Below are 72,089 nucleotides of genomic sequence, written 5' to 3'. Positions count from 1 at the left end.
GCAGTTTACTGTCATTAAACCCATACTACTTGTCCTTCCTTGAGTTGTAAAAGCTAATCATCAATAGGGTAGTTTCTTCCATCAAGAAAACGAAAGGCATTGATTGCGATTCGTTACCCCTATTAGTGTATTCATTAAATACAAATTATTTGGTTTTAGAAATCCCAGTTTAGACGAATGTTAATGGTCAGTTTAAACCCCATTTGCAAAAGGCCAGATAGGCGCCCATGCGATTCCACTCCACGTGACGTCACAGGAGCCTGGATGCTATACGAGTTGTCAGGAGTTTTGCATCGCCTGAGATTACCAATGCACGTATGAATGATTATAAATGAAACGAAACGTCGGAAAAAATGCTTTTCAAATTAAATAACACCCCAAGATTTAAATTTAATATTATATATTTTATCTTACACATGTAATACTTCTCCTTTTTCATGTGCACCGAATAGTATTTTAGCTATTTCAATCTTGTTCTCAGAAGCAGAAGCCGAAAATCGTGTGTCTTGTCTATCTGTATTTACTCTGAGCTGGAAACAGTGGAAGCGAGTTCGTGGTTAGAAACCGAATCTCACCAATCACTCACTCTGTTGGCATTTCATGGGAATCCTCGATCTCTATAGAACTCCTCACTCCAAAATGCTCCCGCCCCTGAAAACATACACGGTTAATCGATGGAAACGGATACTACCCTTTACCAACCTTGGTATTTGCCTTCCTCTTGTTTCAAAAGGTTATGCGCTCTTTGACTCGCAAACCGCCTCAACTGACGGTGGAAATAAGGTCACCACGATATTGCGAGGTCGTATTTTTTTTGTATATTCCTAATGCATATTAAATATATATTTGCTTGTATTTTCTTTTCTGAGACATAGTACATTTATTTTACAAATTAAATTTTTCTGTTGATGAAAAAGTTTGATTAAACCTTCAAGAAGACAATAATTGAGATTTCTCCGTAGATGGTATAAAATTAACATGAAATGAGGCACCTGGAAATCAAAGGGTAAAAGTATAGTTTTATAATTTCGGAGGTAAGTGCATAAAATGGTTTGTGGGGTAACCGAAAATTGTTGCAGCTAAGGAAAACAAGTGAAACGACAACAATCATTGACTGTATATATTTTTACTTATCAGGGGTTTACTTTTAATCCTTTGTTCCAACAATATTGCGTACCCCACCCACCATTATCTGCGCTTATATCCAAAATTATGAAAATTGCTGTGGTACCCTTTGGCTTCAAGGGTCCTCAAATTAATGAGGTTTACTAATAAGGCTTGTAATGATTCCCTAAAATGACCTGTGTTCAAGTGCTTATTTATTCACGATTGTGAATATTACCAACATAATGCTAAAATATATCCTATTGTTCCACTTTTAAAATATCAATCTATATTTTTGGGGCATATTTTCAGCATCGCGTTTTTTTCAGATGGAATGTGTTGGGCCAAAATATTAGGTAATCCTAAGGTTTCCTTAGCTTTCCTTCATTCAAAGGATTTTCCTTCGCTTCGTCGATTATGCTCTTTACCTTCTGCAGCTTTCGTTTCCCATCTCCTCTACTAACATCTTGGTTTATGACGTAATCAATCCGTAGTATGTATCTAATATTCTCTTCTTCTCGAGTATTTTTATCATGCCGGGAGCATTGTGAAAAAAATAAATGTCAGATCATACTAAAGTTTTAACCGAATCTTTTGACATACTTTTTGATATCTATATTCTGCATTTCTTTTATAAAATTCTTGTTCACCCTACTTATTTACACGATAAACTATTAAATTCATTCATAAATGTAGAATATCTCCAGTAAAGCGACATCGGATACCCTCATGTAATCTTTTAGATACGACAATAATGTTCGCCTCACACAAGAAATCTTTATTCCTCTGTTTCTCGGATAACAGCGTGAAGAAACATAATACCCATAGCTGAAGGAGTCAACTGCTCGAGCTAATATCTAGTTACATCACCCCATTCCTACTTTCCACCACCCCTCCGTCAAAAACGGGCAAGAATACAGTTCGTTTGGTCCAGTGAAATGGAGTAGGATAGGCACGCTAGCCAGCTCCGGTGGTGAGGCGTCGTCAATGATCGCGGCATTTGACTCGCAGTAGCTGTAAAGGAGCGAGCTTTGCCATGATCTTGTTGGGACATGTCAACGTAGGGGGACTCATTTTCAGTATTCCTTTGAGAATTGAGATGGGAAGATCAGCAGCGTTAGTCGCCAGGTGCGCGTTTTGTCCGTTTTTTAGTCAAGTGTATTTCTTTTGTGCTCATGCGTTTAAGTGTACACGTGTTTTTTTGCGTGCTTACCTCAGTTAGCGATATTAGTATTGTGCTGCAATGGTCCTTCGCAATAATCATATTCGCAATACCATTTATATTCATGTATCTGTGCTAATTTCCCTTGTGATTTCGATGTACAACTTGTTCCTCTCCCCATTTTTCAAGGTGGTTTCCTCAGTTCGTGGATAATATAAAAATATCTATAATATGTTTCCTGTGTTTGTGGTAAAAGTTATATCGTACTACCCCTCTACTTCTTGTGCACCACACGCTCTTTCGGCCACGATAGTACGCAGTATTTTCTGTCGAGGCCTGCAATCTTTCATCCCGACGATGCAGCGAAAATTAGATCGCATTGGCAGACCTGCAGGAGGAATGCGCTGCGCCAGCTGCGAATTTAGATGTCTGAGAAATGAATGTGTGTAATCTGATCAAGACGCTTATCAATGGTAAGTCATGACATTCTAGAAGCAATGATTTCATCAACTATCTATGGTGCTGGTTGATAAGTAATTTCCCCCTGTAGCTTGATTCTGTAAGTTTCATATCGCCCTCATAAGCGGATTTCACCAATGCATTCACGGCTGCGACGTTGGTGCTATTCTACAACTTTTCAGTGACGTCACTATCACTTCCTCGCTTCAGTTTGCTGCTGAGTAAACTTTAGCTGAAGATACTGATTCGTTCTTCGCAATCCGCAATGCTACCGACATTAGAAAATGAAGCCATTATTGCGCTCTTCAACAGTCAATTCGAAACCCGTCATACGGCTCACGACGCTTGCTTACACAATGGTACGATTGTCCACGATGGCCGGAACCGTCACTATTCTACTGCGGTTCGAAGCACGCGATTCAAGGTTTTATTTACAGAATCGAGTTGCTGGTATGAAACGCTTGTTTGCCTCCAAGGCTGTTTCCTCTTCGCCATGGCTTTCGTGAAGTTTAATTGTTAGTGATACTCCTTAAAAAATAATTCCTGTTGGTGCCCTGATTCAAAAGAAGTAGAGTGTATTTCGTAACCTTTTTCGATTTTATTAGGCCGAACGAGACGATGTAGGAGTTTAATTCATGTAGAATTTTCCTTTATCGTCTGACAACAGGCGAAGAACGAAAGCTCAGAATATTTATTTTCTTCGGATGAAGATAATTTTATCCATTGAATCAACTGAGGCTATACAGTAAGTTACGTGATCTTTCATCGAAGACATCACATATTGTCTGACTGTGTATGGAGTAAACATACACATCCTAACCCATTGTTATAATGTCGGACGAAGGCGGTTTTGGACGTTAGTTACGGCCCCAGCTTTCCCTGTCGCAGTTCTCTTAATCCTCGCCTATGAAATGGATGTAGCCGAGAGAGGTAATTTTTATATTTGGGGAAACCGTTTAGTATGACCAAGGGAAATTAAACCTTTAAATTTATAGGTTATCAAGGGAAATGACTTGAATTACTTAATATTTCTTTTGAGTTTAAACATTTATTATCTGACGGCTATCAAATGTCTCAACATCCTTCTCGTAACTTTGTTGAATAACTGACACCCGTGGATTTTCTGAACACACCTCGCATAGATATTGCCCTGATTTTTTTGTTTGTTTTTGCGACTTTTTGTGTTTTTAAATGAGCCTTTCAACTTTGACATACCTGTGCTGCACTCTTAGGGGCTAGGAAAAGAATAATAATGCATAATTTTTTATCGGTTTTGCTTGTTTTTCACGAATATGCTCTTTTTGGTGTTTCTACGAACACAGTTCTATGGACATTATACTTATGATTTAATATCCTACTCTTTGAGCCTACAAAGAGCTCTTCGTGCACCTTGAACTACATCTCTAACTAATCGACAATATTTTGACCTTTATGTTTTATGATATGCATGAGGGAGAACATGGCTTTTAATTCACATTTATTTATTTTGCCCATTTTATTCTGTAAATACGATAAAAGGCGGTATTTGAAAAAATTGACAAAATTCCGAATCCTTTCACTTGATATGTCAATCGCTAGGGACAATAACATTCAGTCATCAAAGTAATGAAAGTAACTGTAATAAGAGATTCATAAAAATCTATCCATATTAATTTAAACCTTGGTGATTTGCTGTGGGTCAAGTTGTTACAAAGGCATTTCAGTCTTCAATTGCTTCGTGCTTAAAGAAATTAATTGGAAATTTGTATTGAAATTATAGCTAATGCATAATAAATTGATTATGACGATTGCCTTTGCTGAGTACAGCATTTAGTCTCTCTTAAAATCATCAGCCATCATATCAATATTTTTACGAACTGCTGGTGTATTGTTAGTAATGCAGACTATTTTCTGGTGTTGTGCGTTCGTAAATTTGTTTTAATTCCTTGGGTCAATTAATTATTTTTTATAATACTTCATTGATGCACATTTTCTTTTCTTTTTAGGCATAATCTCTTACTCTGCAAACTTTTCACCAGTTTCTTTTAACCTTCAGGAATCTAATTTTTAGAGTTCTTCTTTACTCACGAAGTCTCCACGAAGAGGCCTTCTTAATCCCGCATGAAGTGGCTCTTAAAACTTTGGTAATTAATAGTTTTTTACGGTTCTAAGGTGGACGTTATTGACTTATGAAAACTTTTTTCCGCGGAATCCTATTTCTTTCTAGACGCAGTGATGCACAATCACAAAGATGGCTGCTCTCCAAGAAAGATCAAGGTTGAAAATGGTCACGTCTTGAAGGTGTTACGAAATCTTTTTATTTATGGCCATGGGAGATTTTTATCCAGGCCATCTCAATCAAAACCTTGTGAATTCTTAAAGGATGGGAATTAAAAAAGAATGCTGCAGATTGCAGATCCTAATTCTTCTCGAAAAAAAATCCTTCTAAACTTTTTTAGACGTTTTGTTTTGTTTTCGGTGAGAAAGCGCTCTATCATAAAAGGACCCAATTTATCAGAAGAATCTCTTTGAAGGACTCAACTTGGATTAGAAACTATGTTGCCCTTAACTTCGCTCACAGGAACCATTATTCATAACGAAGCTAATGACAAGATGATTTCGTAAAATGGTGATATTTACCCATCAATTATTACTACGCTTTTTTATATTCATGCCAGAAAATAGTGCTCATTGAGCATTTCACTCATGAGAAATTAAGCCCTATTAACGAAAATATTTTTGTAAAATATAAAAAGTCGTAGACTCATGCATAATCTTAGAGTAAAGTTAACCGTGTTGTAAGCTGAATGCTTTTTTGAAATTTAAGAATCAACTGCATATAAAAATAAGTTCTCTTGGTAATCACTATCACTGCTGTTTAATTTTAGAGTAACTTTTCATGAACTGTTGACATTAATTTTATTGTTATCTCCACATAATCCTTGTATTAATTTGAGAAATAGTGGCCGAAGCGAATTTTCGAGCGAATGTTTTTTACTATAGTTTGCCCTAAGGGCGAATTATCAAAGCAACTGTTGCTGGAGGTAGGATGAAGTTCACATAACCTTTAAATTCGGTGGTACGATCCGGTATCTGCTTAATGCATCAATAATCTGCACTCGGATTTATTTACTAGCCAGGTTGCAGCCTATTACTTTGGTCGTTGGAAAGCCGCATTATTATGCTCTGTGACATTTGCTGTGAAGAAATAACAATGTTTAAATGGCCCCATAGTTACCTTTCGCTATTCCTTCCCTATGCCATATATTTTCTATCAGTGATATTTTCACTACCCTGGAGCTGTTATGCTATAAATAATGCTAAGGAATTCAACCTGTACGTATATGCATCTATCTTTGTTGCAACGGGTTACCAAGCGGCCTTTTACCTCGATATGAAACGCTTGGTTTTTAAAGAACTTTTTTAGGGAATCTACCGAATAGTAGATACTAACTTTACTCAAATTTCTGTGGATTTTCACGAAGTCGGGCAAAATGTGTATAATGCCTTTTTTCGTAAATGGTAGCTATTTTAAAGGGAATTTACACCAGAACAAATACCTTTTAAGCAAAAAATTACAGTACAAAATCATGGTAATTATTTTCTTTAACTGTCATATTCATTTTTATATATTATAGTACTCCATTTCTTGCTGATAGGAGAAAGATCCTCAATAATAGTACGTGTTCTCAAATTATCTCTTTCCGTGACTGTGCGGTTTAACTCGGTCACCTTAAATTATGTTAATGTTGTATAATTTTTTTTTAATTTTGCCCCTTTGATATTTTTTTATTTGAACTCGAACAGTTAGTAGCTATTCGAGCGACGAATATATTTTCATTAAAATTGTTTTCGAAAACTTCAGTTTTCATTGTTGGGGTAACTGAGTTACCGCGCACAGCTGTTGGCGGGAAGAAAAATAACTTGTTCGCTATATGAGTGCAGGGAAAAAGTTGAATGCAATAAATTTTATTATATTATAACATCAATACCTCCAATATTCTACATAATGGTACCTATTGTACTTGTTTCTTCATAACATGTTAGTAAATGCACAGTTGCAATAGCAAAATTTGAAAGATTCTTGCCATTCACATGGAATCAATGTAAAAACCTATATTCATCCTACGATGTATTTATAATTTATACAAAGCAAGAAATTATTTCATTTAAAAAGACCCATGGTGTTGAATTACAGGTAAGACTAAAATACAACAAATTAGTGGTTTGGAAGCCAAGGAGTACAAGTGATTTCTCTTTTCTATACAGAGTTAGGTACCGAAATTAGTTATATAAAACAAATGAGAACAGTAAGATACTTAGTAGTGCATTTCATTTTCAACTCGATTTCAGTTCAGAACAGAGAATCACTCGTTTCCCTTGGCAGCCAAGTTTTTGTGTATTTATTCTAACAATTAACTTTACCTAACTCTGTTGAAAAAAATCACTTGTACCCCTAGGCTTCCAACCCACTTATATAACATGTGAATTATAAATGGGTTACCTGAGATACTCACAGTTGTTTGCGTAAAGTTTCTAGGCAGAGTCACGAAAGGGTTAAAATATTACCAAAAATGTACTACATGGTTTCATTTTTCATTACCAATACAATATTATATAAAATTAATAGCCCTACAACAGGTCTTAAAACACCGAGCTTTTTCCCCATTCCTTTCCATAGATTTTCCCTCAGATGGAACAGATAACGTGGTTTTCATTCCCTTCCGCGAATTCTTCAGAACCGCATTTGGGACGCTTTTACTGCTAATTCATACTCTTTTGCTCCCTGTGGAGTGCGAATTTTTCTCTCCATTTCCAGGAATTTTACTGTTCGCGTAATGTCTTTCCCTAATCATGTTTATCAAGATCTGTGTGTTGAAAAGCGTGGAAGTTTCTCTTTTATTTTCCGACTGTACTTCGTCCCTGTGAAGAGAGAGAGAGGAGGATGAAAATATGGCCTTATTTCGCCTGACATCCTTAATCTCGGAATACCTTTCTCATTGACGCTGGGGCTTAGACGAGCGACCCGTTGAAAGAGTCGCGGACGTTATTTTTTTTTGAGGCGCTAATGACAGAAGAGAAGCGGCTCTTCAGAAGACGAATGGACCTTGGCGAGAGCCGTGTATGGCAATGAACAAAATGGAATGACTCGTGGGAATTTTGAGATGAGATTTCGCCGCAGAGTGGGGAAATGTAGCTAGCATATTGAAAGTAAGATGGGCTAAAGCAAATGTCTCCCCTCACTCTTTAGTGTAGGCATTGAATTTTCAACGTTTCGCTGCGTATAGCTCCTCTAAGAGAAATCCACAAAAATTATAAAAGTCGTGCAAGGATTTTTGTTTCTGAAAAACTTTTAGCTTTCCTAATAAAATTAGAAAATTCTTCTCCTTAAAGCTTTTGTTAATTGGAGAAGGTATTTTCAAGGAGCCTGAAAGATATTATTACGTTTTGTGTAGTGTGTGAAACTTTTACCAATGGATACAGTGTTTTAAAAATACATATCTGCACAAATAAGAAGTAGTGAATGGTTTGAAATGGTGATTAGTGTGTCTTCTTCCAATCCTGTGGTTGTGGCTTCAAATCATGAAGGTGGCTAAGATTTTTATAGACGGCCCGATCTTAGCTTGGTCGTTTGTGGTGCATTATGAAAGTAAGCAGGGCAGGAGGCAGGAGGACTATAGCAAATATATCTCGCTTTACCCTGTTAAATTTTCCACGGTTCGCTGTGTACCTATAGCTTCTCTGAGAGAATGCCACATAAATCACAACAGTCGTACCAGAAAGGATAAATTTTATTTGCAAGATTTTAAGCTTTCCCAGTGAACTGAGGGCATTCTTCCTCATAGGTATTTTTGCTTGGGTGAGGTATTTTTAATGAAGCCTGGAAGACATTGTTATTTTTTGTATAGTGTGAAAAATGTTTACCTATGAATACAGTAATTTTTTTTAAATAAGTAATTAATAGGGGGGATCTGGCCGATACAGCGATTAGTGTGTCAGTTTCCTAACCAGTGGTTCTGCGTTCAAGTCCCGGCGGTGGCGAAATTTTTTATAGATTGCCCGATACCTGCTTGGTTTCCTTGTGGAGAGCACTTTTAGTACAGCACATCGTCCATCAGACGACTTGCCGACTGGAGGATCGTCTTTTTTTAATACTCGTGGCAGCATTATTCCGCCGCTGTATCGCCTCGATACTTTCACTTTTCCTCGCACCTTCCCGCCAAATCACCGTGCGCCGCCGACATGACTCAACTTGTATACGCGTCGTTCATATCGCCGCCGACATGATGTAATGGAGACAGCCGTCCGAAAACCTCCAGACCAAACTTTGAATCCGGCCTCGTCGTAGCCGGTCCAAAAAAAATGCCGCACGACGCGAGGTTGCCTTAACGCGATTGGACTTAAACATCGTAGCGCTAAAAAAATGGTGAATAGAAAGAAGGTGTTTGTGCCGAAAACACATCCGGAGTCTTTGCCGAAAACTGCTCTCGCAACCTGTTCCATCCGCATCCGAGCGGACAATTAACACTGTCCCTGCACTTCCCGCTCTTTACGGACCGGACCTCATGTTCCTCGTCCCTTTCGATAGATCTTGGTTCGTCAGATCCTTCTGCGCCAGTGGTTCCCGCACGAATGTAAATTTTAGATTCTTGTCGGGAGTGGGCGCTGCGTGTGAACGCCTGTTTCCCAAACCTTCCACATTTTGTCGATGTCTCGAAGGTTCTCCAGGCTACCATACCTGTGTACCTACTGTAAAGCCTGTGTCACACAATCATTTTTTCCATCCCTTTCGAGGGACAGCTTCAGCGATCGTTACCGTATGACTGGACGCCCGTGTAATGGACAGCCCCCGGCTTCTTCTGACCTCTTCTATATTGGTTCTACGCCCCCCTATTGTCTGGTTAGTTTGTGATTTTTGTCGCTGGCGCCACTTGTACATTCGTCCGACTTCAGTCTCGTACTTGCACTGAAAGCAGTGGCGGATCTATGGGAGGTAATTAGAATTGTAATTTTTTCGGGCCCCCACTACTGCTGCTTAACCCCAACTTAGCCCCCCCTTGTTCCTGTTCTGGATATGCCACTCACGTAAGTAGGCGTTTTGGTAAAATCTTTGAAATAAACCACGATTTTTTGACACTATTATATTTGAGGTAATGGACATGTTTTACTTGTTACTACGTTGAAAGTAGCTAGCACCATCCTTCAGCCAATCAGAAAGCACGGCAACTGACAGAAATTGTAACGCCACATTTGTCTTTTGATTGATTGACATTTGTTTCCATCCTTATTTCTTTCACCCGGCACATCCCTTTTTCCGTCCATCGCTGGCCGTCGTTTCGAGCTCCGACTCGGGACTCATCCTCAGGGCTGGTGAATGCCGTTTCGAGGAAACTGGCCTTCTTATATACTTGTTTCCCTCGGTAACCTCCAAAGTTGGGACCAAGTGTGTGTTTTGATTCGGGTGGTCGTAGAAAAGCCTACGTAGGAAACTGAAGCATACGAGAGCAAATTACGTTGGTGATGCATGATCTTAGGTTTTTCCGGCTTAGGTTGTTTTCGGAAGATCCCCTGTGGATGATCAGAAAGCCGCTGCTCGAAACGTCGGGAGACATGGACAACATCAACCGGTGGAAAAGACGAGAAACCTTTCTGTACGCTGGAATTGCTTTAAATCATCGGTATGAGTTATCTTCAGTCTATCCGTATACACTTGATCTAATTTATGAATGGAAAGTCGGTTAATTTACTCGGCACATGAAGCGGTACACTGTGCCAATCCTTTGCGGTGTTTGTCGTTTAACCGGTCGAGACAACTCGGGCAAATAATTCGCCAGGAAAGCATAAAATATTTTTGAACCTTAAACCCGAATCACACGAGAATTTTTTCCATCCAAAGATGGCGGAAAAAATTAACGTTTCACGAAATCATTTTCCGCGATGCCTCCATCCCTTTGGAGGGATTGGATTTCCATCCCTTTTCCCATCACAATGAACGTCCCTTTTTCCGTCATTGAAACTATCGCTGCCACAGTCTTCAGCCGACCATAACGTATAAATTCTAACAGCGATTGTTAAGCAACACTTTGTTTTAGTTAAATGACATTTTTAAGTCCGGAAAGTGACGGGATAGGAATGGCTTTTATTACAGCTTCAAATTCCGATCTTAGGATTCTGGCTCCCGTTCCATCCTTGTCTACTTCACTTTCCTCCTACATTATGTTTGAGTAGTGCGGTTGTGCGTCCTTTTTGGCACTACACCCCTACTATTTCGTGAAAAAATGTCTCTTAGGAATTTAAGCGTAATTGTAATGTGTAATTATTATTAAGTAAGTTAAATTACTTAATAATAATTACACATTCTTCAATTTGCAAAAAAGCTTATTTTTCAATGAATTTTAAAATTTTTATGTAATTAGCGAGGTTTTTAAATATTTTATACTTTATTCTTATAATTGCAAAATATTTAAAGGTATCTCGCTTGAATCTGTTAAGTTAAGATATACTATTCATTATTATAGATACGTGAAAATCGCACTTTCATTTTTATTTTATCACACTTTCAATAAAAGTTTATCGCATTTTGTAGCGTGTATTTTTTATTTTCATAATGAGGAAGGTGACGACAAAATGTAGTGAAACACAGTTATATGAGGAAATACAGAATATTTTAAATAATTATGTTGTAGAACAGTAATAAATTAAGGAATAAGACATATAGTGGCGGAGGTGTAGCTTGCCCGCGCCCACTTGTAGTTCGCGGCCACGTAGAGTCCCAGCCAACTAGCAGCTGGCCAGTCGCTCATATGCTTTAAGCGGCGGAGCATTTAAACTGCGCTCGGCACGAAATGTGCGAATTTTGCCGTCAAAAAGGCAAATTTGCGTAAAGTAAAAGTATCATAAAAGTCCAGTCATCGCATCTATGTCGCATTTATTGGCGCACATCGCATCTATATCGAATTAGTAGTTCGTATGCCCGCCTAAACTGGATGAAATTCAAACAACGTCGCCTTTATCATCTCACCTGCCTCACATACAAATAAATTTTTTCTGGTAACCCGCCTTATCAGTACGAAAGATTTTTTTGGAAAAGAAATATTCATTTCATACCTACTAGAAATCACAACTTTGACATTCATATCCCCCACCATAGAACATCTCACCTCAATAAATCATTCACGGTTACAGGTGCCAGAATATGGAACTCTCTACCGATAGAAATAAGAAATTTGCCATCTGTACATGTATTTAAGAATAAAGTATATAAGTTATTTAATGTAAGTTCATGGCAATTCCCAGTGTAACTAACCATGATGACGTTTTTGAGTACTGATGTGGATGAGGGGAGAATATATTCTGTATTCATGGTATACTTTTCTATTATTCCTACGTTTTTATGTTACACCTTTGTATTTTTCTTTGAATAAATAGTGATACTGTTTCAAATGTATTTAATATGACTGAAAATGTTGTGTGGCTAGATACCCGGGTATCCGCATTCGGAATACAATTGTGCGTATAGGTTTGCTTGTATAGATTTATATTTTGTTTTTTGTTTTTTTTTCTCTATTTTTTTCATTTACTGAGTCTAGCTGTAGTGTTTTTTTTTCTTTGAACCTTAGTCAAATGATTTTTACTTAATTGTTGTGCACTAGTAAATTATCTCTTGGGCCAAATGGCCCACGATAATAAATTGATTAAATTTAAAATATATATCGTATTTGCGATTTTCACGCATCTCTACTCATTATCTTTTAGGCATAATTTTAGAGAGGAGAGAATAGTTTCTCCCACGTAGCCTTTTACCCTCCGTACTCCATGTAGCTCGTCCTTTCTGATTGCCTCTGCCTCGTCAGCTTCATCCCCACGATCTTCTCCTTGCTGCCTTCAATCTTTCTTGCCGCCCAGGTGTAACGCCTCCACCCTCTCTCCACCGCTACACGGCCCGGTAAACACTCGCAACAAGTACAACCTTTTAGGAGCATCGCTCGCCGACATAATCTCACTCCACCTTGTCCATCACTAGTGGGACAGCCAAGGACGGTGCATTCTGTGTTGGTGTGTCGAGACCCTCGGACCAAAACTCGGGTCCATCCCCCTCTCAAAAGTCCTCCGTAAATATTGTGTCAACTTTCCACTCTGTCTCTCCGCTCACTTCATAGCGGAGAACTTCGCCTTCCTCTCCCTGCTCCCCGTCACCTCCCGACTCACCGCTATCCGGAGCCCAACCTCCCTTCTGCGTCTCTCGGCAAATGGCCAACCTCGTTGCGACGCCCTGTTCTACCTTCTGTCCTGATTCGAGGTACAATATAGTCCCACAAACCCGTGATAATGTGGACCGAAGGGACTCAGGGACAACGAGAAAGGAGTGAAAATGAGTCCGAGTGTTTTAAGTTTATCGGTGATTTTAAGACGGTGATAACTGTAGCGGAGTCAACCGCAATGCACGAAGCCTTGGAGGCGAATAATTTTTTCTCCGTGGAATTTTCGCATGAAGTTTGAGTTTTTATGCAGTAGAAAAGAGAGTCCATTATCCGGAATTTTTGATGCAGGGGGGTGTTCAGATAATCGAATTTGCGGATAATCGAACATCATATCATCGTCAAATGTTTGTTTGACATAATTGCAATATATTACGTATTATCACCTTAAATTCTTGTAATTAGTATGTTATATCTAAGTGCGATTATTTATTTTTTGTTGAAAATATTGTATTGTTTTTTATCCTCTTGGCGATCTGCACTGGTTGCATTTGTCTGTAATTACATTTATTTACTTTTTTACTTCTATTTATCTACCAAGTTGGAAATGTAGAAAGCTGTACTTTTATTTCCTCATGGGCACCAGTGCTTACGAAAATAAACGACATAATTATTATTATTTTTATTATTATTACTATTATTATCACTGGAAACAACGTCTAGCTCTTTTTATAGGTTAGGGGATTTGAGTGCGACACAAAAAACCATGTTTTTGATATAGAAAGACACGATACCTTTTAATAACGCACAAAAGTAAAAAATATTATGTGTAGGTAACACATAAAGTAGGGATTTTTCATACAGTAGGTACGTACAATTTTGATTTAGTGACTTAGATTTCGTTCGGTTTTCGGTTAACCGACCTTTCAGATGACAGACTTTCGGATAAACGACGCTATATCCTACCACTATTTACTCTAATGTTATTCCAGACCTCTTGTTAGTAATACAATTGCCAGAATATCAAGGATAGGTTATCTTAATTAAATAAAATGTATTCAGTGCCAAAGTTCGTTCTTAGCAGTTCCTCTCGTCTCGACCGTGATGGTTAAGGTAGAGTGAAATAATGTCGTACATTGATATATGTCACGTATTAGGTGAAATATGGTCTCAAAAATCCTAGATGATATAAACTGAATGGTGTTAGGGTTTGTGAATCATCTGGGTCATCAGGAAAGGAGTGAAAATTAGATAATGTTGGAGTTTTTATAAATTATTACTCTGTACTGTTATATACTTCTCGGCCTCTTTTCAGCAAACTAATTACCGGAATACGAAGGATAGATCATTTTAAGGGCAGAAAATTTATCTAATGTCCTCTTATCCTAATTATATACTTTTCAACTTGAGGGCTATTTAGGAACTACAGAATACGTTATAGGTACAGTATGAAAGTCAACTTAATAGATCATTTGAACATAAGCAATACCAATTTTCATTTGTAATAATTAATTTTGAATTTTACATTAATATATACGTCATATTATGAAATAATTATGTTTGGGTAAAAATAAACACACCGATTACTTCACAGGTGCATCGTATGTGATTGATCGTAAGTAAAGTGATAATACGTGCAGTTCCAGTTTCTTTAAGATGATGCTATGTACTGTGATGTTTATCGTCCTCTAGTTATCTAAAAAATTATCAGATTACCAAGGATAAGTAATAAAAATTATTAAAAAGTCGTCTTGAAACATCACATCGAAATTTTATGCATACCATCCTCGTGGCTATGCATGAAGATGGTCGACTTAATTCATCCCTTAAACATTAGCAATACTAAATTTTATGTAGAATAATGTCCGTATAATTTTACGTAAAAATATGCGCCACAATAAATAAATAATACATTTTGAATACTGGAAAAATAAACTTATTGATCACTCCACCCGTGCATCGTCATATTATATTCAATTAGAGACATCTATGAATAAAATTACATAGCAAAACATAGATAAGCCTTCAGATCATTATGAAAACGATAGAAAATCACAATTCATGAATAATTAAATTTTTGAAACAATACATGAATCAAGCTGAATATTGGAACATTTTTTAGCGTTGAAAAATTGTCTTTCATCACGCTAATTATGAATATTGTCACAATATTACATTATAAAGATAATAGGTAATAGAGATAAAGCAGGCTGAAAAATGCGTCTAATAAACACATAATCATACACACCTATAGCAAGAATTTCTGTGTCTGTAAAATTAAATGAATATTTCATATATTATAACGCATATCACCAAATTGAAAGATAGCAATAACAGAGGCCAAATTAAATCCCATTCAGTCAAAGGGTTGCGCAGACATATACGATACAAATAACGTATAAGTGGAAGTGCTACGTTATGGAGGGTGTAGTGGACAGAAGTATTAACCGGGCGTTGTTGCATGTTTTACTTAGCTTTTCAATATCGGTTTTTACCGGAATTATTCACTCTAGAAATGTGGATCGATCTCACTCATTTCTTTGACCTATCTCTTCTTCCCTATGTTTTCATGATCTAGGATAGCAATATTGTCCAAATTATCGGTGATTATTATTGAGGTAACTTTGAAGTTATTCTGTTATTTTTTGGCTAGCGACTCTGTTGTTGCGTTATCGTCCAGTATTGTGCATGGCGTATTTATTAATCCATGTAGGATTCCAATTTTTGTCATAGTATGTTTAACTAGATTATATTTCTCCTATGAAAAATTGGATCGCTATGCATTAAAGCTCTTTGCTTTAAGTCGACTGCAGGATTAGTATTTGGTGAAGTCATGTTGTGATTTGTAGTTTACGTATCAGTCAGTGTAGTATGCGTATATTTTTGGGCTTCATACACCGATCCACAGAAAGGCATCAGGGTGTCTCATGATCATCGTTTAGAGGAAGTAAATTTTACGATTCAATTACGTTTCCAGAGTGAAAACTAATTTTAGCTAAAAAACGTTGAAATTGAGCAAGACTTCATTATTGTTGTCCTCGGGGATAGATAAAAGTATATCATCCACAAACTAGAAAATAGAAGGGACTTTAAAAGTGAGTTTTTATAGAGTACTACCTAATGATTTGTATAAAGGTACAGGGAAAAACACAGCCATATCACCCACCGTCTGATATTAACTATCTTTACGCTGAAAATAACCTTCGTCAGTGAAAATATTATTGAACCGTAATAGGTCTGAACTATTTAATTTGGTATAACTTTGAAATTGTGCCCTTTTGTCGCCAATCCTCTTTAAGAGTACATCAGTGGGCATGAAGATTCACAAACACTTCCACTGATGGGGCCAGCAAAATTTTCCGGCCTTCTTCTTCGGGATTAGAAGACTTTTACATTTTCCTTCTCCTCATTGCACTTCTTCCTACTTTCACGGTCGATTCATTTCATTTTTATTATTCTTTGGAATAGAATACAAATTAATGAAAATTCATTTCTATGTTTCTTTAAAACGAGTCTTTTCCTTAATATAATGTCTTTAACCATCTTTGTATGGAATTTGGTTCGGTATTTTTACGCTCGGAAAATGTTAGCTATACTCTGAACGCTATTTTTTAATTTCCTCCATCTATTGACATGAAATTCAATAAATTAAAGAAAGGGACTCTTAGGAGTGCATATCCTAGAAAAGAACTCTTTGATGATTGTACTAGCACCAAAAGTTGTTGCTAATTTTGTAAAAAAATATTTAAGAATTAAAGTAAATTTTAAGTTACTGTTGGCACCGCATTTGCGCCAGCCCGCTATTAGATCAGTATACAACCGCGACACGCCAGTCATCATAAAATGGATTTGTGCCCTAATTTTTTTTTCGATCGTAAAAAGACGTTTAAAATCAAGAGAGCAATATTTTTAAGTATTTCCATCCATCGCGGCATCAAAAAATCTGCAACTTAAACCCTTTCAGAGATAAGTTGATGACGTCACGAGCTCATGCCGAGCGTTTGACCGCTTCTCCCAACTCTTCGACCCAACTGTTGGACTCGTGGTTCTTGATTGTGTACACTCCTGTGAGCAATGCCTTCCCTTAGTGAAAAGTTCTCTCTGAATGAGTCAATAATCCGAAACCATTTATGAAGCCGATTACACGTATAATAGTGGGCAGAATATTTTGCCGTCTTTCCTTTTACAACATTTTTTGTCTATTTTGACATTTATCTTGATCCCCTGACATTTTCTTCTTTCCACTCCCTCTCTCTCCTGGGTTTATTCTGACTGATTTTGAACTGATATTTTGATAAATGATTGCATTTTGGGATTAGCTTTCATTTATTCATATGGTACTCACGGAGACTTGTCCTAAAGTTCACATGACAACACAAAGCCATCATATTTGTACCACATTCACTGATTTGGTGACTTTCCATCATGGCGATGGACGATGATTAAAAGAATAAAAAGATCGACGGTCATCGAATTGTATATTACCTACCCCACAGTCTTAAAAACTTGATGCATAAAGCAGATTTCGATAGGAGTCCTCTTAAATACGATCTTTTGAGCTATAAATTGCATTGAGAACGCTCTTTCGCTACTTGGAAAGTGGAGCGGAAAGTTTACGATGATAGTTGCGATGAAACTTAAGGCCTCAAATTGAAGCGATACTTACAATTAGTAATAGTTTCTTAAATGGAAGTTTTAAGAATGGAGAGAGTTCTTTGGCATTTCTGCGGCATGGGTATTTTTTCCTCGGGAAGAACGTCTCTCGCAAACTAAGATTGCTTTAGTTTATAAGCTAATTAATCGCCGCTTTCAGAGTTTACGCTAAAATTTACTGCATACTGTGCTGTGCCGGTGCAAAATGCGACCCGGTAATATCTAGAGGAGTAGGGTAGGTACTTATTTACGACTTTTTTTTTCCTCCAACACTCACTAACTTTGCTGATTCTTGGTTTCAACGATAAAAGCTGCGGTGAAACTTATGTCGCATCGGCGGGGAAAGAACTGAACCAATTTTAATGAGCTGCATGTAAAGTTTAGGTTTATAAAACAATTAAAAAAGAATATTCTCCGCTTCCAGGATTAAGTTAAAATTTAGGCGGAGGAATTTTAGATTTTTGAAATGGCTTGGCTGATTTCTTTGAGAAACTACTTCATCCAATTATTATCATATTTATAATTCCTCCACTTTGTTACTGCCCCAAAATTTGAAATATTGCAAGTATTTCTGTATTTATTAATTTGATTATTAAACTATCATTTTTTCTAAATATCTTCGTAAATTTTTCTGTTTTCTCAAGTACTCCATCAGCCGATTATCAACTGAGATGTCTATAAAATATGATTTCATCCATTAATAATTTTTCCCAAGTATACTAATTCCAAAACGTAGTCTTCGTGAAAGTAAGACTACGATTTGGGAAAAGTCCTTCATCTTAATAAATTTTGGTATATTACCTCAGTCAGTGGCGGATCCAGGATAGGGACAAGGAGTGTCTAAGTAGGGGGTAACTTCCCAGCAGTAGTGGGGGTCCGTACAAAATTACCACTCTATCTAGTGTAAATTGGATATCCAAGGGGGGGCTATAGCCCTATCCCCCCCCTATGAATCCGCAACTGATCCTAGTCCCTATATGGTTTCAAGAAATATGAACTTTTTTGACCAAGGAAAAAAACGTAAATTTTAACTTATAATTATTTGTTAAGGAAAGTGTAAAATACATGTTTTCAGGACGTGTCGTCTTCTGTCTAAATTACGGGTGCCTACTTATCGTGATTCTCATATAGAACGACTAAAAATATAACCTATGAGAATCCGGAAGAAATAAATATTTATTGGTAATCATAAACTATATCTCATCAATCATTTTTACCTGCCATTATGGGAATGTAACGGTTATGTTGTGTGGATTTCTACCTATATGGAAGACTGAAGATATGAGAAATTGGACACGAACTCAGGACTTTCCAATTGCCAATCGAATGCTCTACCAGTTGTGCTACCAGGATAAAATTATTATATAACACAATTGGTTTCCCTTGCTTTCGACTTTAGCATTGAAAGTATTATTCAGGCGTAAGATAATTTTAAATTCCAATAGTGAAAGTAGGGTTATATATAGAGGTGGGATTTAAGCCGGGCGAGGAATAATTTTCAGTCTACACTCGCGGGAATTTAATGGACCAGCTCGGATGCTGCATAGATATTCATTTATTTCGGGAAGCCTCCACCAGAAGTTTTTAATGAGGAGGAAGTATAAGTTGCACTTTGACCCATTGGAACTCGTTTGCTACATGTGTCGGTACATCACACGCCTGAATAATGCTTTCAATGATAACGTCGAAAGCAGGGAAAATCCATTGTGTTATATACTAATTTTATCCTGGTAGCGCAACTGGTAGAGTATTTTATCGGCAATTGGAAGGTTCTGGGTTCGTGTCCCAGTCAGGCTGAATTTTTATCCTCTGATTTTCTGGCTTATGTCATATCTCACCGTTGTCCTTTTTTCAATAACCTGATCTGTGTTTTTTTACCTCTCTTTCCTGTCCCTTCATCCCTACAGAAGAATGTGTGATATTTCAGCTAGAAACATTATTTTAAGACGAATACTGAAACGTAACTTGTTCTGCCGTCCGATAAATATATGAAGCCTTCTATCTGCATTGAAAGTACATGTACTATGAAACCTCTTCTATGAACATAATGCTTAGCATATTAAAGCAGCATCAAATGTCATTTTTAAGTCTATAATACATCAATTTTATATCACCAATGCCTCTTTCGTGTCCCCATCCCTTGCACTATGTAAAAGTAGAATAATTTCAACATATTTTAATACGTATGATCTTAGGTTTTCCCGACGCATCAGGTGCAGAAACATTTTTCGGGTTTTTCACCGGCTGAATATTCTCCATGTCTCCCGACGCACAGTGGGCTAGAATCGAAAAAAGCTGGCCAAAACCTCAAAAACGATTATTATTTTGCCAGATTATCTCTTTCCTGTGCCTTCACGTTAGCAGTATTTTTTTAGTCAAAGTTGACCAAATTTAGTGGAAAATTACCACTCTTTTTCTTTTTTTTTTGCGAAACCACTGCACGAGGAAAACGTTTTCCTCGTGCAGTGGTTTCATTATTAGCTTTATTGACAAAACTGTTATTCCACTTCTTTTTCTTCCATTTGGAGGGTTTTCAAAGATTTTGTTTCATTATTAACTATAGATATGTAACAAAATGGCGGAGTCTTTTTTCAGCAATTTTATTTGAAAACCAATAATGAAACCACTGCACGAGGATAAACTTGGCAATTTTCAGAAAAATCGAGGGTGGTCGTTTTTCGCTAAATTTGTTCAACTTTGACCTCAAATATATTGTTAACTTGAAGGCATAGGAAAAAGATAATCTGGAAAGTTATGCGAAATTTATTTTAGAATATGTATGCGAAGTTTCAACTTCCTTGCTGAAAAAAATCGTGTTTGAGATTTTGGCCAACTTTTTTCGATTCTAGCTCACTGTACGACGTTTCGAGCAGCGACTTGCTGGTCATCCTCTGGGGATGTTCTGAGGATCTAAGGGTTAAACGGTGAAAAACCCGAGAAATTTTTCGGCATATCTTCAGATAATTAAATTTGAGAACATTTACAACGATCAAAAGCAATGTAAAAATAATTTTTTCCATCAAAATTGGATATCAGTACGAACTGTGATGAGAATGAATATCACCAGGTAAAATTTTAGTTACTGGCAAAGACTTTGGCTCTTCAATATTTTTGATGGCGAATCAGTTTTGATGAAATGATACGAAATCAGTTTTCTAAAATTGGCGAAAAAATTAGGCACTTAGCCTCTTCTTTTTGGAATTAAAGTGTTACTTCAATTTTAAAGTGTTCAATTTTTAATTGATAAAAAATCGGTGACATCAAATTATGCTTTTGTGTACCATATTGATGTAACAATTACCACTTTCGTAATAAAAAATTTAAACGATTTTTGGCGCATAAAATATATTCCCAGGGATATATTTTGATAAAATGATATAATACCACAAAGGATAATATTCACCCTGTCTAAAAGCTATCCCTTTTATAGACCAAATTGATGTAGCCGGATATGTAACTTTCGTAATAAAAAAGTTAAACCAATTTTGGCTCATTTAAAGAGATATCCCCAATGATATATGTTTGATAAAATGATATGATAAATACCAACGATGAAATTCGCCCTGAAGAAATCATGTAGCTCTGTCGGGGTTCGAACCCGGATCTCCCGATTAGCGGTTAGGTATGCCACCACTAAAACTATTATCCTGACATAGCAAAGGCTTATGTACGGCTCGCAGACATAATTTCACTTTTCATCATAGACATGGCATCACTTTTCATATATCCGGTACCATGCCTAACCGGTAATAGGGAAATTCGTGGTCGAATCTCGGCTGAGCAAAATGATTTTTTCTTCGCGAATTCCACCCTTGGTGTATTTAACTTTGCAACGTGCGCGTGACTGCATACAAAGTAACGTGTTTCATGAAGTGGTTTGATATGAGAGAGATATTGCTGTCCTTGAAGGCCTTTAGGATCCGTGAGAGCCAGTTAAAGCATATTTAATGGCATATTAACCTCCTCCTCTAAAACATGCAAACATTTTTCATCTTTAATGATATTCGGTGAAACGGCGTCTTTTGATATCTAACGTAAAAAAACCATAAGTTTTACATGCATGATATAAAATTTGTTGGTGTAGATTTGAAATAAATAGTCGAGAAGCTATTTCTAACACTTCTATTGTTATAACAATACTCTAGTTTGTCATCCACAAGGGATGGACACTTTTAAATAAATACTGGAAGAATAGCTTTAAAAAAATAATGAGGGAAAAATAATGATGAAAGAAATGCGAATGCTTGGAATGGAAATTACTATGATTGGTTTGTTTTCGAAAGAGGTCATTAAGTTATAAAAACATTGGAAAGTTGGACGCTTAAACAATTCAGGGTCAACTTTTATGGCCACTAATTAACCCTTTTGTGTCTGTTAAACCATGACTTTTGTTGCTAACCAGCAACAATGTGCTCGCTGCTTTCTCACGACCTTGAGTGAGCCATTTTACAACCGTTAGTCATTTTTTTATGTTTGCCGCAGTAACCCTAGCGGTGTGAAAGAGCATTAAGCCATCGAGGCGCTGTGCTTTGCTCTGTGAGGTCGCTAATGAGGTTTTAGAGGCACGAAGAGTGCCGTACTCGTGACGTAATATGCATGCAACGCCGCATAGTGACGAGTGATAGTACTCTTTTCTGTTCACCACATCCTACGGCGTCAAATGCAATTAAAAAAAAGTGTTTTAGAAAAATCATTTCATGCGGCACAGAATGTGCCAACTACGGGATTTGTTAAGGTGGAAGTAACTACTGAGAGAAAAGAGTGACGCTTAAGTTCTCTAGCGAAAAACTGTCATGGAAAGTCATAGTGCTACGGTAGAAGTTTTTAGTGGTTAGTGTTTGAAATATGGATTACAGGAATGACGCAATAATGGACAATGGATGGAGGGTTTTGTTATCCGATTAAACGGTGGTTTAATTAGGCATTTTGATAATTGTTAGGAATTCAATAGGTTCTAATGACAGCCACGAGTGAATTATGCTCGTCCCATTTGGGGATTTCATTCTTCCCTCTGCGCCTTGGTTGTATGCAATGCATCTCACAGAGTTGTCAGGGGTTGTCTGAATTCTGGTATGGGTAGAAAAGAAGCTGAATATATTCAGAAATAATTTCTAATATTTTTGTTTTGCTGGTGATATAAATATTTATTTGGAGAGCCATCTTAAAGGTTAACATCTTTTCAGTGTTTTAAAAAATTTCGGGGGGTTGGGAGGGTGGCCGCCCCCCTCACGCTCACGCCCTGATTCGCCACTGATCGCTGTTCAGAAGGATGGAGAGCAGAATGTAATGATGAGGGCAAAATTGATACCTTAATAATCCTATTGTAAATTATTAAACCATAAATTCCGTTCTTCCAACTAATCTTATTTTTTCCGCATACAAAGAGTATGAAGAGCATGGCTCGTGGAGTCAATATGATAGTTATAGTCCTTTAAATGTGCAAAATGTAACTTGGAAACACCAAAATGTGAGCAGTTTATGGGATCCTTCACGTGATTGAGTTTTGCATGCTCGATTTGTCCTACATAATTAATTACAATTAAGCGTGTATTCTATGTCTGCTAAATGTTTAATTTATATAAACCACTTATATCTCTTTTATTGAAATTACGTTAACTCCTATACACGCTAAACTCCTCACTACATCTTATATCTTCCCGTAAGTACTTCATCTCATACCTAAGGATACAAAGATCACTACGGTTACAAGTCATGTCATGAATGGCTATTGAAATTTCGAAACCACTATCGGATAATTGTGTATTGGAAACTACAGTATCATGTTTCTTTTAAATAAGTATCCTAATTTTCCTCAATTTGTTGTCTTCTACATTATCATATGAACGTAGATGGCAAGCAAGGATATCTGGAACCAAAAAAAAATTGGATTCTCTAGGGAGGATAGGAGGGTTTGGTAGTATTGGGCGGTAATAGTGCATTCATTTCTTTCCTACGACATCGAAGTACCTATACCCATTTAATGTTGTGGATAAGGTTCAATTAAACGGATCGAGTAGGTATGCAGGCTAGAGAGTTGGCTTCGTGCCCTGTTGTTCCATGTTCAAATCCCGAAGGCGGGAGAGATTTTTTTCAGGGTATGCCCGGACTCTACGGAGTGCGAGAATTATTTTCTAGCATAGCACCTCGTCAAATGGGAGGCGGTCTCCTTTGCGATTTTCGCCAATAGCACGCTAATAACGACGCCGGGTTTCTCTCCATAGGGTATCCCTATCCTCTCATAATAGCGCGAGGATAATTCATTCCTTGTTTGACTTCAGGCTATGCCAGAGTGCTAAAAAATTTAGTCCACCTCATAAATATTGCACATGTTTAATGTGCGAAAAATCCGCAGAGAAAAAATCATTCGCCTTGACCGGGATTTAAACCCTGATCCTCCGATTTCCGGTCGATTGCTTTAGCCATTTAAGCTACCGAGGCGTCATCCTCCCCTGTGGAAATTTGAAGACTATACTGAACAAGGTGGTATGGACTGCTTGTATTTGCAAGTGACTCCGTGAAGTTATCTCCGTGGCTAGTCCTGGTATACTTAAATTCCTAGAGCTACGGGTATTTCGCAGCTCCTTATACTTGAACTCGAAGTCTCTTGCACTCGACAAAAATGTGTCCTTCGGAATAAAAAAGTATGTCGCGTTAAATCACCTATTTTTAGAGGAGTTCACCTTAAAAAAATAGTTTTCAGGCAATTTATAATTTAACAAAAAAATAGAGAGCATAAATTGATACAAATACTGATTTTCATGATGGCACTACTTTGGATTGATCCGATACAAGACTAGTGTCATTTTAGGAGGGGGCAGAGTAGGAGGGGCAGCCCTCCCTGTAATTTGTGGAGAATGCAAAGATGGGTATCTTAGGGGTGGCTCTCATACAAATTTTTACTATTATTATACATCAGCTTAAAACCAATCTTTTTAAATAATTTGTGAATTACTGAAATCCATTAGTCTACGCTTATCAGACCTCTTGCTCGTTCGGAATGAGATGAGTTGCATACCACCAAGGCGCAGCGGAAAGTAATAAACCGCCTTCCAACTAAGCAACGAACTTAATCCGCCACTACTTGACGTTCCTCATACAGTGCGATCCTGGTAATTCTATAAATATGCAGCCGTGGAATTGCCGGATTATTGGAAACTCACAGGTAACAAACACATTGATTAAAAAGCTTTTTAAGGTTTAATTTCGCAATTATATGCACATGGTGACGCCAACTCTCCCTTCTGATCAGGGTGAGAGTTAAAATCGATGCATCGATACCCAATTTAGTGATAACTTTTATGATCGATAAAGGCAAAATAAACCCTGGACACAACTATGACTCTGCAAAGAGCATTTATTTTCCGGATTCTTTGGGTCACGTCATAGGCGGATGTTGGGAAGAGGTATGGACGCACATACTCCCCCTCCTAGACGTTTAAAAAAATGGAAAAGGTTTTGAATACGTTTATCATTATGCCCGTTTTGTTTTGTGTATTTCGGAGGGTCAATTATTTAATTTCATACTAATGACCTTCTTATAAAATAAGGAGAATATTTAATTCAGTAATTGTTGTATGCTATTTTTAAACTTAAATATAGAAAGACCGCTTGCTTGTCAGACCCTTTGCGCATCCCTAGAGAAAAATCCTGGATCCACCATTTGGTCACGTAACCGAAGCTTCATGTCAATTATGAACTGACGAACAACTACATTCGTAATAATAAAGCAAATACTTAGTATACATTAAAAATGTTTTATTAAAACTGACGAAGTAATACTAGCCTATCGGGGTTCGCGAGCTCTGTACTACGGATTACTTGACGTGTTGAATTACCTCTAGGCGGGATAACAGATATTGTACAGTATAAGGATGTTGTGATGCCACGCAAAGTGCATTATGCAGCTAATTTATCATCATTTTTGGTGGTTTACCGGCTTTAAATATTCGACAACGTCCTGCGCGCTCTGAGTCAGTCTTTCGTCTGTGCGTCACTTCTTAGACCATATAAGAACTAGACCCGCCATTCCCCACCCCTACCCATGTCTCGCCGTGTGGCCAACATCTCCCCTCCGCTCCCTTCCTTCCCCGCCCACTTTTAAAGGGGCGTGACGTAACGGTTGGGACGCTCATCGTCGTAGCGCATGGCAACGAATGGGGATTCACTGTATCACTGCGGTATTTTGACCATTTTCTTCACGATTTTTCAATTAAAAGTACTAATATATATTGCGTTATGTACGAGAAGTATTCTCTCAGCCATGGTTGGATTGGTGAACTTACAATTAATAAACAGTGGCCTTTTTCGGCATTGGCAGCGACGAAAAAATATTGTGGCAGTAAAATGAAGACAAAGCCCTATGTAAACTTCCGCAGATTTTTTTCTTATCTCGTTAGCGATCTAGCATCATTCGGAACATCGTTATGAAAACATGAAATCTTGCACAAAAGTTGTAAACGGGGGAATTTTAGAGAGGAAAAGGGTCATGGTGTAAAGAATTTGCCGGTCGTCCACGAAGTAACGCGGCAACGCCTTCGCATATAGTAATTTTTAAACGGTCGATTATGCGATGCAAATTGAACTGCGCACTAGTGCTATTAAAAAGTGATGTCAACAAATCAGCATTCTTATGATTTAGGTAAGTAATTTAGTTATTTCATAAATGCATATTTTTTTACTTAGCAGACAGCTCTCGTGTTATTTATATTTTGCGATGGTGGAAAAAGGTCTAGCGCCGGCTTTGCAAGTGACACCTACGATTTAAGTTCGCTACGGAAAATTCTGGGAATAAATAATACCTATTAACATATTTATAATTAGAAAGAAAGAGAGGATTGGATTAAAATAATTTTAAAAATAAATTTGCTATAAAACAATCAATTATATGTAATTCATTGAATAACTTATTAAATATTTTCATGTAATGTTGTACGTAAATTCGTACATATGTACTTACAGAGTTTTCAATTAAATTTTTTTAAACAATTTACGACATAATTTAATTTTTTATATTCTTGTCACAATACATAAGAAAAGAGGATGCGGATTCAAAAATCATCTAAGAAGTGAATCTCATTTTATTAAAAAATCCAGAAGCGATTACTCTGTCAAATGTGTGAAATATAACGGATAATTTTCTATTTTTCACGGCAGTATGATATTTCGAAGCACTTGGAGACGCAAGAGCATAAAAGATATTTAAATACTGCTGCATCTTCCTCCAAAATACAGAAATTTTTAGTAAAAACAATTTATGGAGACGAAGAAAAGAAACTAGCATTAGCAGAAGGATGTCTTTCCATTCTATTTTTCATAGTCTTTCCTTCAGATGTAAGGCCTGTACATCACAATTTATCAAATCGGTTTTGCAGCGCACATATTTATGTCATAACGCCGTTCAAACAGCTGCTGTTTTGTTGCCCGCAGATGTGGAAAATATTGTCATTAAAATATATTTTTATTTCTAAATTACACTGTGCGTCTTCAAATGCTGAAAGAATTTTATGAAACTGCGGAAGTCGCATGTATAAGAAAATACTTGGTTACTGTAAAACGCGCTAGTTACCTCTTTCGTCAGCTGTAGATAGAATTTTTAAATTATACCACACTATGAATTCCTACTATCTATATCATGTTCAATATCCTAAAATTGTAGAAGAGAGTTTTGAAAAGAATCCTCAAATTTAGCTAGAGTTTAAAAACAATCAATCACCTCTTTTTCAAAATGCTATTGAAGTTATTGAAGATGATAAAATTTTGGTAATCGAAGTAGCGAATGAAGTTAAAAATATCTGAGTCAAAAGCGGTCAGAAAGTAATTTTTTTCCATTAACCATCGATAAGAGCATAAGTGAGCTCGAAGTGGGTGCAATAAATCATGCAGATATCATGAATCACGTTAAAAATTTCTATCGTAACTGCAAAGATTATTTAGAAGAGTGGACGCTATATTAAAATTATATTGAACATTTTCATTGGATTACATTAAAAGATAAACTTAATTGGAATGATGTTCTAAAATCATTCGATCATTGTGCATAAAATTTTCCATATAATAATATTTCCAAAAACGATCTTTTTAATGAGGTATCATTATTTAAAAAAATATATTAGTTAAAAAAGGGTAAAATCTTGGGCTTCAGCACAATTCTTGATAGAGTACAAATGGTTCTAAATATTTCATCATTTGAAACAAAGCATATTCCATACAATATTGCCCTAAAATTAAGAAATATTCTTTGCCCTTACCACAAGCAATTGCTGCGACTGAACTCGTTTTTTCTACTGTAAATGAAGTGTGTGCATCAGAAAAGCAATTCAATGTGTGAAATATAACTAAACAAATTCGTGTGAAAAATTTCACGACCTTTTCCGCAAAAGAAATGAAGAAAAAAATCACTCAAATATAAGAAATATGCCAAAGAAAAAATTATACGAAACTTAAGTTTTAATGCATCATATTTGCTATTCTTTTTGCCACCCTTATGACCTTGACGATGACCTAACTGGGTCAACGGTTGAATTTTCGTAAATGAAAGTGTTATTTTCGGGTTTCTCGGGTTCGAAAACCTGAGAATTGACATCTTGGTCAATGAAATGTAGACTTTTTTCTATCTCGATTTTTTTAGATTAAAACCACATAAGGCAAATTAAAATTTTTGGTTTGGACCCACATTGTGAGGTCAAAAGGTCAAAATTGTAAAATTTTGCTTACACTCAACAAAACTTAGGACCTTTCCCCATAAGTGTGCCAATTTTCATGAATATTGCTCGATGCAAAGTTACTAAAATTACGGGTTAAAAATGACACACGACCGTTGGGACAGTCTTAATATTCATTTTCTAGGAATGTCACCGTTAGGTTAATCTACTACCTAGTAATAAGTAATATTTCTAAAATAATTTTGCCTTTTTATGGACCCCTCCCTTCATCCTTTGTGAGATATCGTGGGATTTTGCCTTCTTTCTAATCTCACGTAGGATTTTTCAAAATACGTATTTTCAGTGTAAATACGTTAATCTAGGCTTCATTGTGTTGGGTTTATAAATAAAACGATTTGTTTAATTATTTTTATTGAAGATTACCGAGATCGCAATAAACTGGTTTTTGCGGAAAAAATTACGTGATACTTGCCAGGACCCTTTCTTTTTACCTAGAGGGGGTGAAGCCATGGTCTAGGGGGAGGAAAGCCATGGTCTAGGGGGGGAAGCCATGATCTAGGAGGGGGGGCAAGCCAAGTTGTGACATTTTAGCATGGAAAAGATGAATGAAACCAACATTATAAGAAAATTATAACAGCGCTTTATTAGTTTATGAGATTATTTCCTTGAAAAAATAGTTTTATTTCAGTTACTTATCTTATACTAATACATATCATTTTTCGTTGGTTTGAAGAAAATTTGTTGAATACTTTCGTTTCAATTCAGTACTGATTTTGCTTACAGACTTTTGCGATTTTTGCTTCTAGGGGGACAGCTGCTCCCCCTGCCCTTCGCTGGGTACGCCCATGTTTACATATGACATTCTTAATCAATTTATTTAATGCGATCGCTTCTCGCTTTATCTTGATTTATTTAGCTTTTTGCGCACAATCAAGGCTATAAAATGCCTTAGTTCATCGTAAAAATATATTTATTAAGTGTATAATCATTTTGCGTGCCCAATATTGTCACTTTTCAGCGACTTTGCAGCGGATGAGCGTTAAAATGTCTCAAGCGCGCATACAGAATATCGTCTGCGGTCCCAACCGTGACGTCACGCGCCCTCATCCCACTCACTTCCCCGCCGTGCGATGTTGGCCACAGCGTTCCGCCCGAACGGCAGGTCTACTTACTTAAATGGTCTAAGCGTCACTTCTTGCGCCGCCGAAGCGACCTCTCGCAGGTCCTGGCGCGCGCCCCTGGCGGCCGCGAGTAGAGTCAGGAGGGGAGGGCGGGGGAAGGTGGAGTGGGGCGGGTAGCCCGTTGGAGGGGAGGTGTGGAGCCTCTCGCGATCGGGTCAGTTGGGGTTCGCTTCCCGATAGGGTAAGCACGTCGCGACATATACCGAAAGGGTCGCGCTACTGTCGCGCGTCGCCTTTCAACTGGCCGAGAGTCGCTCAGGGTCCGCTTAAAGCCCCCGCCCCCCACAGCGTGCTGGGCGGCCGCGGAGAGAGAGTGTACGAAGTGAAAATCTTCGGTCGACAGTTTAAAGGTCATTTTTTTGCCCTCCTGTGAGAACCAATTCAGTGTATTGTGATAGGGAGTTCATTGCCCAAACTTGGATACAAATACAACCAGACCTGGCTGCTGTTCATTTTGTTTCTGTGTTCAATTCGGGCCGCGAAAGTGTTAAAAAAAAGTTTCGATTCGTTACGATGGGATATTTGTTTCGTCAACATCGACGCTATGGATAATTGGGGAGAAGGATGAAGATTTTGAGGAGCTAGATATCTGATTAAGGTACGGTCCTCTCTTGCTTTCTCCTCTCTTCTATTACTTTTATTGTTGGTTCTGTGTGACCTATGACCCGCTTTCCGTTCGTGACAATAGAGTTGGGTCCGACACATTGCCTTGAGGTATACCTTCCAAGTCCTTTTAGATTTGCCGTCTGATCACCGCGCCGCTTGCCGATACCCTTTCGCGGGAGTCCTTGGGTGTCCAGCGCCGGGCCGCGTTTGACTGACCGCGACTCTACATGCGCGTTTCTTCACCGCCTGAGCCGCTTTGACTGCCGACCGGTTTTTCGGCTTCGCCAGCCGCTAAGCTCCCCTCAAAGGGCCCCGTGTGCGCGGTCTTTCGCCTCGCTCTACATTATATCTGCTTCGGGCGTGCAAAGTATTATTAATGTACGATTTCGTGGTACCTTTTAAGCCTTCTCATGAGTATTTTGTCCAACAAAGATATTAAAGTATACAGATGTTACTCCTTGAAAAGTAATGTGGTAATGAAAGACATCATGCAAGTCGAATGTAGTAAAATGGGCCAGATTTTCACCGGACTTTCAACCTCGTTATCGTTGCATCTCGCACATGACAAAGCCGGAAAAATTTCGTTAAATTTGTGGTAGTTTTCCTATGTTAATAAAAATAAATTCGTTTTCATGTAATGATGGTATCATGAATTGTTGTGCTGCATCAAATTTATTTCAAGATTACTGGCCCATGATGATCATAATTTTATCTCTTGTGTACCAAGGTGTATATGAAGTGATCTGTTGCGGATGTTACAATTATAGCGTGCGAATTCTTGCTGAAGGTGTTAGCAATAAGTAGACTTATATTCCATATCCTCATCCAAAATAGCTGGGCATTATCCTTAATTCATTTCGCAACTTAGGAAAATATAGAAGTAACTTCACGATCACATCATTACTTGGGATATAAGTAGGTGTTAAGTAGTTAATAAGATGAAGTTTTATGATCCCTAGCGTTTGTCAACGTTATAGATATCGATATATACTTTTGCGGTATATCATCGTTCGCATTTAAATTTACAGTTGAAATATTCCTTGGTACGAATGTAACCTCGGGGAGACGCAAAGAACTTCGTGCGCTTCGGCCTGAAGCATCTAATATGACGGATTTCCGCATATGGAATGAACTTACGTGAGCGGACCGGCGCTAACCTTGTGGAATTCCCACACCGACCTCTTATGGTTATCAAAACACAGGTATTTTCCACGCGCATTTGTTCTTCTATAGACCAAAGTTTCGAGATGGAAAGAATCGTCTTCAGAGTCATCTCGAAGTTGGAAGTTCCTGCGGAAGTCTTTTGATTTCGGTTTGAATGAAGTAATTTTCGTTGCAGGAAACTTTCGTGTGAATTCGGAAGCCTTGCCAAGTTCTGTCTCAGTAGTGGTTTGAAGAAATGGGTTTTGTTCTTTTTTCATTGCTGCAGTTTCGAGAATATCAGGTCTTTCATTTAGTTTCATACAAGAAATCTTCGCTTCAATAACTCGATGATTGTACAATCGTTGCTTCAATCGATAAAAAATTAAGTGAATGGTCCCGGAAATTGGACGAAAAGGTTTAAATTTTGCTTATTGGTGTCCTTTTGATTTTGAAATTATTGGGGAATATTTTCACTTGATTATGCATATACCTTCCCGTTTTCGTTGTTTTTTACCCTTCTCCGCTCCTTTTCCGATATATTTTTAATTTTGCCAAATGTTTTCATCTTGGATTTAGACTTGATTCAACCATTTTGTGAGGTTGCATTCTCATGTTATCGCAATGAAGTTTTCCTTTCAGCATAATTTCTCTTCTGGGACTTTTACGTGAACCATTTGAACGTACACTCTGAAAAAGACAGCCATATGAAAACTTGAAAGCAAATTTAAAATTTTCGCATTAATATAGTGCAATTGTGCATTATATTTCGTAGTTTGCGGCTTTTCACGATTAAATTTCCGAAATTCTTTGCGTAAAACGACCTTCATACTACTACTCTTTCGATTTCAGTCTCATCAGTGGTTCGTGGAAAGCTATTATGCAGTAGGCTCTTGAATTCATTCGTGAAATTTGCTGGGTAAATAATTTACGTCCTAGTTTCACCTAGGTGTAAATTATAAATTCATGGGGATTGGGCGAGAGAGGAGTTAGAGTCAATATTTTCCGGGCCCACGAAAGTTAACTTTTCACGGAGTTCGCAGTAGCCGGATCCAGGTGTTCCGCTGCAGAACTTTTGATACCCGTGACTCTTTACCGGAGAAAAAAATCTTTCAAAGATCTTTTATATTGCCTTTCCCAGTTCACTCCGCGAGACCTTTCACCTTTCCCGTCGGTCTCGGCCGCCCGTACATTCTGCATCCCTCTCAGCCAATCATGTGGATCAATTCTGGCTGCCGCTCAGAGATCGTACGCTGTTTGCAGTGAAGAGGGTAGAGTTCCAACGAGACATTGGTTCGGGGCAATTAAAGTCGTTTGCAGCCCTTTATAACGTCAATTGCAACTTTATCTAAACCTAGGTTTTATCCTGCAAGCCTACGTGGGTTATTTGGCAACAGTTTTTTTTACCTAAAATGCACTTCGATTCCTGATCATAGGCACAGCAACTTCTATGTATATTTATTATACATCCGTTCTCACCGAGGGTTCACTTTTTATTCTGTTGGAAAGTAGTAGTTTTCAAGGCTGAATCATCAGGTTCTGAGATTATGCAAAACCTTTGCACTCACTCAAAGAAAACAGCATAGGCGCAAGATATGTTCTTGGTGGAAAATGGAGGCACCTTTCCATTATGAAAGAAAGGCACTTTTGCAAATGTTTCTTAATGAAATATCAGAATTTTCCTAAGCAGAATTTATCAATTTATCTTTCATTCATGCATACTTGACTGGAAGAAAGTAGCCACTTAATTGCTTCAAGTTGTAGCAGAGGTACTTAGGTATATATTTTTCTGCTTTAAAATTTTCATTTATTATTAGTAATATTGCGGCTCGCTAAGTTTGAAGAATCATATGATACACCCCGAGTTGCATCGTACACCTTATGATGGCTATAAAAATATATTTGTTGAATAGCTCTGAAAAAACGCTTATAGGCACTGAATGGACTGCTTAAACATTGGTTTATATTTTAATTAAATCTACCATGACGGGAAGGAGCGAAAATTTTGGCATTGGTGGAGGCGTGGTGACGCCCATCCCTACCTAACCGGAGGTCGTGGGTTCGAGTCTAGCCTGGTTAGGTATCCCCTATCTAGGAAATGGGTGCATTGTTCGTTCATTGGTAATTTTGAATACCCCCGTCCACAGGCGGATCCAGGGGGGGGGGGCACGGGGGCACGTGCCCCCCCCAGACCCTCAAAAATATGTAAGATTTTTAATAAGGTCCCATTATGATTGCGTTCGTTTTGTATTACGAGGTATCGTTGTGCCCCACCCAGAACAAAATCCTGGATACGGCCTTGCTTGTGCCCCTCCCAGAAAAAAATCCTGGATCCGCCCCTGCCCCCGTCGGATTAGGCCAGGGGCGCAGCTAAGAATTAAGGTTGGGGTGTTTAGGTGCAACTAATCGCGGGGTGTGTGGAGGTATGGAATACCCACCAGGATAAGCGGTAGGTGCGAGATTAATAAATTGCGGAATATTAAGATAAATGGTTCAAAATAGTGAGTTTTACAGCTTTCTGAGGGATATTTTATCAATCCTTACACTATTCCATTAGCAATATCAGTCCAATTAAGTAAAATGGATTAAACTTAAAAATTTCTCTGAGATCTGGGGGGTGGGGTTTATCTCCCAAACCCCCGCCACTGAATAACACATGTGCCAGGCCACATGTGCCCTGTTTCCGAGAGAAATGGGCGTATTAAATAGTTTTTTACTTCAGTATTTCATTTATCAAATCATAATATTTTTACAAATTCTCAAGTATGTTGAAGTTCCGCTTTGTAGTTTTTGATGGAATCTGCAGCACTCAATCAGCTCGAAAAGCGATTCAAACGCCGAAAGCATTATTTCGTGGGCGATCGTCTTTAAAGCCGCCGTTTCGGCTTCGTCCCGAGTCGGAAAAATTCGACTCGTCGGGGGTGAGTCAAATGCCCGCACAGACTCGGCGAGTCTCGCCGCGGTGAGATATCGCGCCTGCTTCGCATAAGCATGTCTGTCTTTCAAATGCTGCTTGCCCACCTTCCGAGTGGTGCTGGCGAATGTTTGCGCCGCGCAGATTAGGATATCGTCCGACCCATACAACCATAGGGAATCGGAACGAGATGGAACAGTAATATTCACCTCACCAATTGTTTAATTGTGCAGTTTTTAATTTGATCGCGATTTTGGCCCGTTCTCAGTGAGCTATGACTCACCCTGACCAAGATCAATCAATAATATATTTTAATATTTTTGCGCATGTTCTTTCGTGAATGCAACTTTAATTATAAAATTGATGATTTATATACAGAATCATATTAAATATAAAATTTAGTAAAATTCACGTAAGTAATATTTTCATAACAACCAGTTACGTAGCTGTGCGAAATCGTCAGATTCAAGTAAAGGTGTATCCTGTATTAAAACCATATGTAAAATTTACCAAGTTTTTTTTATTTAACATGAAGCAATTTCACCTAGCCACGCCTCAAACTATTAGTTTTAATGAATTAATGTTGAGCATTACACAATGGAAACTCAGAATTATCATTTTTCGAAAAAAAATATTTTTTTCGAAAAATGATAATTCTGTATCTTGATTTTTTATTAGCAATTGTATCAAAAAAGGCCAAAATTGTTAATTTGTAAAGAGTTTTTCTTTATTACTCGAAATATATCAAATCTTAAGGAATACGTTTGTAGTTCAAAACTATTATATTTTTTTAAATCCTGCAAATATTATCTCTAAAATCAATTTTTGACAAACGGTTTAGATTCCAGCGCCATTTATAAATTGGACTTAAAAAAACACAAAAAACAGTTCCTCCGCAATTAATGGCACTAGCTGACATGGTTGTATTATCAGCGTAAACTTTGTCGTGGGAAGAGGTCGAAATTACCCCAAAACTTGGTGTATATACCATAATATGAATAGACTATGACCCTTGTATACGGCCGTCGGCGGTCTCACCGTGCGTGTATTATTTCGCGCCGACCGCGGCCCGCTGCGTCTTCCCCATCCCCTTGGGGAAGCGTGCTTGGCGTGAGCCACCTATCGGGTTTCACTGCACACTCCGGAACCCCACACACATCAAACATATCGAATTGACGATCGCGTGTCGCACTGTCAGCCTACTTGCTCCCCTCGCGGTAAGAACCAGAGGAAATCCTTTCTTTTGTCTCTTGCAGACTGGTTTTTAATCGTTTCCGACGTTTGTAACCAAAGGTATGAATTTGATGTCTGACCTGTCATTTAATATCTTAACTTGAAGATTGTCATGGACAGGTTGGAGTTAAGCTAGCTTTCAGGCAATATCAAAGACACCGTACATGTTGAATGCCTTTCTGAAAATACCGTCGCTAGCTTTCCTTCCACAGTTTTTTGCTTAATTCTTCCTCCGGGCAAATAACCTTAGCCTCCATGGTAGATTTAGGAGATTATTTCCGTCGTCCACATTAGACATTCATCGGTTGGTTGTCAGGAAAAATATATAATGGTGTTTGAATTACGTGGTGGCAATTTAAAACGTTTCAAGAAAGTGTGATCTAAAACCTTTTGTCTTCTTGCACACGATTAATTTCATGGTAGGTCGATCACTTATTTACTTTATCCTCTCTGATTTTCACGGAACTTCGTAAGAAGAACTGGTACATTAAACAAGATAGGAATAAATGTCAAGTTTCATATTGCAATGAAGGTTCTTCTAGATTTATCTGCAAAAAAATTCGTTTTTTCTTAAAAGTGAGCAACTTGGTAAATACAAATGGCTATAAAAACGTTAGTTGTATCCTAGATATGGTAAAAATTTGAACTTAGTTGTAAATATCAATCATTAATCTATGGAACAATACATTACTTAATTTCACTTCAATGAAATGAGGTTTAGCGCTGTTTTTCACACTGAATTTCTGTGACAGTCTTGTTACGTTATTTCGTAAAAATTAGAGAAATAAAGATTAATGGTTGATTGCTCTGACATGGAATTACATTCTCATACGTAAAACTGTCTATTCTATGTGAATACTAATAGCGATGTAGCATAAAAGCCGGCTGTGAGTTGATTTGCTTTTTCGTGTGCGAAAAGCATGAAGTTTCATTGTGTTCCGCTGTGGCTCTGAAAGCCGTCTTTGACGTGACGCTAAATCGTTCTCTCTTTGACCTCGAAACTTGGCTTTTCTCCCCTTACGGAGTCCTGATACCCACCCACTTTGCTCCAATGGTAAGCCCTATTGTCTTCGCTCTGGTTTATGCCTCCGTGTCATATGACTGATCGCCATCAATGTGTTTACGTGACATTCAATTTCTTTTAAAATGCATAGATTGTTTTACACTTAAGTGTAAAAGCGAAAATGTGCTTCTACGACTTTTATACATGAATTGCCATGAGAAAAATTCCCCTAGACTTGTAATAGAACCACGAACCTTAGGTGTTTTTTGTCACTGCGCAGAATACTACGTGTTCATTTCCTAGATATTCATGCAACGTTAACTAACACTTAATCTTGAAAACGGAAAGAATAATTCGAAACAAAGGTTATCTAGCGACATGATTGTCAATTTAAGGCTTATTCTCAAAAAAGCAATCTTGTAAAAAAATGAAAAATCTCTGAAATCAGCAAATCTGGAGAACATGGAACAGGTTACAAAAAATGGACAAAGTGGCAGACTGGAAAAAATTTACTCTCTTCGAGTCTCGAACTCTGGTCTCTCAAAACGAAAATGGGCAAAATTTTAGAATTACATTCAACGGGACCGTGTTTTTAATTGTTTAAATTCTTTTTTTTTCTAACCTGGTAGTATATGTTCCAACCCTTTAAAAACATTCCTGTACAATAAGTGTCTACTTTTAAACAAAAGTGGATTCATCTCCGTTTTTGACATCACTTAAGCTAAGTCTCGTTGATAGTCCAAAAGAGAGTGGCATAAATTACTAATTAAGTATAACTATACATTAATTTAATTTGTAATAAAATAAAAGATGATTTTTCGATGATTTAGGGCATTTTTCTCGGGAAGCTTTTATTCTAAGTTACGCATTACATCATAATTGTAAGATACTTTTGCAGTTAGAACTGTATGGTGCAGTAATTTATATAACACAATAATAAATTGCATTTAGAATCTATGAAACGTGAATTTTGTGCTTGTATTTTATTTTCACTTTTCATCTGTCGTATCACTTGCTAAACTTGTTTTTACGCAAGTCTGTGTTTATGTAGAGATACTCTCCATGCACCTAAACTTTTCGACACTAACCGTGCAAAATATGCATGATTAACCCCGTCAGAAACTATGGCTCCGGCCTTGATCGCCACGTGCATAACGCACTATATATCTTCTTGCACTGTTGTGCATCAAAATTAGTCAACAATCCTAAAGGCCGTTTTACACGGTACACGGAATTGCGCAGGTTAGAGCTGCATTAATTTCTAAAATGGCGTGGAATTGCGCGAATGCATGAACGAAATTAGAACAGGGGCTATTTTGCCGTCTCGCATCCACGCATTCTCGCATATGTTCTAGCAATTCACCGCTTTACACGAAGCAATTTTGATTGCGCCTTCACACGTACGTCAGACTGCGCAATTCCGTGTACCGTGTAAAACGGCCTTAAGGTTGGTTTGACGCAGCTCTCCATTCCTCTCTCCTATCCGCTAGCCATTTGCATTGCGACGTATTGATTCTCTTTTACATCCTTTATAACATGCCCCTTGTTACTCATTCGGTGCCGTCCCTTGCCCTTCTTCCCTTCCACTTTTCCTTCTACGATTGTTTTCATCAGGCCATCATTCCTCATAATTTGGCCAACTAAGTTGTCCAGTCTTCTGCTTAAGGTTTTTAGAATGCTTCTCTTTTCTCCCACTCTTCTTAGCACTTCCTTGTTACTTACACGGTCCATTTTATCTTCATCATTCTTCGGTAGCACCACATGTAATCATTGGCGGATTTAGGGGGAGGGGGCGGGTCCCCCCCCTCTAGACGCTTTAAAAATATACAAGATTTTTAATACGGTCATGTTGTCGTTACATTCGTTTTGCTTTTGTTCCACGAAACCTCAATCATTTAAGCCTTGAGCTCAAGTCATGAAAATAGGTTTTTGGTCATTCGCTAGTCAGCGCCCGAAAAAAGATCCAAGTGGAAAACGGCTCGAAAGCTGACGATATTATACATGTAACTTATTAATATTTAACTATTAATAACTTTTATGTAAAAATATAGTAAACTTCGTGCAGTAAATGTTGTAAGTTTTTTGTAATCTGAAATATGAGGAATCCGTTTGCCTGTCAGACCCCTATGTCCCCAAAAATATCCTAGATTCGCCCTTGCATGTAGCCCCCACATATTGTGCAATTCTCATTAATTGAACGGCTTTAATATCTTTCGCAGGATTGTCTGTGGTGAGTCCGCCCTGAAAGAGTGTCTTAATAATCGCCTCCAGTTTTGGACGTCCAATTCCCGAACATTACCTCGTGTCATGAGGATTTTGACGGAGACAAGGAGCCGAAGAATTATTTAGCAAGTGTTTATCAGTGCTCTTTTTGTGTTTTTGGTGTGAATTGAGTGATTTTCCGAATTGGTGGTCGTTGTTCAGTGTCCTGTGTGCCGCCTGCGGAACAAAGAGATCGGGATCTTCCTACGTCCGCTGTGAATGCTGAGTGGAGGACCAACGCCAAAGGAATCCATTTCATAAGGTAGGACCAATATTATTTCCTAGCACTAAGCATTATTCCTGTTAGCACTAGAAGAACTAGGTTTGTATTGCTACCTAGAAGGGCCATTAACCGTAATTATGACAGGTAGTTCTGTACTGTAAATATTGTATCAGTACTGTAAATACTTTTCGTTTATGTTACGTTTAGTGACCATTCCAAATTAAGACTATGAAATGAATCTTTCCAATACGCCATGTTGGAGATTGCCCTCTTAATTAACAGCTTTCTAATCTGAATCAATGAAAAATTTCATTTCCGGCGTTGGTGGCCGCAGAGAATAGTTTTCTAATCCAAATCCAAAATTTCGGCTTCGAATCCCGCCAGGGTAAGTTACTCCTAGCCGTGGAATGAGTATTTAATATTATACAGTTATTACTTTCTGTAACCTCCGATACAATGGCCGTTATGAGCTGTTTTTAGGGCACTTGAAATTAAATATATTTAAAATGGCTAAATTGACTAAGAGCTTCGTATTTGTTGATTAGGTACTCGAGACTGAGTAGGACCGGGATCGTATGGCTACTTTTAGGGAAGATTACCATATTTATTTGACGCGTCGTTCGTGCTTCCCCTGCCCAAGCCTCTCGGTATGGCAAATATGCTCCTTCTTCCCATTCTTAATGTAATAAAGAATATTAAATGCGTAAATGTGCCAATTAAAGTATCAAAATGGCCAAACGCAATACAGTGTAGTGATTTCCTGAATAAAATACGCGTAACAAATAAAACAGAATCGCTTTACCCGTCATTTTAACGAGTGCGTAAGGTAGACAGGTGATGTTAGAATACCGGGACTAGCCACGGTGATGTCTCAACGGAGTCACCCGCAATGCACATATCGTGCAAAAAATGCGCAGAGAAATCCCGCCGTGGCGCTGTGCATACGATTCAGCTCAGCAGTCCATACCACCTTGTCCGGTATAGTCCTTAAATATCCACAGGAAAACACCACATTTCGGTAGTTTAATTGGCTAAAACATTCGATCGGATGTCGGGGGATTCAGGTTCGAATCCTGGTCAAGGCGAATGATTTATCTCATTGGATTTTTCGTAGACAGGTGGAATAACTCAATTTCTAAAGGAAAACGTCAAAATATAGTTTAATATAAAACGTATTATAAAAATAAATAAAATTAAGAAAAAATGAGACGATAGAAGGTATTTTCTAGGCTATAAGATTAAGAAAGTAGTGGTTACCCGTCCAAATGACGCGTCTGGTCCTTCTAGTTTTAAGGTAGGTTTTCATGTAACATTTGAGAACCACTCCGGCCGTCTCCTTTCCTATCTTAGACTTCCTTCTTTAAATCATAATATGGACCGTTTCATTACGTCTAAGAATCGTAATATCTTTCTCTCCCTTCTCCAATGTAAGTATGGCGTGACTACCCGCGGTGATAACTTAACGGAGTCAACCGCATGCAAAAATTGTGCGGAAATTTCGGTGAGAAAAAATCATTCATCAAATTTCCATAGAAGGGAATGACGCCTCGGTAGCTTAACTCGATAAAACACTTCACCAGGAATTGGGAGATCGAGGTTCGTATCCCGGTCAAAGAGAATGATTTTTTCTCATAGAAATTTTCTCCCCCGCCTACTAATCATTCTTTCTCCAGCCAGGTGTTTCACATCCCGCACTTACCTTTCTTCCCTATTTCACAACATTTCGTCTTTTGTCCCCTTATCAATCCATCTGTTCGTCAGCACCCTCTGTCAGCACAATGTCTGGATGCGTTAGTAATCCCTTCTTGCATGGTATGGTCTTTTAAGGAGTCAGCAGACGTCAAGTTCTTGGCACCAATCAGGTAGGGTAGAAAGGAACCCGGGTGCTTCTCCAACAAGCATGATTTAACCCCCGCCGGGATGTGAACTCGGAAGCACGGGGTGGGAATTCCTCTAAGGACCTTGGTTTATTGCGGTGCTAGTCTTTTTATTTTAGTGCAGTGTCCCCAAAGGACCTTGTACTAAACCGATCCTATGTATGCTTTCCCAATATTTTCTGAAAGTACCATCATTTTTCCTAAAGATAATGTAAAATACTTTGCACTTTTCCCCACTTTTGATGTATTTGCAGTAAGGATATGAAGTAAAATAATTTACATTTTTCTATACTTTTGGAATATTTGCAATGAAAGTAAAAAGTAAAACGCTTTACATTTTTCCTCAGAAGTGCAAAATATTTTACTTCATATCCTTAATAAGTACAAATCGCAAAGATATCGAAAGCGAAATGTATTTTACTTACATCATATCCCACAATGTATTTCCACAAAATAACAGCCTCCACCATTCATTTCTTCAATTTATCATAAGAGTAGGTACTATAGTATTATCGCAGTTCGGTCGATTTATATAGACGGCGTACAAGGTAACGAGGAAACATAAATAGCGTGCTGAAGGCAGCGTTATTGTTTTAGACCCGACGCGTCCGAGGGCATTGATTAATGATTACGTGCGCGTTGGTTGCGCGCGCTAAATCAAACGTGGATTTCACGCCCTGTCACATTTTTCTCGCTCCAAGCAGACTTTGAGCGTGCGTCGCCCGAAATGCCCTCCTAATGGTGCGGAAGGCGAAGAGGAAGGGTCCAAAGTGGTCCAGATAGATCTCTTTTGGAGGCCAGCATTCAGCGTGTCGCAATCGCCTCCTTTTGAACGAGGAGAAGCCTTGTGTAGTTTTGAGGATATGCATTGAATATCTAGCCTACATATATATCTACATGTTACATCTAAAGCTGCTTCGATAGGTGTTTGGCGGGGGTTGTAGGTAAGTAAACCAGCCGTTAACGAAAATAAGACGAATGACACAAAAGGTGATGCGCTTACCGTATGCCACCCAGCATTAATAAAAGCCTTCAATTGTTAGGGTGGAGAACGAATTCCTTTACCTATATCTCCAGCACGATATCTTTCATAATTTATCGTTTTTGTCGGATTTCTAAAACAATTGATGGTCTAAGACTGTGTTCTTTGTGCCGTATGATTGTATTTGTAAGTTTTGCGATACCTATTAGCGACAGCCGGAGGACAGCTGAAACGTTTAAATTATTCCTCATTTTTGTTTTAGTTGTCGGGGTTGTTAAGAGTTCTACACCTGTTTTACATACCTCTATGATTCGACGAGTTAGTGCAAATTTTTCTTGGCCAGTAACCTATTGCTAGGGAAAAACTACAACTGGACACTTTTTATTTAATAATGTCATTAATGAAAGTCTATAAAATCCAACTAATTAATATGGAATGGTATTAGGAAGAGGTGACCAATAAGTTACGTCATTTGCACAATAGGGAAGGGCTGTAGGTGGAAAGTGGGAGAGACATGGCGTTGGTAATGGACTGGTCATTAACGAAAGGCACCAAGGGGACAATCGCATAACGTCCCATCCGAAGGACGGAGTGGTGTACTTATAGTGTCCTCCTCGCAACTTTGAAGATGGGATCAAAAAGTATCTGCGACTAACACTTTGATTCTTTCCGGGCGAATGGTGGCTCTGAAAGTTTACCGGGCTTCCCATCGGTTTAAGCACTCCATTTCTGCCGAAATTTCGATGAAATACTTGTTACATCGTCCTCAGGGCTGGTTTGGTGATCATCAATGGGTCGTCCAGAAATTTGAAAGGCCTGGTGTAAACGGGTGGCACAGCAAGAGTATATATCACTATTGCTCTAATGCAACCAGGTCTTTGTAGCATCGGGAAGGCCCTATTTTCCCTTGACACCAGATCTAACAGGCCCCCTTATTCTTAGGTCACCCCCAGTAAACATCCCAGGTGATTGGGGGACCCTCCCTTACTCCTCCAATATTCCTTGTGTCTTTCCATATAATCTTTTGGCCGTACCCATAGGCGAATTTAAAGGGGACCGCACGGGGGCACGTGCTCCCGCCAGACGCTTAAAAAATAGATAAGATTTTTAATACGGTTATCATTACGTTCATTTTATTTTTTACATTACGGAGCGTCAATCATTTAATTTAATATCAATAACTTTCATATCAAAATGAAGAGGATATTTTCTACTGTAATCGCGGTATTTTGTTTTAAGGTCAAATATGAGAAGACCTGTCAGATCCATGAGCCCCCACCCCAGAAAAATCCTTGATCCACTCCTGGCTGTACCCTATCATCAACCTGCCCTGAGGACGATGGAAAAGTAATTCATCGAAACGTCGGCAGCGCGTAACCCGGTGGAAAGCCCGAGAAAAATTCACTCTCTCTTTTGGGTTCAGTCAATTCAGTCTCAGTCACTGCCACGAATTTGAGCACGGATTCACAGGGTACGAAGCCAACACATTTGCAACCAAACCAATCCTATCCCAGAATGAAATAATCTTGGACATCATTATGAGGGTGATTATTCATTTCTCATGCCTCGAAATCGCACCATGTATTAAATTTGTCCCTTTCGACCTGCCCTCTCTCTCGGGTCTAGCGGAAGTTAAGACCTCGGACTGCCCGCGCCGTGGCTGAACTCCAACTGGCCGTCGCGGAGTAGTGTGTCATTTGTTTTCGGGCAATGTGGACGCGTCAGGGATTCTCAAAATTATATTCCCCCCATTTTGTGAAATGTATATCGTGGTAATGGGCAATTACCCTTTCCTGCTCAGCGGAGACTGACCTTTATGACCCCTCGCCTTCTACTCGGCATTTCCGGTGCGGGTCGAGGAAAATAATTGCGCAGCGCGAAAATAAAAGAAGGGAGACGGGCGCACTTGAGTTTGGCAATAACTCCGAAAAGCGTTCACTCGAGGTCGCGATTGAAATTACGGCTTCTTAGCGTAGAATTCAACCCTGGTCTTTGTATCGGGACGCTTCAATTTGCCGAGTGAACGTATTAGGATTTGATTTGCGGTAAAAGGAACGAATATTATTACGGATGACTCTTTGTATCGGGACGCTTCAATTTGCCGAGTGAACGTATTAGGATTTGATTTGCGGTAAAAGGAACGAATATTATTACGGATGACTCTGAAGTCGGCCATTAAACCCCTCTCTCAGTTTGCAATTAACAAAAGTCGTCATTCGTGATACTGACGATAGAGCAATAAATTTCTCTACTTCTTCCAGTGTTTCAAGTTTGAAAATTTTGACTTGAATTTACTTTGAAATGATATTTGCTTATAGATAAAGGTTGTCAACGATTCTATCTAATTCATGGTGAAGCATAAACCCAATACTGTTCCACAAACATTTATTTCCTGTCGACTAGTCTCGAAAGCTATAGCGTCATTATCAAGACAAACCGATAAAAGACGCGACAGCAGTCGAAACTAGTCCAGAGCAAATAAAAGTTTGTGGGACAGTAGTGGGTTTTTGCTCCGCCAAGAATATCCCTTCGTTCCACCAAGTCACATTAAAATCAGTTGATTTGATTATATCTAAGTTTGTGGCGTGTTATTATGGAAGTTTGGTATCTTAAAAAAAAAGTAGTCGTACTTTTCCACAATGGAGTGGTTTCCTATTTTTTTCATTGCCTAAATCAAAAGATTATTACTCCTGGAGTACGTATTTCACTCTTTTAGATTTTTAAATGACGATATCTATTTTTCGGATTAAATGAAAAGTGAATATTTTCAAGCGAGCGACAACGCGACGGCTAAGTATGAATGTTGGGAAAATCTCGTGTGACGTCATTCTGGTTCCGAAGGCCACCTTGGTGCGAGGCTGTAAGCGCCGCTACGATGCAGGCTGCTATCAGGTAGCAGAGTACCCTGCTAGCAGGTAGCGCTTGGCTTAAATAAGAATTATTAATACCCTATCAAACGAAGGAAACTTTTTAGCCTCAGGCAATTTAAATAGGTGGTCATTAAGAGATGCTTCCCTGAGCTCTGAGCCTCATGCAGGGACGCCGACTTACAAAAAATATTGGGGGGGCCCAAACCGGGGATCTTGACCCGGGAAATTTTATAAGTAGTGAGTTTTAAGTTTTTTAACGTTTTAAAAGAGTCATATGATCAACATTAGAACCCTGATAACTCGAATCTCGATATCTGGACACTCCGGGGAAAATCGACAAGCCTGGCACATTTTTTCCTTACACCCATAACGAATTTTTGAGGGGGCTCGGGCCCCCTCAGGCCCCATGGAGTCGGCGCCACTGGCCTCATGTATGCACTTGTAATCTCTGACGATGTAAAACCCCTGGCTACTCGTATAGCATCTCGGCCTCTGTGACGTCACGAGGAGTGGCATCGCTAGGTTCTTTTTCAAATGAGGTTAAAATTGATTATTAACATTCGTTTAAACTGGGGTTTCTAAAACCATGACAACACTAATGGTGGGTAACGAGTTGCAATCAATGCCTTTCGTTTTCTTTGATGAAGGAAACTACCCTATTATTTAATGCGTACGATTTGTTTCAACTCAAAGGGCCACCATTTAGTACTGGACCAGATGATTGCTCTTCTTGTATCAGATGGTGGTACTGTGAGCCGAAATGTGTCGTGCCCATTAAATAATTGTGGGAAGGTACAACCATCTTTTAACTCAAAATTCTATCTTTTCTTATTATAACTTACGGATATCGTGGCTTTCAAACGAGTGATTATTCGCGAAAAAGACTTCGATGACCTGGTCGAAGAGTGTTATGCGTCTTTTTTCTATTTTTAATTGCAGTTTTCCCATGGGTCCAGCAGACATTCGAAAGATCTGGCGTTAACGGGTGGCTCAGCAAGAGTATATATCCCTATTGTTCTCATACAACCACGCCTATGCATCATCGGGAAGGCCTTATTTTCCCATGACACCATCAGGGTCTGCACCAAAAGGCCCCCTGCTACTGAGGCCAGCCCCGGTATATGTCCCTGGAGATTGGGGAATTCCCCTTTATCCTCTGCCCCCTCCAATATTCCTTGTCTCCGTCTATATAATCTTCAGGCCGTGCCCTGAAAGGCGGTCTGGCATTATGAGCTAGTTAGGCTGTCGCCTGATCATAGCGCTCAGTTACCAGGGGCGACTAGGTACAATGCGACATTCAATTGACCCACCTGCCTAAGGTAAGGAATGGGCTCACGATGCAAATACCACGTTTTGGAGCGATAGTATTCAGTTCATTAGGGCTCGAATTTTTCGTGAGACAACTTTACATATTCATATGAAAACATTGACTTAAAATTTAGAGGGAAAAAAAAGTGAAGCCTTGAAATCTATGGACGATTATTTCTTCTTGGTATAGTGGGTGGTATTCAAAGGAGGCGACCGACAACTTAGGTGATTTGCGTCATTAGGAAAGGGTAGGAAGGGAAGGGTGGAGAGAAACCCGGCGTCGGAATTAGCCTGCTCTAAACGAAAAGTGCCATGGGTACTACGGCTTACGTCCCATCTGACGGACGGAGTATTTCTCGTGAACTGCCCTCCGCTAAGCACATGAGCATATTAGGCAGTCTCTGAGAATTCTGTGCCTCTGTCGAAATTTGAACGCGGGCCCACTGATTGTGATTGTTACATTCTAGATAATACACAGACCTGATCCCCCTCGTTGCTTCTTATCGAAATTAACAATGCCCATATCATAGTAAAAGCAGTGAAGTGAATAAACTAACAGCACCAGGTTATAAATATTTTTATGTTTGTGAAATATTTTGAATTTGACTTAATAACGAAGTAAATATGAGGTTTTAAGCTATTTATAAAAAACAGATTTGCTGATGGTTAGGTATTTTTTTCCATTTTTAAGGTTTTTTATGGTAAGAAAGAGGTACACCGGATACGAAAGTGAGCAAGTGAAAAAAGTAAATTATGCATTGCAAAATATCCAATAAATCATGTTATCATGTTTACAAATAGGTATGAAATTTAAAAACCAAAATAAGAACATTATGATGGCTTAACTTTTATTTAGTAGCATAGTCAGTCTTGTAGATGGTATTTTTTTTCTTAACACAGTGTATTATAATGCAGTTGCTCACTTTCTCTTTTCTTAAACTTTTTAATTTATATTCAATTTGTAACTTTTTACTTCAATATGAAATGGTTTTATTGCAAACTGTTGTTTTTTCATTACTCTTTTATTTCGACCGATATTGGTCGAAATAAAATCAAGTGGGAGTAAGAATAAGTGATTTAATTATGTTAAATAACACCAATTTCCACTGAATTACGCCTGAAACTAGATATTTTGTTTATGTTTACATATTTTTCATTTTTGTATATTAACAATATAGTTTCACTACAAAATTAGATTGTTGATATGCCGGTGAATTAAATTTATTCAATTTTTTTTTGCAAAGAGAAAAGCAAGATGTATAAAATGAAATGAAATGCGTGCTCTTAATCATCGTTTGGAAGATAGTGGTATGAATCTAAACGACACTTTTCAGCCCAAGAAGCTAGTAATTCCGGCTACGCCTAGACCGCTGCCATGCCGCTGACCCCGACAACAAATCCTGCTTGCTCCAACTCATATTTGTATAAAAGAACAGAATTTCCTAGCACGAAATATCTGTAAACCGCTGTTTAAACAATATCAATGCTTGCAACGTAGATGGTAGCAACATTTTAGATGCAGGAACTAATGTAAGGAAAATTATTCAAATAAATGGTATATATTTTCTATACGAAAATAGGTGCAATGAAAGATCAGACGTAGAATAGTTAAGCAAAACTAATTATAATTTAATTAATCAGAATTGACCGGTAACCATCACTTTATCAGCTAAGTTACCATCAATAATAATTGCAAAACAGCATGTTAAATTTCTGGTCCATTTTTTGTGAGAACTTATAACTGAATGATTCTTTATTTGTTATATTATTGTGATAAACACATTTGTAACCCTTTCTTATGTTATTTTATCAAAAGTATGTACTAATTTTCATTTCAAGCCCTGATGATGGTTAATAAGTAAACGGAAACTACGGAAAACTTGTACTTTAATTTTAAGGCTTACAACCCAAGAATCATATTTAATAAAAAAAAGCTGTGTTGTAAATTTCCCACAATGTACTCCTCAAAGAATTGAAATTCATTTTCATATACTTTACTTGCTCTTGGATTATTATTTCCAGTCGTTAGTGAATTATTCACCCTGTTTAGAACATTGGTGTGGAAGCCGATGTGCCGCAGCAAACCGCAAAAATAGCCTTCGGACGCCACCGTCATCGAATTCTGCAGTTAGCTTACAGTTCTAACCGTTCTTAGACGTCCTCGCATAGAGTTTTTACGTCTCTTTTATTTTCTTAGCAGCAGGGGTGGATGTCATCATTGTTTCTATCCTCCCCGGCCCATGCATCGTGGGAAAGACCCAATTCTCCCTTAACATCATCAGGACCACCTCCAAAATCATCCCAAAATTTGTGGCCATCCCCTTTGCATGTCCCTTGAGATGGACCCCTTCCTGCACGCCTCTGTCCCCCCTCCAATTTTCCCTCTCCCACACTGTATTATCTTCCAGCCGTCCCTCGAACATCTTCGCTTGGGAGAGCGGCTCTTTCCTTTTCACGTCGGGAGGGTGTGTTGTCGAAAGAGGCGCCAATATTCCATCCCCCGCCCCGTCTGCATATTCGCGGTGCGCGTGATGCGAGAGAATCGGAAGGGGTGGCTGATTGGGAGCCAGGGGTGGCTGTCTGGCTGGGGAGGAGGGATTCCCTCTTCAGGGGCGCGTGCTGATAAAAGGGGCCTGCTTGATTGGGGGCGGATTGTGAATTACCGCCAATCCTCCCCCCTCCCCTGGCCCCCTGGCGGACCCCTTTGTTCTAATCCCATTATGGGGTGGGGGTTATACTGATGGGGTTGCCGACTGAGCCTTGCATCCTTGCTGAAGCGGGATATTGTTGCCTTTTTTGGTGCTTGGATATTTCTTAGGCATGATTTGTTATTTGAATATCTTGCTACAGAAAGTCTTAAACATTGCGCCCTCACTGTGGGCTTCACAAAGTTATAAGCCATGCATAAAAGAATGATTTTCTTTAAACCGATAATTATTTACCATTTTTGACTGCGAATAATTATTAATATATTAAAATCCTGTCGCAGACTTCATTATGCCACGGAAAATAATATCCTGGTGAAGGCAAATTAATGTTTGTCTGTTGATTATTTGCACAATGTAAATTGTTCTTACATTCAATTTTTCTTGAGCAGATTTTAATGAAGTTAAAAGGCATTTTTAAGAAATTAATGGCTCAGAAATCAATTTTAAAAAACATTTTGGCATTGGAATGTTTCTTGAAACCCTTTGTTATCCCACCGTGCGAAATTTTTATCTAACGCTTTGAAAAAAATCTTTAAAATGTTAACTGGATTTCGGAGAGGCAAACTCCTACCCACATATTTGATTTTGCTGAAAAAGAAACTATTATTACTTTTCCTCTTCTTGACCTTGTATAATAACTTTTTATGATATTTATTCGCCTAAACTCCATGAAATATCATAAAAAGAAAAAGAAACTAGAATAATCTTACCATGCCGCAAATAATAAAATTTAATCCAATTAATGCTGCATTAATTAATAATATATATTTTTGGAATTGTACGTGCACAGTTTGCGATTGATTGTTTGTTTTAGAAACATATTTATAATATTTATTTGCAAAAGTACTTCTATATTCTTGTATAGAATGGGTTGAGCAGATGAACGAGAGTTTCAAGTCAGCCCCTCACCCCTTCCATACCTCACTTCTTCATTCTGAAATTGTTCCCTGTCTCTCAGGATCTTCCTATGAGGCCTTATCAGTACACGCACTGTGTTGTCGCAACCCCTGTCTCAAATAGCGCATCTCCCGGGACAACTACGTCATTATTTCTTCATAGGCCTCTTATCACGTCCTTTTTTGTTCTATTTTTCCGTATTCACTTTACGACCAATTTTTCCAGATTTTCCCGTCTTAATAGATTTTTCTCTAACAAATTTCTTTATTTTAGCTTATCGCAATCATCTTGAAAATGTCAAGTTGCATAACGCAGATGCTTTAAATAATTTCTATTCGTGTATTGAAATAAAATGTATTTGCATTCCTCCACAATTATTGTAATATATGCGACGCGCTTCAGCTCATGGAGCCAGTACAATTCATTAGCCGTAACGCATCGTGCGCATTAAAATAACTGTAGCAAATTGCAACTACCTTTTATTTCAGAACTCCTCGTCGAACTTCCTCTATATCACGCCTGAATTGAATTTATTTATCCTGGGTTGAATTTATTTATTTTTGCCTCAGATGTGGCATTCCTTCCTCTAAACTTTCTCTTAGGAAACCTTTTTAGATGAGAGATACTGGCAAACGTTGTTAAACCGTATATTTTTTATGCTCTGAAACTTTCAAGGTGGTAGCGTTAGTTTTTAACAAGTATAACACCAAGAAGAAATACTTAGTATAAAATAGGACCTGTCGGGCGGAAGAGATGGGTCCTTTGTACATTAGCTTGCGAAGAATTATTTTCCAGGCCTTAATGTGACTTAAGAGAAGAGAATTTGAGGAGGGCGCTTGATAACTTACGCGATCTTGAAGTGACGTAAGTCGACGTCTTAATTAGCTCATACACTTACAACTTCCTCATTATTCTGGGCAAGAGTTAGGAAGGTAGGAAAGTTAATATACTGTCCTGAAAACGACATAAATCCCTCTGAAGTCTAATTAATGACGAATGGTAAAATATTGAAATTTTTGGTCTTGATTAGAATGAGCCACACCTAGTTACATTGTTGTAAACGTGTTTAAATGAGAATGATTGGCATTTAATACAGATGGAATAGATGTTTTATCATAGAAATCAACAATTAAAAGACGATATAGACATATGAGTCCGCCTGAATTTGCTTGGTTAATATGTGAGATTGAAGTCTCGGAAGTAATATTATTGCTGGTTTTGTACCGTCTCAATCATACTCTTGGATCATAAATATGAAATAAGTCGAGCCTGTGAAAAGCATCCCGTAGATCTGTGGCTGTATTTCAATTTTTGTGGAAAAATTTGCTATCTAAATAAATATTTTGGTGCTAATTATACTTCTCCTTTTCGACGGGCACTAAAGTGCTTGCGAATCTTTATATTTTGTTTCTATTTGTATTTTTTTGCCAGGTGTTCAATTATATGAGAGGTAACTTTTTATCGCTAATAATTCCGACGGATAATGAATTAAAATACCCGTTATTATTTCGCGTAGATTCAAAAATTCACCAGTTGATTTGAATTTTTTATTTATTTAACTGAATTTTTTTAATTCCATTTTATGGAAGACTACTAGAAGTGGAAGGATCTGTCGTGGGGACTTAAGGATTCATTTGCGAATAAATATATAGCTCTGAGGATCAGCCTTGCTTCATCCGTCACTTTGACTGCGGTTCTGTTAAATATTTTTAGACTCATCTTGGTACGAAGTCTTTATCTTCATAACCCCTCTACTGAATACGTCTGTTACCATTACTTCTCTGTACGCAATTATCAAATACTCACTTATCTGTGGAATTAACTTTATATAGGTTAAGATTAGATGCCAGCGTCGTTTTGAAGAAGCCCTACCATTGCGAAAATCCAGTTTGTAACTCCATCCTAGATCCTTACTTATGTCGTGACATTTGCGTAATTGGATGTGACTCGCTTCTATATTTTATTTTTCCGTCGAGAAATCGCTTTTCCAGAGTTTTGTATCTTTTTCAACAGCGATCGTCCTTCAAAAGATTCGTAGCTGCAAGGATATACCCAATTCTGCTCCATTCCAATAGATACCCAATTCAAAATAATTGGATCCGTAGAGGAATATTTGCTATCCACATTTTAAAAAAAATTGAATTTCATTCCCAAGGAGAGCGTAGCTATCTCAGAATTCTTTTGAGGCCGAACGCTTTTGTTAGAATAGCAACTTTGGGAATGTTGATAAGGGATTATGGACGGTATGGTAACATTTACATTGCGGTAAATACGGTTTGTTCGTCATATTTTATCTGCTTCTCTCGCGTAAGAAGATTTTTGATCCCCGGGAAATAAAGGCAGGAGGGCATGTTTATAAGCGAAAAGAAATGTTTTCCCGAACTGATCGATAAATTGCCTCCGGCTGCTTAAAAAGCTCTCTCTGCTATCCCGTTTGCGTGCGACGGTATCACGTTTGCTTTTCGCTTTTTCGCCGTGTTTTTGCCCACCCTTGATCCTTTATTTTCCAAGGGGAAAACCCTCCCCTTACTTAATTTTTTTTCCAGAAAAAGATGAGTTCGCCTCAGAAAGAAAAGGGAGGATCGGTAATACTTGCGGCTCACTGCGTACTCACAAGGGTCGGTTTCACTTTCGAAGGAATAGAAGAACAGGCATGACTCGAGGCTAAGCGCTCACAAAGAAAACCCCGATTACGGAAATATTTTACCAAATAAATGATAATAAAATACTTCATCGGCGTAAGATCAAGACTATGAAGTCCCTCACTCCTTTATCAATGAACTAATTCTAAATGCATGCATGGATTTGGATCTTCAACTAAAATGATACTTGATAAATCGCTACCTTGGTTTGACAAGGTTCTAACTGACATTCAGCTGGTTTTGTGAAAAACCTTGTCAAAGTTTTAAACTGCTCTATTTCTATTATTATTAGGAATTTATTTTTGATTTTTGGCACATACACTAGTGATCCACTAGATACACTAGTAATTATTACTTTAAGAAAATATGTTATTTTGTTTATTTTTTACATGCTTATATGAGCAATAAAATAAGTAAAATGCAGTTAGAACCTTGTCACACCAAATATTAGTTTTTTCTCCTTGCAGTTGGAACTTTGTCACTGTTCTAAATCTGTTATTATTTTACGTAGAGGAATAAAAACCGGTGCAACACATAGAGAAACATAAACTTAGTTATCTTGAGTGAAAACACCAAATTTTGCAAAAATGTCTGTTAGAACCTCGTCAAACCAAGGTAGCGAAATATTGAAACTAGCTGATGATAATGAATAAAACAAAATGAAAGAGGATAATCGCAACTCACACGAGCAAGGGTGTATGGTTATTATTATTTTTTCACCTTAAGTTTGCGCGTCGCAGAGCCTGGGATTTTTTTTAGCCTTAAAAAATTGAAAACGGGGACTGGGACGAATATATTGCATGCGTTGAGATCATACAGAGTGAATTGGCTGCGTTGTCAGAAGACGCGGCAGTTCTTACCGCGTAAAACTCTTATTCGAACTCTCCCACGCCGAGGCATTAATCACATCAAAGAGCAAGGTGAAAATATAGAATAATGGATATAAATGAAATCGAAAAGAAATATATCGAAAGGGATAAAGTAGTGGTAAACGGTCTATTCTGGAATACTAAAATGAACTCCTACTAAAACGAAGCATAACGCTCACGAAGAAGACCCCGAATACGGGATTATTTTACCTAATACAATAACAATGCCGGCCTCGGTGGCGGCGGGGTAAAGTCCTCGCCTGCCAATCCGAAGGTCGCGGGTTCGAGTCCCGCCTGGGTAAGTTACCCTTATCCAGGGCATGGATGTTTGTGATTGTTAAATGTTATAAACCCCGATGTAAAGGCCGAGCAGTGCTGTTTTCGGTGGTGTGTGAAATAAATAAATAAATAAACAATAATAATAATATAATGCCTTCATTCGGGTAATATCGAGACAATCAATCCCCTATTTCTATCCAACCCGTCTTTATTGAACTGGTATTAAATATTTACAAAGATTTAGATAGTCAATATAAATTATGCCAGATATTGAAAATAGCTTATGATAATAAACTTATACGGCATTTTGATAGCGTAATAAACGGAAATTAATGAAATTGAAAATATACTGAAATAGTAAATTTAGCAGTTGGTAAATGGTATATAATGGGGAACGAGACTATATACCTACGGAAATACTTGAAATTGGTGAAATAGCTATCGTTGCTAATGAGGTTTTTTTCCCAGCCAATATCTTTTTTTTCTATTTTCAATCCAATGAATGTATTTTTTCTATTTTAAAGTGAATATGTTTTATTTATAAAAATCATTAATTTCCACGCACAGCATTCTTGTCAATTTACAGGTGCTCATAAACAAATATGAAAAAACATAAGTACATAGAACGATAAGGAATATCCATATTAATTTATTTAAAATTCAAGAAAGAAGACATCCAATATTTCCGGTAAAATGGGAAAGAGTGCTGCTATTGACAACGAAGGAAGAAATTAAAAACAGGTATGTTATACGGGGCTTCCATTGCTGCTGAAAAATTGGTTTCACATTCGAAGGAGAGGAGGATAAGTATGTCTTGAGATATCTCCGAGTGAGGAGAAGATTTTACATTTTTAGAAATACCGACTTGAAGAGATACCAATTTTGCGTTTGTTCCACGTAACCAGGAAAGAATTTACGGTAAGCGGAGTGGACAGCAATGCTGAAGATAGAAATTATTCAAGGGAAATCGAATAGCTTGACGTTCTCCGTTTGGTGAAATTCCTAAGCAATTGAGTTTTTGAATTGCCTCTGTTACCTTTATATTCCAATGGACTTAAGGAGAAAGTCATTTTTTAGAAAAAATAATCCTGAAAATTAATACTTCCATTTCAAAAACGCTCAACAATCGCCTACCGAGTCAAATCCGCTCATATGGTAGCTCTAGTGGTACTAGATGAGCGGAGTTGATTCGGTGGGCGATTTTTGAGCGTTTGTCCAATGAATGAATCCATTGATGCACACATAGTCTGAAGAAGGTAATTGAAAATGTACTTATAAAATTACGGTATGCTTTTTGACATACTTAATTGTAGCTGAAATTGTTACACACTTTACGCATTTGTGTAGTATCATCAATATCTCTCGTATTTTCAAATACTTAACTTTGTTCGAAGTTGTTAGTAACTCATTATCACTACTAAAGTTTAAGTTGGAGCTGTGCTTTTATCATCAGCCAATATTTAAGTCACATCTATTAATGAGATTATGTATTGCCTATATCTAAGTAATAGTAGCGGGCGTGAATAGGAGGAAATCCCTTGTCGTAGGAGTTGAAAGAGTAAAACTCTGCTTTCTCCACATCGCTTTTTTCACCTTGAAAATGTTACTCTGTAACAAAACCTTGGTCAGGCAAAATAAATCACCATGTGAAAAAAGCAAAGTTTTTACTCCTTCCACTCCTACCAATGCCTATTAAATTGGTCTTATATTATCTCCGATGTATTTTTTTATACATATTGTATTTTCATGTTTGTACATTTCTTCGTTCCTAAAAAATGTATATTTATAAAAAAATTAACATGTTCCCGTCTTGTTAAATATGCTTATGTTTTTTTAATACCTATCCCAATAATTTTGTAGGTCACTGTCTCAAAAAATAGAGCAGCAACATAGAAGGGAAGCGATTGTTTGGAGAACACTTATTTTTTGTTATAAGCTGCCATGGTTAATGGAAATTCTGGGCTTGAATAGAGGCAGTTGCATATCGTAGGGGATTTAGTAAGGGCGTAGGTTCAATCAGCTGTGCTCCGAGTACTTAAAGTTCACGTTAAAACGTGCTTCACTGCCCAACCTTCCGTCCGTCCACGGTGGGAATTAGCGCTTCGAATGAGGTTAATTTGCTTCCTACTTAGGAGAGCGTTTGTTTTGCCCTTGAAAGGTCCTCTTTCGGTCAGGGAATGCTCCCCACCCGCCCCCCACCCCAGCCTCCGGCCCCCATTCCAATGTACCCTGGGAATCGTACCCCTTGCCCCCCTCTCCAAGGGTCAACTTATCCCCTAGTGTCCCCCTCCACCAAATTGTAGCCTATCGATTTGGCTTTCACCATACCTCTCCGGTGACGTGATTTTAGGCCGCAGAATGTGCAAATTAGCAGTTGGAGGATGTATCTGATCGGGTTTCTTTGCATACTTCTTGTGTATTTCCACGTTGATACTTATCGACTTTATTGCTACATATATATCTACATGATGCCCTGCGAGCCACCTAGCCACCGAGGGTGTTTGGCACGGGGTGATCAATCACCAGCATGCAGCATGCAAGAGGATTCCCAAATGCACACCGAAAGGTCATAAAAATGTTATGCATACCAATAAATCATTCCACTTCCTTCCTTCCACATTCATCTAGAGGCAAAACTTGCCAATTATCCATGAATACAATCTTCCGATAAAGCTATAACATACAAAAAAATGCTGTTAGAAATACTAAGAAAATGGAGGAACATGCATTAAGGAATAAGTAAGTTGGAAGGCTACACTACAAGTCAACTAACCTATTAGTAAGTTGTAACGCTGCCGTCATAGTCTCCTATTGATCGCATACGCTGGGCAAGGTTACGTTACTTTATAAAAATCTACTAGTTAATGAATAAACCTTTGGGTAGGTATTTATCGGAAATATTCCATTCTTTTTCTCGACCTTACAATTAACCGCCAGTATCATAAAGAGTGCATTTGCTAATTTTATTATTAATTTTTGATGTTTTGTGACGAGTTAATTTTCAATATAATCGCCTGTGCTGCTATATTTCCTTTCAACACAATGTCAATCACCACGTTGATGCATTGATTACAATAGAGCGGCAATCAGGAGAAAGATGAGCATATCTAGAAAAATCGTGGGGACTGGCGTACATCCCGAAAGAATAATAATTGCTGATCCATCGCGTCATCTGGGTTTTTAAAACCATAAGTATAAACATTAAACGCATGTAAGCATTTCCATGAGAACAGCGCGTAGTTGTATGCTACCGTGATCGAGTGGCTACGATGTTCAAATGCCATGCCAAGGGCACGTTTCGTGTGTAAAATGACATGAGACGTCAGATGTTTTCACGTTTTTTTCACGCGAAATTAATTTTTATTTTGAATTATGTTACAATACGGAAGTAAACCGAACGCATGCGTGCATTAAACATGGGTAATGTTACGACACGGACGTGAATTAATTGAAAATATAAATTAATTTCGTGTGAAAAAATGGGAAAACATCTGACGTCGCGTCGTATGTGCATTTTTAAAAAATTCTCGCACAGAAATAAAATTTACCTTGAAAATAACGATAATAATGGCAGATACCAGGCTTCGGCAAAAGACATCGGGAGAAATTTTGAATAAAAATATCGCAGATAAGACTCGGTCTTGATGTCCTGGTATGGTAATTAAGCATCGTAACTAGATCAGGGTAGATTAACTACGCGTCGTTTTGAAGCAAATGGGTTAATCTTCTCCGTTTTAGTGGGAAAATATTAACTTGCACCGGAAACGATTTAAAACATCAATGTGTGAAATATATATGTATTGTTAAAAGTTACTAAATTTTTACTATTTTTATTTGCGACAACGTGTAATGCAGATAAGTATTAAATCAAATGTATGGATCTCCTATTCAATGAATTCGACCAATTTTTCCTCATTTACCGTCGCTCAAATCATTTTTAAAAGGAAAGATTTTTAAAACTCCCTCATATCCACTCGTGAATATCGCGAGAATAATTCGGCGGTTCTTCCCTCGCATAACTGCCGTATTCCACGAATTGAGCATTAACTACGATATGGCCGGTGTGACGAGCCCGTTCATTGATTACCCCGCTGCAAGGGTGGCTTTAAGGCAAATACGGCTTTAAGTTCCGCTCCTGCTTCGGCTCGTATGCGGCTCTGGCCGGAGGGATGCTTAACGTTTTATGGATGGACGTAATGGAAATGGAGGGAGAAAAATCACTTCCACGTTCAGATATTCATCCCAAAACGGGCAAGTCCCGTACTTCTTCCTTCTTTTAACCCGCCGAATGAAGTACGTAAATGTGAATTTCATGATTCCAAAATATGCTCCAGTAATTGTACTGTTTTAACTGCTAACAAAAAATTACAATATCCTTTTCATGATAAAATACTTATAAATTTTATTTCATTCCCTAATTCTTTTATTAGCTCTTATTTTTGAATGGCTGTCCACATGGAGGAAGAATAATGAAGGAAAATATAGTATCTTTTTCGAAAGGCTAACAAAAATTAGATACCGATTTTATAAATTAGAGGATATATTTTTTGACTATTCATTTACTTAGAATCTTGTTTGAGCGTTTGTCTATGCATAGGATAAATATAAAGATAATATATAAATGCTGTTTCTTAAAAATTACTGTTGCAAATAAGTTGCAACTAGAATAAGCGGGGCGAAAATTAACGTAGGTGAATACCTATAATCTACCGGGAATTGAGTTATGACCAATTTTATTTAAAATTTCCAAATTAATTTTCTTGCCATTCTTCTTTGTGAATAAAAATAGCTTTCCATACTATACAGCTTTTGGATATTTTATAATGATTCGCATTGTAAATAGGATGGTTAATTGGCTGATCGTTATTGCATAGGTTGATCGTAATTGCATGAAAAGATATAGATTGCTTTTAGAATATAAATGTAGTTTTGATAAAACCTCGTAGGAATTCGTATTTTATTCTTAACAACCATGGCAAAAATTAACTTTACGTATCTCATCGTTCTAATTTAAGATAATTAGCACATTTTGGTTGGAATAGAAGTCTTTTTCATTATTTCAAGTATAAGATATGATGTGAAACACTTTGCACTTTCCACATAATCATTTATTAAACTACAGTCGACATGATTCGCTGCACTGCAGCATTATCAAGTCTTGATAATGCTGATTGATAAGGATGACATGTTGCCTGTAGTTTAATAAATTTTTATGTGGAAAGTGCGAAGTGTTTCACTTCATATCTCATAATGGATCTCCACAAAGCATCTGCCTCACCCATCCATTACAAATATAATTACCCGACCATGTCATGTATTTGTGTAACTTCCTGCATTTTTCATTGTCTAATTTTACTATTTAATTTGTCAGGGCCTATTTATTGGTAGTGAAAAAGTGAGCTATCACTACCGTGTTGATCTAAGTGCTGTAGATCAGTACCCCATAGATGGTAATTTTCAATAATCTTGTTTTATTTCTAAGGAACCAACCTTTGAATCGAGGAATACGTGTTTGGTATCATTTTACTTTTGTTTTTTATTTAATTTGTTCATTTTGAGGGTTGTACCACTTTGCTAAAAAATGGCAAACTACGATTTTCCAAAATACGGATGGCGTAATACTACCCACATAGAACGCAAAGTGATATTTTTGAATGGTACGAATCATTAATTTTTAATTTTTCTATTGGACGGCTCAGTTGTGTCATAACCACCCCGCTTTTTTTTCGCTCTTGCTGCCCTTTGCCCTCATATTGCGACAAGTATACTGCCAGGCCGGAGGACTCCTTAACGTCCTGAATGGACGTAAAGTAAGTAATAAAAAAAGAAGAGAATCTCTTCCCCATTCAAATATACATCCCGAAACGGCTCCGTTCTTTTAGTCCGCTTAAGAGAAAGAGAAAAAGCGAATTGCTTCTCTTAAAGCGCGCTTAAAAACGCTCCGGAATAAGATTAGAGTTGCGAATTTTTTTTTCCGCCTTTTTTCTTAAATTTTATCTCTGCGCCCTTAATTTGGTCGTAATGCGTTCCCAGATTCCTTTTTCTTCTCTTTTTCTTCGTCCCATTCCTTCGGATCTATGTTCTTCCCTCCTCTCCGTCTTGGGTGGGTACAGACGAACATCAAGCAGCCGACTAGAGAATTTTTCGATAAAATATTCGTGGCTATAATACAAGCACAAGAATGATAAATGTATCATTAATATCAATCTATTATTTAACTAATGTTATCAGCACAAAATTGACAATGGTGTCGCCACTGACGGAAGAGCAATTCGAATTTCACAGGGGAAAAAGCGAAACGAAGGTTGCTGACTATAATATGTATTAGTAATGGTATAATCTATAAAATTTATAAATTTTCAGTGGAATTCCTGGCAAGTGCAGATATTCTATGGTATATATTGAGGATGAATGATCCATAAGCTCAGTCACTGGAACTTTAGGAAGAAGATTGATGAGTTAATACTTTGGAGTTTCTTATTTCTAAAAAGGTAGAGGCTGCATTCCTTTTTTTTAAACTCCAGTAGCGTTCACTGTGCGCTTTTTCACGAAAACAACTATTAACCCATCTATCTTCTTCATAAACTCCCTATATGCGTATCCGTTATAATGTGCTTGAATTAATGTATTCTATGGAGACTTTGAAATTGGATTATTAGGGTCAATGATCAATTGTTAGTTGTATGATATTAGATCTAATGCATAATTTTTACTATAACTTTCTTTTCTCTATTTTACTTTGTTATTAGATAGGTAGACTTGTTATTCATGTGTCAATCTAATGCTGACACCACGAAGTAGTTTACTTGCAGCAATGCGTAATCGTATTTATAATAATGATATAAATAATAATGTGCCGCAAGCTTATCCTTGTCAGTAGTAATGACTTGCATATCTAAACCATGTTTAAATACTAAAAATAATTTAAATTTTCAAAACAGTAAGTAAACTAGTTACTATAAGTTTAACGCTAGAAAGTTTAAAATACTGTAACAGAAGATTGATTGATGCTGAAGAAGTGACTTGGGGGACCACCTGAAGAGTAATGACAAAGATAGGGTGGATGAGCTCTTGCGGATGCTGGGTAGGAGTATACCTGAGCTATTGTAGTCAGTGGTGTCATGGTGCCGGAACGCGCTGGAACGCCGTTCCAGGACCGGTTACGAAAAGACATAATAGTCAAATAACACTTTTATCAATTTCTGTTCCTCGAAATTTCTTATGAATACATTCGTTACCTATAAAAAATTTTTTGTGATAAAATGAAAGTTTTAACTTGTAATAAAAAATACAGTGCAATATTTCACTTGTAAAAAAAGTTAATAAAAGTGCATTGGGGTACTGCTCATTTTGCTATGACGTCACTGATTTTATTACGTGATGACACTCCTGAAAGGCGATATGAACTGCGGTGGATGGTCAGGAGGTATATACCTGAGCTACGGTATTGCGTGATAACTTACTTCAATGTTAACATCTACTGGTGACGTAACCACCCCAAACTGTCTTCTTGCCCTTTGGCTTTCTTCGCATGGAAGTGCGCTTTTTCGCATAGTATAAAACTTTGGCGTTCCTCATTTCTAAGAAGATTTTTGTTACTCCAAAAGGGTTCTCTGTACACTTTTTACGCCACGCCTTTTCCTTCGTCTCTATATTTTTCCTTCCTTTTCGTCGTTTCTTTCTCTCCCTGCTAGTCTCGTCCCACGAATATTACAAAAGAGTATCCTCAAGTCGACCTCAAAATGCGTTTTCAACCACCGCGCATTTAAATTGGTTTACAGGAGTCGCCACTCGTGTCGCTGATGGACAATTTGATCCGTGTTACACTGGCAAAAAAGATATAATACGGGATATCAACTAAATTTTACATTTATGATGGTGTGAGTTGTGAAATTCATAACTCTTCAATGTTATTCCTCGCTATTACAGATAATATACTGCAAAATATTGAAAAAAAGTGGTTCGTATTGAAGTCATCACCGCGCCGTGGAAATTGTTGGAAACCGATTAAAATGCGACCGATGTGACAGCATAAATCAGCCTTCTATGGGATTGAATTGGACATCCTCTATGCAGCCCACTTCGTAACTCCAAATAGGCTCTCTATGCGCGTTTTTTGAGTGCGCTTATTTCACTGTGGGCTTTTATATCGACACCTTTTCCTTAGGCTCTATTTTCTTTCCTCCTTTTCATCTTTTCTTTGCCTCCCAGCAAGCCTCGTCCCTTACATTACGCACCTCATTTAAGCCGCCTCCCGCTGGCCCCACGAGGAGTCGATGGCGCCACTAAGGGTGCCTGTTCCGACCTCTGTCGACCGTTTCCGCAACCTTCGCGTCTCTGGGGTTGAGTCTCGTGGGCATTCCTGTCTTGCTCCGAGGCTCGAACTCCCAAGAGGGGCGGCTGTCCTCTTGGAGGAGCTGCAGGAAGAAAAAATATACAGGAAAAATAGTAGCTGGAATAGGAGCCGAACGAAGGAAGCCTTTTTTCTACACGCCTCGGGATATTCGCTCCCATTTAGACTTCTTACCCTATTTCTAGAGAGGTTTTTCCTTCGAGTGTGCAGCGCCGTGTACGACGTACTGATTCTTGGTCATTCAAGTGTAACATAAGAAGATTACTCTGTTTTGTTTTACTTTCTATCTCCCTTGCTATATCCATTTGTAAGAAAAGTTACGATTACCGCTATCCCCAACATATCCTCTCGAAATTTTCTCTGCACACGTGAGTCGGGCTTATTCATCCCTATTTTTCAACTTAGTCAGTATCTGAATGATGAATGCCCAACATCTCTCTACAAGGTGGGACGATAAACCCGATTGGAAGCCAGAGAAGATCTCACACAAATTATTCACCCGGGAAACCTTAGATACTTAAGGCATAGGTAAGATTACAGTGGCGCCGAATCCATGGGGCTTGAGGATGCCCGAGCCCCCTCAAAAATTCTTTATGGGTGTGAGGAAAAAATGTGTCAGGCTTGTCGATTTTCCCCGGAGTGTCCAGATATCGAGATTCGAGTAATCAGGGTTCTAATGTTAATCATATGACTCTTCTAAAATGCTTAAAAAACCTCAAACTCACTGCTCATAAAATTTCCCGGGGCAAGATTCCCGGTTTGGGCCCCCCAATATGTTTTGTAAGTCGGCATCCCTGTAAGATTACAATTAATGCTCATTCGCTTATATTTTCCCGTTTATGATGCAAGTCAAGCTGAACGCTTGAAAGGAAAGTGGCATGGATATTAGATATTAGGTTCTCAGGAATAAGTAGTAGTACAATGAGTGAAAAGGGTTTCATTACTCTATGCATGCTGTAGCTATATGCTCATAATTGTTGCCTCTTTTACTTAAAAATCTATATTTTATTGGGCTGTAGTCATAAAAATTTTGCAATGGGGATCCGCTTCTGAAGGGGGTACATTTTTTGGGGGAGAGATTTCAACTACAAGCGGTATCTTTAAAACTATGTATTCAAAGCATTTATAGGGGCTTGAATCTCTAGACTCCCGGCTTGACATCGCCTAGAGTTGGGCAAAACTTAAAAAGGATCATATGCGCAGGAATATTTCTATTCATTATTAACTTGTATTATAAATCTATCATTATAATCAATGCATCGTTATCTTGAGTCGTTTAATCTACCATTAACTGTCTCGTCCTTAAGCGCGCATTTATATTGGCTTTTATCTCATTTTTTATTAAATTTACTGAATCCATCATGATGGCGTGGTTTAACCAACATGATGGTGTTCTTTTGATAATTTCATCATCTTCGGCTAAAACTTCTAGAACCTAATTCACATGCGTGAAGGGATTCCATAAAATTATCTTCTTTGAAGAGAAAAATTATAACTCAATTCGGTGACTTGATTATTTTCAGGTTTCCTTTTACAATGAAGACATTGTATGGTAAAGAAATTTCTTTCAGCCGCTATGAAAAGCATATAAATATAAGAGCTCCATAGTTCCATTTTTTTCTTATAAGTAGTGTGAAACACATTCAGCATAAAATACTATTTCCATTTCTCCTGGTTAACATTACTCCTTTCTTTTTTCTAACGGCAGCTTTCGCGCCTCTTAGCTTATATAGAGAAGTTGAAACATAGTTCTCAATTACGGGAAATGGCAACTTCGTGACTGATTTATCATCCGCGAGGAATGCTCCGAAAAAAAGTTTCTTTTCACTCGTTGCGAAAAGGTGTTGGCTTTCTGTCGCGCATTATTTCATCTTGCATTTTCATTTATTGCCCTGGCAACTGCATCTCGGCTCTTTTTAGACCGTTTCTAGCGGTCTTTTCGCCTTCAATTTTTATCATAGAGAGGCCTTAAACTCCGGCGGGACTGTTTGAATAAAAACAGGAGTGCCATAAGCTCACCGCCGAGGGAGTAATTATGCCTCCTGCCGTAATGGCGCCCCTACCTCGCGCCAGCCTTATGGCAAACAAAAAGGTCGCAGTTTCTGCCGCCAGCCGCCGAAGGCGCTGCTGTTGCAAACGGTCTTCCGCCTTGTGAGCTGTTTCGTGTTCTGCTGAAAAAAAAATTGTTACGTGCAACGCCACCTGCATTCTGGGATATGTGCAAGGCCCTATAACGGAGCGGAAGAGAAAAATATCGTTTATACTTGGGATGGCAAGGCTGCTATTTGACTCTCGTCTTCCTGCGCAAAAAATATAATTACTGCACCGTTTGTTTACCTTGTGCGGCTATTTTTCCTGCAATGCATCCCGTATCAAAGGAAAAGTAGTTAACCTCTTTTTAGTAGCAAATTGGCTATCGTCCGGTACTGGAGTTGGTTATTATTTTCAGGTTAATTCAACTTGTAATATGGCGTTGGGTCACCGTTGGCACTCTTTCATTCAAACTTGTAATTATTTCAACTCTGAGCTTGAAAACATCATTTGGCTTAGCCGAGATTTAAACACGGATACCCTGATGGTACCGTTTGAATTTTACATAATGACTTAAATCGTTGTTGTAAATAATAATGCACCCGTGCTCATGACAGCGTGCAAAGCAACTTGCAACACACGCAGGAAAAATTACAGCATGCTTGCTTTTTATTCATCATTTGCATACCAGGGATTATTGCATAGCCAAAAAAGAATTTAGTCTTCTCATAGAGACGTGGAAAAATATTTCTTTTTCACCTCTGGTATTTCTTTTGTTTTTTTACTGCCTGCCATCACGGGGTGTCTGCCAATTTTGTGATTGTAGTGGTAGTCAAATAGTAGTGTGATATTATTCTTGACCTATTATTAGAGCCGCGGATATCACAATAAAAGATTCACTTATCGGCCGATTGATGTGTTGTCGCCCACTGTGCATTTAAATGGGTTTACGAGTCTCTCCTCTCGCGTCGCTGACGGCAGTGCGATCTGAATTTCACTGGTGTAAGAAACCAAATAAACGTTGTTGATATGTATTGGGCCGGTCGATTTTAAAACCTCTGACGCCTGCCTTTTTTTCCAAGTAGAACAAATAGGTACTCATTATACACGTCAAAGGAACAACCAAGGTTTATGTTCGCAGGCTTTAGTTCTAAGAGAGGAGCCACCCTTAAATTATTACATGGAAGAACTCTAAGCGTATCAAACCTTTCCACTTTATTCGTGATGCAGTGTCCTCTTTTAGCTCAATATTCAGGAATTTCGACCTCTAGGTGTGCAAATACTATAGCTGTCAATTTGGACGCGTGAACCAGACTATGCATACACCCTTGCGTATATTGTGGCTTCATGCCGGACGCTTCCTGGCTTTCGATTCCCATCGGATTAAGAGCTCGCTGTTGACCGGCCAAGTCGCCTTTTCCTCCGATGCGATATGTGCTTGGCGGTTAAGTGATCTTTTTCTGGACACTTCCGAGCGAGCGACTACCGCACTGTCGTTGCCTGGACGTCCTCGCTTTATTTACCTCTGGGCCTCTGTGCTTAAGAGGATGGAGTTATCACCGGGCGTTTCCCAGTGCAAAGCGAAAAGATTATCCTGACTCATCTGAGGAGGTTTTGAGTATAGAAACCACTCTATGCGCAATAATCTCTCTCACCGAATGCTTAATCATTTTTCGAATTCTTCAAAAAATTATTAATCTGTGTTAATCTTTCCCCGTGAAAGCTTACGGAATTGCAAAGTAGAAGAGTTTTGGACTATACGACTCTAATATCTAAAGTCTTGTTCAAGGTTTAAGATTTTACTGATGGTTTAATATTCATAACCTTTGCTCCCTAGAAAAATATCCCAAAGGAAGAGGGAATTCTTGAAAACGACGAGTCATCTTGCAGATGCAAATATAAGCGTTGAAGTTGTAAGCAATTTATCATGAATTATATTTGGAGCATTCTTCTTTATGGAGGTGAGGAATGAACGATGAAATGAGTGGAGGAATTAAGGTCGGAAGCTTACAAAATGTGGTATTATAGAAGAATGATGGAGGTGAATTGGAAAGGATGTGTGAGTAAGCGAAAGTTCTAAGTCTCTCAGTATTTATACCCAGGCCAAGATAGGAGGTGGGGACATATGGAATTGGAATGAGGGGAGTGGGAGGGGGAACAGTTGGGTTAACAAATGAATAAAGGCTGATAACAGAAAACATACAACAAGTGGATCGTGAGTAAAGGTCAGGGTTATGACGTCATTGGGATACTTGACTTTAACAAAGGTGAGTCAGTACAAAATAAAGCATTATAACAAATTACATCCGGGCTATTAGCAATTTCGAATTTTTCGATAAACTCTGATTTAAGCCCTTTGTCAATACAATGTAAAATATCTATGTCATAATTGCTAAAATGTTTATTCAGGCACAAATGGTTGGCAAAACAAGATTTTCCGTCGCTTATTATAAAACTTCTTCTGTATTCCTTCACTATGTCTTTAAAGTTTTTCAGTCCGGCCAACATAACACACACCACAGTCCTCACACTTTCATTTGTACACTCCACTTTTGTCCATTCGATCATATTTTTCCTTATAATTGAATAAAATATTATCTAGCCTCACTGGGTTATAAAATGAAATATTGCTATTAATTTTAGGGAACACATTGTTGACATGATATGCTGAAAACCTCGGGTAGGAGGCACAGCAATTTAATTGGCCTGAGATATATCGGCCCACTGGCGGCAAAAGAGTATAAACTGTTAATTTCGTTACTCGATTTTATTTTTATTTTTAAACGGCTGGTGTCCTAACTTCCCCCGCCACATACCTATTGAGGGCTCTTGCGGTGTGGTACGTAAATGAAGTGGCGCAATTCTCTCTCTTTTTCGTCCAGCACTACCCAATGCACGCTTGACAAATCCTGGCTAATTTAAGGCCGTGGGGTTTAGCAGTCGTTGGGCCGGTGGCAGACGCTGACGATAGCTCGTGCCCGCATTCGCTCGCATGTTCTCACCGCACGGCAGATCACCTCCTCCATCTGGAAGCTAGCTAGCGCCTCCCGCCATGATCCCCGCCCCGCCTGCCCCCTGGCGTTCCGTCGGCGCATCAACTCCCACCGGGCCCTCCAGCCGTGGCCGCATAAAAATGGGAGTTTTATGCCTTATGCATCTCCAGTCTAAAAGCGCGCGCGGTGCGCCGTGAATGTCAAGTGTGCTTGCCACCGGGCGGTGGCCGGGTAATCTGCCGATTGTTTAGGTCGACAGGTCTTGCGCGCAAGGCTGCAGAATGGGTGTACGAAGTTCGCCGCGTTGGAATCTTGTCCGTGGTCATAGGTCGTTCGTTGAGTCCAAGCGGACTGCAGTTTTTTTCGACGCCTATTTTATTTTCCTCCTCGACGAAAGTGGAGTGAGTACATCTTTCAGGCTATTTGTCGCACACGAAATATTTCAAGAAGCGATCTCCACGCTACTTTTGCATTGTCGTAAGCTCTTAGTTTATTCACGAATGTTGCAGTGAAGGATTCTTCAGGCGACAGGCTTTGTTCTTCACTCTGCAGTCCCCTTCGTAAACGTGTACGCGCTCAAGGTACGTAGGAGTATAAAAAATGAAGGCTTACTTTCTCCAAAAGTTAAGTGTAATCACTGGCAATGGAAGTAAATGATTATTAAATTAAGTGCGTATGGATAAATTTAGTAAATAATGTTGCCACTCCCTCTTCATTATTATAATATTTACAGGAAACGAAATTACAGCCGAAAAAAAACGCATGAAAACAAGGTCTATCGTCTTGTTAAGCTAATCAGGCATCACATGATCGGGTATTTTGCGAATCATCTTGCGAAGAATTCTCTGTTATATTTGAGCTCAGGAGATTGATCTTAAGTTTCGCCAATTCATTTTTTTTTCCTGTACGAATGTAAAACCTTTATATCCCCTCCACCAGTTTTTCCACTCGAAAACATAAATTCTAGCAGGGATCTCAGCGCTACTATTGCCTAATCGTCAACTCGGGGTAGATGTTATCGAGTGATTAGTAATTCGAGGTATCTGTGCAGTAGATTAAGATGAGAACAACATTTCTACTCATAACAGTATTATGTTGTGGAAAATTAAATGGGTAAATTATACACTTTTTAATAGATTTTTTTTAATCCGCGTATAATTGTCCTTTGCGGCCAAGCTGTTAAATGGAATGGAAGTAAATATCATCATTACAGAGAAAAACACGCGTAAACAAGCCATATTGATGGAAAGAGAGATAACAGTAGTTGTTGAAGTGATAAAGCTCGGCCCTAATTTTCATATTGTGCGAAAAATATAAATTCTGAAATATTTTTTACCATTTTCCGTTTTTACCGTAACGGTTACCTGTATTTACCGTAACAAGGTATAATTAGCTATTAAATTATATCAATTAAAATTTGAGAGTAAAATTTTGAGCCTACGGTCCATTTTTATAATTCAATTTCTAGTTTTACTTCTGTTCTTTGACAATGATTGCTACATTTTAAAAGCATGGCTTAATGAATAATATGTGACTGACATTCTCTGATTAATATCTCAAGTCATGTTTTGTACCAGATTATTTTCAGAGCCTATCAAGTTACGTGGTGCCTGGAGACTAAAGCCTTGGCCACTGATCATTGTATACCAGGTTAAGTACCTGAGTATTTCCTTCAGATGAAGGAGTGAGGCCTAAGATAGCCTAGGAAAAGGAGCTGGCCCTACTACCCGGTCACGCATTTATAGTCATACGCCTTTGACTTGTTCCTGGGCATAGGCGGATCCAGGGGGGGGGGGGGCACGGGGGCACGTGCCCCCCCCAGACCCTTAAAAATATGATAGATTTTTAATACGGTCCCACTATAATTTCGTTCGTTTTGTATAACAAGGTATCCTTGTGCCCCCCCCTGAACAAAATCCTGGATACGGCCTTGCTTGTGCCCCTCCCAGAAAGAAATCCTGGATCCGCCCCTGTTCCTGGGTGAGCTCTATCTAACTCATCCAAACTAATCTTCAGGTTGAATCACCTACTCGCGGTACCATACGTCGTGTTTTCAGTTCTATTTTGAATCTGCAATGTTACCTCTGGTGCATGTTGGTAATGATTCACCCTCTGCCAAACACCTCTGTTGGTGGCTTGCAGGGTAATATGTAGAAGCACTCGTTACGATGCAGCTCTAGTCGAAGTAATTCAAGGCTACCACACACGAATCGCTACCACAGACGTGAAGGTTAAGTGCACAGAGTGGCTTGCCTGAATACTTGAATCGTCTCTTCAAACCACTGGGATATTGGGGCCGAAGATCCACGTATACTCATGTCTTCCGCGAGTTAATTCAGTATCGCGTAGCAACCGGACTAATCCGACCGCAGACGTAATTGTGGGGAATCAAGAGGTATCCTATGCCGTCGCACGCCCTAAACTAGAAACATCCGGGTATCGCCCCCCAAATGGTGCACGGGTGATATTCTCCCCCTGCTGTAACCCCCCCCCCCCCCCACAAAGCACTTTTTATTCTGTCCACTCGAGTACGCCCCCTCACGACCATTTACGAAAAGAGCAGCCACTCCTCACTCTCCTTTCATTGTTGCCCCTCGGTCGCGGTTACCATGACATCCAACCATGCACCTTTTGGATGACATATCCCATGGCCTTACTGATATTCACGAGAACTTTACTTAACTTGGCATAACTTTTAGCTGGGAATTAATAATTTGAGATGATAAATAGGATGGATGAGGCAGATACTTGTGGAGATCCATTATGAGATATGAAGTGAAACACTTTGCACTTTCCACATAACATTTATTACGCTACAGTCAACATGTTTCGCTGCACTGCAGCATTATCATATATATCTCATTCCTTCATATCTCAATAAGAGATGAGCATTAGTTTGGTCACAACAACTTGTAGCGTCGTGAAATTGATAGTTTGAGGCGTGGCTTCGTGGAATTGCTTCACGTTGAATTAAAACCAATAATATTACAGAATAGGATCCTAAAGTCGGCCTCTAAATGTGTTGTCAACCACCGCGCATTTAAATGGGTTTACAGAAGTCGCCACTCGCGTCTCTGACGGACAAATTGATCCGAGTTTCACGGGGAAATACGGTATAATTAGAGGTTTCAACAGAAATTTACATCCATCATGATGTCACTTATTAAATTTAAAACCTTTCAATGCTATGCCTTGCAATAGCGTAGTCTCCTTCATCGAAGAAGACGGAAGGCATTGATTGCGATTCGTTACCCACCATTAGAGTATTCATAATATGCAAATTATTTGTTTAGACGAATGTTAATGGTTATTTTAACATCATTTGAAAAAGGCCAGATTGGCGTCCATGCGATGCCAATCGACGTCCTCATTTAATCCAAGCGCTACCTGCTCGCAGGGTACTCTACTCACGGTGGCGTCACACGGCGGCAGCCGGAACCAGAATGACGTCACACGGGATTTTCCCAGCGTTAGCCGTCACGTTTTCGCGCACTTGAAAATGTTCACTTTTCATTTAATATCGAAAAATAGATATCGTCATTTAAATGTCTAAAAGTGTGAAATACGTACTCCAGGATAAATATTATTTTGATTAGGGCACTAAAAAAATAGGAAATCACCTTATTGGAATCATGACAATGCAAAATATTGGAAAAAGTGGATCGAATTACACTCATCACCGCGCCATGTACAATTTTGATAGCCGATGAAAATGCGACCGATGTGGCAACAGAAATCAGCCTTCTATGGGATGGAATTGTGCCTCCCCTATGCAGTCCTCTTAGAAGAAACGGTGTAGATTTTACATGAATAATTTTCGACCATTTTCGTCGTTGTGCCCAGTGACGAAATAATTTATGATTATAAAATTATTTATGCGAAAGTGACAAGATTTTTTGATTCAAAACTCGTAGCGTCGATACTATATTTAGTCGTTAGGGATTAGGTGTCATTTACAACAACTTAACTATTATAAGATACAAACAACTTTAGTAATTTTCCAAACTTATTTTTTAATTCAACCGGTTTCAACGTTTGTAAGTTATTTTTAAGAGCTTTTTTAAGTGAATATATTTGGCTGAACCAAAAACAATATGTTTATTTCATTCACCCTGATAGCAATGAACGAGTTGTCCGTTGAATTGTTGCGTTGAAGATATGCTTAGATTTAAACCGGTCGAGGTCTCGATAAGGCTTCATGGTGGTAATTCGCTGCGAAACAATTAATTGCATAACATTTTACGTGTTTTATTGTATATTATCTATATTCTCCTCTCTAATTTATTCTTATAATTATTCCAATTTAGCCGAGATGGATTCCCGACAGAAAGACATTATTATATTCTTGTATCGAGTCACTTTCCTCCATAGATATACTGATGGAACATTTTTGGCGTTTCCTTTCAAATTTACAGCTGTTAGGAAAGTTTTCCTCGTTCTCTCATCTTTTTGTTGTCTGCTATGATCGTATTTTACACGGGTCACATTCTCCGTCAGTTGATCACGCCACCATGCGGCAATATCTTGCACCATAGCCCGCAAAATGGGCTGAAAAAATATTTTCCCTCCCTTTTATTACATTGAGAGATTGGAATCCATCTGTGTTGTCCTATCCACAAGCTATGCGAGGCCGCAGTGAAGTAAATTATGGAATCGGAACCGCAAAAGTTCGACGGAAGTGACTCAGTTTATGACTCTTATTCACGAGATGCCGTTTCCATGTCGAAAGGAATACTCCTTTATAATTTTTCGCCTTGGGAATGTCTTTTATGCAGGGCGAATAGGCTGATGGTTTGGCAGCCTGAATGCGTGAGTCACAACGGTCTTTGATGGCATACTTTTCGTGAGAATGTCGCCTTGCTTGGAATGATACAAAATAAAGCAAAATCCCATGACTTTTTCGTCGTCCTAAATGCCCAGGATGACAATACGTACCGCATTGCATCATGTACTTAGCATTCCAGTCACTTGAAATGCCAATGATCATATGCATTAGGAATAAATCGATCTAACCTTTTGAATATTACAGTGGTCTTTATCAACTACTGAAACACCTTAATCTCCTGATTGATTATTATTACAAATGATAAAGCCGAAACAATGCATAACATAGATTTGTTATTTTATGAGATTTTACCATACTCGGGCATTGCTGGTAACATTTTTGTAGTACCCCGTAGACAAAAACTTTATGCTATTACTACATATATCGATTATATTTCGAATTTAATTGTGACGTGCTAAGAACATTGCAATTAAAACGTTGCGGACCACGCATCTTATTCCAATGTCTTCTAGTAGGACCGGGTACCTAAAGGAGCATTAACCTATAATACGTTGATGCATTAAAATTGGTCTACCTCGTGTAAAATTTAACGTACTCAAGGAAATGTGAAGCCTTTTACTCACCAGAGATTTTAAAACTTGGTTTTTGTAAGGTGTTTAGTGAAACATGGCCCTTTATTCAGGGGATAATTGCAGAATCCAAGGATATACTTGGT

At 38.4% G+C, this 72,089-nt stretch overlaps 1 long non-coding RNA gene across 1 annotated transcript; it reads left to right on the top strand.

Annotated features, from left to right (window-relative positions):
- The first annotated feature begins 29,568 nt into the window (after positions 1 to 29,568).
- Positions 29,569 to 47,604, top strand: LOC124168031. Its single transcript, XR_006866820.1, has 3 exons — positions 29,569 to 29,996; positions 38,514 to 38,818; positions 47,151 to 47,604. It is a non-coding gene; the product is annotated as an uncharacterized LOC124168031 (long non-coding RNA).
- Positions 47,605 to 72,089: the final 24,485 nt, after the last annotated feature.

The sequence above is a fragment of the Ischnura elegans genome, chromosome 11, assembly GCF_921293095.1.
Source record: "Ischnura elegans chromosome 11, ioIscEleg1.1, whole genome shotgun sequence".
In the NCBI taxonomy this organism is placed as follows: domain Eukaryota; kingdom Metazoa; phylum Arthropoda; class Insecta; order Odonata; family Coenagrionidae; genus Ischnura; species Ischnura elegans.
This window is presented reverse-complemented; position numbering and strand designations above follow the sequence as displayed.